This window comes from Lissotriton vulgaris, chromosome 9, assembly GCF_964263255.1.
Source record: "Lissotriton vulgaris chromosome 9, aLisVul1.2, whole genome shotgun sequence".
NCBI lineage: Eukaryota > Metazoa > Chordata > Amphibia > Caudata > Salamandridae > Lissotriton > Lissotriton vulgaris.
This window is the reverse complement of record NC_141697.1, coordinates 1120761332-1120833420: the sequence shown is the minus strand read 5'-3', so window position 1 is coordinate 1120833420 and position 72089 is coordinate 1120761332. Positions and strand designations below refer to the sequence as shown.

The 72089-nt window shown below is 43.9% G+C and overlaps 1 protein-coding gene across 1 annotated transcript; it reads right to left on the bottom strand.

Moving 5' to 3' along the window:
- Positions 1-23016: 23016 nt before the first annotated feature.
- WNT5A (Wnt family member 5A) lies at positions 23017-69251 on the bottom strand. Its single transcript, XM_086939134.1, has 5 exons — positions 67105-69251; positions 49610-49698; positions 46730-46977; positions 28590-28882; positions 23017-24643 (listed from the first exon to the last, which is right to left on the bottom strand). The coding sequence occupies exons 2-5, from the start codon at positions 49687-49689 to the stop codon at positions 24185-24187; spliced, it is 1080 nt and encodes a 359-aa protein (XP_086795260.1). The 5' UTR covers positions 49690-49698; positions 67105-69251; the 3' UTR covers positions 23017-24184.
- Positions 69252-72089: the final 2838 nt, after the last annotated feature.

Below are 72089 nucleotides of genomic sequence, written 5' to 3'. Positions count from 1 at the left end.
TGTGGGTGTAGTGTTTCGCTATATTTGAATGGGTCATACATGGTCGGTCACAAGGTCCGACATTGTGGAAGAGATCTGGCAATAGGCTTTGCTATTCCAATTTCCACTTAATCTCCCTTAAACTCTCCTCATTATTGGGAGTTCAATATTCTCTTTGCTGCATGTATTGGGCTGGATCCGGCAGGGCTGGTGATGTGGGCAGTTGCTTTAGGTTCAAGCTTTGGTTTGTTATTCTGCTGGCAGACTTTGACTGATTCCTCTCTCATTGTGTATTCTGTTACTCTTATCAGGCAAGTCTCAAGGAAAGCATTCTCTGTCAAATGTCATGCCTCTAGACCACTCATTCCCATGCCTTTTAGGGGAGTTTCCATAAAGATAGGGTGTGATTGAAAAATTATAATCAGCTTCATTGAGTATATTAACAATCAGGATGGGTGAGCCGTGGAGCATTATCCACAAAGGCTGCCACATAAATGTGCCTGCCCCTATTGGTCCTCCCTACCCCATGAGGCCTTTTCCTCTCTCATAGAAAGGCTACTATACTGGGCCTCAAAATTGATGTGTCCAAATATTAATGCTCTTCTGGACAATACATATATGAGTTATTACTCTTACATAGGTGCCTCATAATCTGGAATCAACCTAAATGAATTTGGTCCTGACGAAAGCTGCAGATCCTCCTGGGCAACTTACTGCAGAAACATTTCTACCTGATACACAAAATGTCTAGGATTAGTAATTCTTCCTAACAACATTGCCTTTCTTTTAACCTTATTCCCATCCCTTTTTATTTTAATTAAATGTACTTGTTTTAGGATGAGAGATAATTGTAATACCCCCACACAACACCTCTGTCTCAATATAGACAGTTGACCTCCAGGAAGGAGGATGGCTTTTCACTTGGAGAACAGGACACTCAGGGGAAAGAGACCCCAAGATGATGCTAACCACAACATCATCTTAGAGGAGATAATATACCACTTTCTTTGAGGGTGAACATGTGGGTGAGGTTCTTCAACAGAGACTTCCATGATTCTTTTCGAACACCTATTTGTTCTTTGAGGTTCACTTCTTTTAATTTTTAACACATAGCAAATATTCATCTCTTTCAACTTAACATCTTCAAACCATTTCTGCAGTCTTTGAAATTATTTTGTATAAACAGCAATGGAGAAGATTCATTTAGATTTTAAGTTTAATTGTGCCTTTCTCTCAGGATTTCACCCAGTCCTTATAATTGAAGAGGCAGGCTATTATAGAATGTGGAATAGTACCTGGTGGCGTTTTCTACATAAAGGCCCTGTGGTCATGTTGGACGCATTAGAACAACTCTTAAACTGAACTCCAACCTTGTTATCATTGTGAAAAGAATTCAGATCTGGTAACCTCGGAGCTTTCTGGAAATACTATGAAGCAGAGTACTATTTCTCCATGTGTGTTTTTTAACACAATATTCTAGTGTTGTTGTCACAGTCAGTAAGCAGGTTACTATTTTTCAAAGCATTTTGATTGTGTCCTCTAAGTTTGAGACCTGCCTATCAGTTTCAATGATCATTTTTAAAAACAATTCTTAAGTCTTGCCTGAGCAGTGAGACATCCACTCCCACTTCAAATATTTTCATCTCTAAAGGTTCATTAGAGGATTGTATCGTTTGCAGGATGACATTAGTTGCTTCAGAGTTCACCCAATGCAGCACCAATCTCACCCGTAGTGGTAGCCTGTGTATTACTAAATGAAGACCTCAGTTGGGCAAATCTATTAAATGTACCCTGCCTGGCGGCTTGAGTATGCTTATCTTTCACCAAGATAAAGAAGGTCACAGGCACAAGCTTATAAGTCTCTGTCACTGCTTCTCAACCCAGGAATTCAGGGTTCTGAGACATCATGCTCTTAATTTTTGGTTCACCTGTACTTTTTAGAGCTGAAAAAAGACCCGTCAGTCCTCAACTTTATATTTACAGCATAGTTTTCATGAGGCAGCTCAAGTGATCTATTTTATGTGCCTGGTTAAACAACTATGATGCTGGGTGGGGTACCAGTAGTCAGGAGTGACTTTTGTGCCCACCGGGTCCCTATGAGGCTATGAGGAATTATTTTTCCCCAGACGAAAGGATTGGGCAGGGAATGGGTGGGAGAGGTCTTGGAATTATGCCTGAGACTGCCTTCACATAGAAGGTAAATATACTTCTGCGTCTGCATCCTCATCTCCCCTGGGCAACCACCTTCTCTACCTGTAACTTTTCTCTCTCAATCCCACTAATGACTTGATGAGGAAGTGGGCAAGTAGCCCTTTTCCATCCTAGCAGGTCTAGTAATGTGGGTAATTCACACCTCTGTAATTTTCACCTCCTTCAAATGGTCCAGAATCAGATTTTATGGAGGTGAGGGATGCTCACCATATATATTGGTATTCCATTTTTGGACATGTTCGACCGAACTTAGCTCTGGGGCCTAGGTCCGGCAACCCCAGAATGGAGCATGCTCTAGTCTTGGTTCTTAGCACAACAAACTCCCACCGCACAGCCCTTCTGGTGATGCTGAAAAAAGAATTTGCAGGGATGGGCTCTGCAGGCAAGAGGACCACTGACATTCACTCACATCCTCCACCTCAAATGCAGCACCCATTTTTACTTTGGATCTGGCATCTCTCCAGCCCGAATCCTCCTAAGAAAGACTCTGGGCCTAATTATGACTATGTTGTCCGATTGGACCACCGTAGTCTCGATGGAAGTGCTGGCACCGCTGGACCAGCAGTCCAACCTCCCTATTACAAGTTGGGCAGTCGAACCTCCATGGGACCGCCACAACCGCCAGGGAGAAGAGATCCCTGACGGTGTTCTGGTGGTCTTGAGGCTGCAATATGCTTGGCAGTGCTACTGCAACACCACCAAGCATAATATGAGTTTCCTCTTGGCCACGGTTGTCATGGTGGTGAGCCCGCCATGAAAACTGTGGTGGAGAGGAAACAAAGGGGGGTCTACAGAGCCCCCTGTTGCCTCAGGTCCATGGGGTACATGCTGTGGGCGCATGTTGTCCCCCCTGTGTGCATGCACCCCAGTTCGCATGGCATGGACGTCACCAGTCCATGCCGTACAGCAACTGCCTTTTTCATAGGCACCATATTGGCCCGCCAAAGAACCACCTATCAGAGACTAAAACTGTCATAATCTGGCAGGCAGTGTCAGTACGGCTTTGGTGGTCTTGGGGCATGCACCTTCTCTCCACTGGCCTTAGAGAGACAAGGTGAAGCCACTGTGTAGGACTCAGTGCCGCTTCAGAGTCCTTCTTAATCTTCTGCTCTCCATTGTCAGTGGAAGCCTCATAGCTGCACTTTACTTTTTTTTCCGGGTATGGATGGCTGATTTTGCAGCTGATTATACAATATTTGTATTGGATTTTTAGAGCATCCATGCACCGTTCAATCAAGGAGAAGCCACCTTCTTGGTAAACTGAGCCACATCCCCACACAAAACATTTTTGACTGGTGCTATTTCAACTACATGGTGGTAAGCTAAGGTAGCCCTTTGTGCAAACATATTGAGGAAGCTGAAAATGTTTATGAAAAATTTACCACTTAATAATATAGAAATGTGTAACAAACGTTCACATAGAAATGCATAATATAAAGTAGACATTAGGAAATGAGCTTTTATGTAAATGTGCAATATGAAAACGCTGCTTAAATTTTCACAAAGCTTTCATCACTATTGTTCTCCAACTGCAAGGCCACACTATTCTTTTATTGTTCTCTATCCCTTTAAGAAAAATAAATAGCTTCAATTAATAGTGATTTAACGTTAGAATTGAATTATAGAGCCTGAACTTTATGTGAAATGAGCTGTTTCAAGCAAAATGTATTTGATCAAGTGTATTTATGAAAATAAAATAAATGCTTAATGCAGTTTACATTTTGTGATCTAACCAGGACATACCAGAATTCAAATCTTTCATTCGATAGAGCAGATCATTGTTACACAATGGGACACCATAGAGTTACTAGAGTAGCCACCTCTGAAAAACGTCATGCAGACATGGGCATTTGCCTTGGGAATCGAGGACGAAGATGACAGACCGTCGCAAAATTTCCTCCATTGGATGCTGATGACATATTCACCTGTTTTTGCAACATGTTTATAGGTCTTTCTTTAGAGTATGTGTACCTAGCTAGAGAGTCAAGGCATTCTATGCACTCCTACCCTGCCATGCCCCTTACCACTTTTTTTGTGCTAGCTCGAATTACCATAAGCTATTGCTTATGGTGATTTTCTTTGACTTCTGTATGCAGATTGAGGCGACTTTCTGTTTTAATACTGATCATAGCTACTGCTGTGATTTCTCTCACCCAATGCTCATTTAGACATTTGCAACGGTCCAGAGTACTCGACGGAGTCTTCAGAACTATCCTTTATGGGAAGTTTGATCCTTTGCTTAGTTATCTCACTTTGCCTCAAAATTCTTCTTGCTCTTTTCCAAAAGTAACTCTTTATGGATTCTTAATAGGGTAGGACACATCCTTTGAATTACAATAGAGACTATATCATGAATGGAAGACGCTGTTACTTTTTATGCCTGTTCAAACCAATCTTTTTGATTATTTCTGTAAGTGATCTGATCTGAAAATATCAACTAATCTCTTAATGCGAAAGTAAACTTTTAAATCTTTACCAAACCTCTCTTTATTGGCTGAATATCAAATTCCAAAGATTATGTTGTTGTTGTAAAAATGCTCCACTCTAACACAGTGGCAAAGGTTCATCGACTTAGGAAGGCACAGAACTTCCAGGTTTGTTAAGTAAATTTGAAGTGACCTTATTTATAAGATTTCCACACTCTCAAGTCTGCTAGCAGAGGATGGTTATACACCCCCGAAGAGAGCTATAAAACAGTACCCAGAAATAAGAAAAAAAATCCCAATTCCTGACTCCAGTGTCCAGGACTTGAAGATCCGGCAAAGCGGTACACAAAGGCAGTTGCAGTTTGAAGATGTGAGCATTTATAGGGCAAATGTATTATGGCTGCAAATGTGTTTTTTCCTTGGTTTGAATGAATATTGATTAAGAATGAGTGGGAGAGGAAAGATAGTTTAACAAGAGCTTGAAGAGGTGTTTGAAGATTTCAGACTCATTGTAGTTGAAAGATCCAAGGATAAAATAATATTCAGAAACTTGTTTCCTGGGAATTTGAGGTGTGGTGTGTGAGGTACCATCACCTGCACTGGTAACATAGGGTTTCTAAGTTGTTGAGAATGATTAATATTGGTCAGTGTTAGTTGACCCTAATTGAACAAATGGAGGAAACTGCATTGATTTAGGTAATCTCATGCTGGTCGGGACTTCACAACCAAATACTAAAAAGATCCTTGAATGAATGAAAAGCTTAATTTCTTTAGTAGAGCAAACAAAGTGTTTTAAGAGTCGCTAAAATGAACTGTGCAGGAATGACGAAATTTGTAAAGTAAGGTGAGCCGCTGTGAGGACTGCGGTTGTGAAACACAGTGTTTTGCGCTGGGATTGGTTGGTTGGGTGCTTTTGCCCTCTGATTGGTTGGTGGCAGTAGTGTCGCCTGGGATTGGCTTGGGATAGTAGCCAGTGCTCCTCCACTTATAGAAGCAAGACCTGTGACTCAATTTGTTACTGGAGGAGTATACTCATAAGGATTTGTTCCAACTTCCCAGAACTCACAGATAGTTGCCTGACGCCACCATTAATGGTGCAAGCACTTCTAAATGGTGGGATGCTAGTACTTGCAGCCCCAATATCATCAGAACAAATTGTTGCAATTGAGGAAGGATAGATGAAACAACAGGACCTAGTAAGGCAGAGAATGTGGGAACACTTGAAAGGTCAGGGAGTGAAAGAGAAAATCCCTAAAATATCTCTCAAGTGAAAGATTAATTGGAAGAAATAAAAAGAGGGTGTTAAGGGGGTGTTTAGAGTTCGAACACATAGAACAGTATCAAAAGAAAGAGTTAATGTACCTGTGCAAGGAAGTTAGGAGAAGAGCTGGTTTAACTCATGGTAAATTGACTGAAATTGCTCCGAAATGTGAAAAAGACCTTACAAAAAATGTGCATCTACACAGAAGCCATAGAGTCCAATTGGATGATCAAGCATTTGACAATATGAATATTACGGGACTGCAATTGCATATTATAGAATTGGTCAAATTCTTTGCAGGTGGGGTGAGATTAAAACATTTGAACTCAAACGGGCTAAGAAAAGGAGGGGAGCAGCTACGACAGGGAAGCAAGACGAAGGAAGTGAGGGAAAAGCAACAGCTCATCCACTTAGAGGACTCGCAGGAGGAACATATGTATATGTTCCTTGGTGTCATGATGATTTGTCGGCATTTACAAACAATGTTTCTATATTGACAGACCAGCCTGTGCAGTGGTATGCACAAATGGAAAGGTTCATAAAGATTTCAAAAGTACTGATTTGAATACGTATTTTGACATTGTTGTGCTTGCAGATTTATGGGCTGAAAGTAAAACTGCAGTACAATGGTCTAGAGAGGAACCAGCAAAAGTGGCTGGGACAAAAGCGCCATCTCCTACAGTAATGGAGAAGTATGTCACAGTTATTACTTTCTTGAAGGGCAGAGTGCCTCTGAAAGATATGGATTGGCTAAAAATTAAAAGAACTATTCAGGAGCTAAAAGAGACCGTACATGAGAATTATGAGAGATTGTTGGAGGTCTTCAAAAAGCACAAAGAGAATGAATATTCTGAGGAAAAGGATTTGGGGATTTTTGTGTCCCATTTTGTTTTAGGACTGAAGCCAGAGATCTGTTTGAACATAACCCAAAGCGTGATCTATTGGCAAAATAAGTCACTCGACGAAATCCTGAGATATGTTAAATATTGTGACCATGGGTTAGACCTGAAACAGAAGAAGATAAAAGAGAAATTCATGTTGGCTCAGACAAATCTGGCTCAGAAAGATTTTCAGAAGCCTTCTCTTATAGGGAACCAAGGAAACATGCAGAGAGTTGTGATGCCACAATCACGTTTTCATGGAAGTCGAGGAGGAATGCCTATGTCACAGGGAAGAGGTAGTGGTATTCCTGTGGTTACAGGATTTAGATCAGATATTGCTGTAATGAAAAAGATTACAGCTTGTCACTTCTATCATAGATATGCACATTGGAAGAGGGAATATCAATATAATCCTAAAAATGTTGGATGAAATGTGCACATGCTGCAGGTATGCAAAACCAGAATGTGCCCGCACAGAGTATACAAGTCAGTGCAGAGGCAAGTCCAAATTATGCCAATTGCACCTGTACATATGGGGAATTGCAGATTTAGTTTAAACCAGATGTCAAAAATGAATACGAATCAATTTCACAATTTCAGAACCCAAACCAGAATACCTTGCAACTATTTCCATTATTTGAAACTGATGGTTCTGGTTCAGAGAATTCTCAATGATGGTACATGAGAGAAGAAAAAGATTGCATACTTGGCGCATTCTTAGAGGTGGACCAGAGTGGCCCAGGCCGCCTCTCTCTTTTGTTCAGCCCATATTTAAATGCAGAGGTTTATGGCCACCCCGTGCTACCAGCTCTACTGTGAGAACAGCGGAAGTCACAGACTTACCTCTCTCAGGGAAAACTATCCATGTTATGGGAGTAACAAAGAAACAACATCAAGTCTCAGAAATGGTACCAGTAAATATAGGATTATTTGAAGAGAAGCACCAATTTGTTGTTTGTAATTCAAGCCCTGTAAGTTTGTTAGGGAGAGATTTGTTGTGCAAGTTAAATTGCACTATTTACTGTTCACCGGATGGTGTCGTTTTCCAAACACATGATGAGGATGTGGATTTTAAAATGATCAGAAAACAAACTGAGACAGGAATATTCCCTTTGTTTACTATTGATGAGCTACCTGTCGCATGGTACCGAATCCAGCTACAATACTGTTTCAAATTTAATTTCCTGAAGAATTGTTTACTGTAACTGGTCTAGGTTTGGCTTTCTTCTCAGTGGCATTGCATGAGGAAAGCCAATTTTTATTTTATTTGGTCTTCCAGCAGAAAGTATAAACATGGTGATGTGTCCCACAAGGGTATGCAGAAAGTCCATCTATCTTTCATCTGATTTTAAAAAGAAACTTAGAGACCCTGATAATGATACACTTATCCAATATATAGATGATTTGCTTGTGGCATCGGAAACGCAGAAAAACATGCAAAACTTATACAATTGCACTCCTGAATCACCTGGCTGAGAAAAAAACACAAAGTGTCTCCAGGAAAACTGCAGTACTGTCAAAAATAATTCCAATGTCTGGGACACATTATTGTGAAAGGAGCTAGGAAAGTTTTACCAGAAAGAGTAGAAGTAATTTTGCAGGTGTACCCGCCACAAACTCAAGGGGAAATCAGAATGTTTTTGGAAATGGTTGGCTACTGCTGACACACAGAGCAGTTTCTGATCCAATTCCATGGGATAAAGAATATACAAAAGCATTCCTAGAGTTGAAGGAAAAATTGTGTTGTTCCCCAGTACCAGGAATGCCAGATTATACAAAAAGTTTCACTCTATTTTGCAGTGAGCGAGACGGGTGTGCTCTCTCAGTTTTGATTCAAACACATGGAGGATCTCGAAAGCCTGTTGCTTACTTTTCTACCACAGTTGACCTTGTAGAGGCAGGACTTCCCTGTAGCCGTAAATCGATGGCTGCGGTAAGTACAAATCTGGAAAAGAGGGAGAAAATAATGATGGGATTCCCATTAACTATCATGGTCCCTCACTCAGTGGAGCTGTTGTTAACCAGAACAAAGACTCAATACATGACTCATAATAGGTTCACTCGGTATGAACAGACCATTCTATCCTTAGAAAATGTTGTCTTAAAGTGCTGCACAGTGTTGAACCCTGGCCACGCAGTACATATGGGCTGTGTGGGTTCTAATTTGGATTTAAAGTATCCTGGCTAGCCACTTTGTTCTGTTTCGCAACTAGAAGAAGTGACAGCCTCATTATAGCAAATATGTTGTTGCATGAATTGATACCCAAGTTTGGCATGCTAATTTCTCTCGAGTCAGATAGAGGAATTCATTTTATCAATGATGTTATGAAGATGATCTGCACAGCCTTTCAGATTGAACAAAGACTATATAATAAACCCCTGGAATGACATTCTTGTTTCCCTGCAACATTTGCCAAGATCCGACTGTCAATTCGAAAGTGTGTTCACAGCTACTAGTCCCTAAAAGTCTAGTTCTTTTAGGTCTCTGTCTTTTGTCCATGCAAATTTCCCTTTATGATGGCTGTCAAGCCTGAGTTTAGGGTAGACCATCTTATTTCTAAATTAATTTTCCTCTTTCTTCCGTGCATGCTCTAAAACATCCCTCTTTTTGTCAGCCAATCTCTAAGATTTTTTCTATAGGTCGCATTAAACAGGTTAATTGTCTTTATAAGCCTTTAAACTATCTATAGGTCTATGAAGAAAGCAATAGTACCAGGCTGTATCAATTTCCTTTGCTTGTGAATGTAAGTTCATGCTTTCTATCAATGGTACACTGGAAAGTATTTGGTCATGATTAGAAAAAAATAGACAAAATGTCTTCTATAAATTAATGAAAGTAGGATACTGCAAGAAATAGCATAGATAAAGGCATATGAAAGTTGGATGACCTCTATCACACTGATATAGGTAAGTGTGTACAAATATAGCAGCTGTGTTCATGGTGTTAGTGTATTCTTATACTAACCTAGAATAGACATTAGTTGACATCATTATTCTTTAAGCTTACAAAAGTGTAACTGGAAGTATCATCTTTAGTGTTGTAAATATGCAAATTAGTAACATTCATTGCTTTTAGCTCTGATTTTGGTACTAGGTGAAACCCTATCAGTACCATAGTGACCTTTATTATTGTTATTACAAAAATTGAACCCATACTGTATTTACACTTATTTTTAATCCAACACATTCTCTGAGACAGTTCAAAGCACTTAGTTCAATGACGAGTTATGATTTTTACTAAAAGCTTCTTTGAGGAGGTTTTTCGTTTTTTTTAAAACGTTTTCTTCCATTAAGCTCCAAACCAGACAACCCGTAGCTCTGCTCTGTGTTCTTCTAACATTGTATCCATTTTCTTCTGTAACTTTCAACTTGGACCTAGATCATTCTTCTGTAAACCAATGAACTAAAATAACCAATCTCTAATAGACACTGTTCAGGTTTCTTTCTTCTTCTGTTCAGCCTCAGATTTTACCTTGCTCCGGTCACATATAAGAACAACCTTGGATGTATCAAGATTCAAGAGAATATATGCACAATAGAATGGATCTGAACACTTACTTTGAGTGGTGACATTGGAAGAAGATAGGCTCGAATGCTGATGGGGCCACAATTACCATATGAATGGTAAGGCGGAATATTCCTAAAATCTTAGGCGTTTTACATGTTCTTATATATAGATAAATTAACTTGCCACTGCAATTACATTTCTTCTAACTTTTTACCCATAAGAATGGGCTATTTTAAGACTGGCCTATCTCTAGTCCTCAGTGTACAGCTGATTTACCTGTTGTGGCAAATGTATAAATTTGTGTGGTACTGGCTCATTGGGTACAAACATTTTGAACCCATAAGAGACATCTCGCTTGCCCTATAATTAAATATCACAAACTCTGATTCACTGATGTATTATGAATAAGAATGATACTAGTTTGCCCAATAAGGAACACCAGTAATATGGATGTTACTCCCACAGAGCGAAAATACAATATATACAACTTCACAGCAAGCGCCTTCTTTCGCTATTATCGGTTGGGAGATTATAGCTTTACATCTGAGAAGAGTGAATAAATAGGTGAGAATTTTTATATAAACACAGGTGCGTGTTGTTTAGCACCTGGTGGTGGGCAAACTGTCCAATTGATATGGTCACTTCGAACGCAATCATTCCTACACACCCCTCTGCCCCTTCAAATGATATGCTTGTTTTCTTGATCCTTCAAAACTGTATATGGTTGATATCATGGATTATTGTTCCACCGGCATGATCTTCTGGTCTCTGGGTGACTTGATCCACCAGGGTGTCTCTGTCTGCACATAATCATTTGATTTGGTCTTATTCTATTTGATATACAAATAATCACACAAACATTGGGTTGACTGAGTCACGAGGGATTTTGCATGTCAAATTGACAATTGCAATGTTAAATCAGATTGAAAATTAATATTATCTGATGGACATGTATAAACATTTTGGTTGCAGCCTTGAAAAAGCCCAGCGGGCGAAACGCGCGTCGGCAGCTGTTTTTCCTCTTATGAACTTTGGATATTAAATATCAGCTTTCAACCTAAGAAGATTCGTTTGGATGCTCTTTTGAGAAGTTTTGGGATTTAGAAACTTACTGGATGTTGAGACTTCATGGACTGTTCTTAAAATTTCTTTTACATCACTTGATTTGTTACAACAGTATGGTGTGCTCGGGTGTTGTGTATATAAATGTTTGACCTAGGTTCATCTGAATACTAGGACGGATTGATACTTTGGTGGGTAGGTGTCATACACCTTAGGAGCACCCTAGCCATAGTTGCTTTTTCCAATTCACTTTTGCCTATATTACAAATGGCTTAACTCGGTGATGTGCGGTTGAAAATAGCAAACCCATTTGCCCACTTTTTGCTATCATTTTAAATGGTGAAAAGATTCAGAAAACTGTCAACAAAATGACAACCAGCACATCCAGAGCTTTACAAAATACAGAGCTAATAGCTATACGGTCAGTGGTATTACAAGACCATCTTACTTTAGACATCTTACTTGCTGAGAAAGACAGAGTCTTCCAAATGCTAACATTAACTCACTGCAGCACATACATACCTGACGAGAGTAGGGAAATATAGGCTTTGCAAAGAATATTTCAAGTTTGGAACCTGAAGTGCTTGATTTGGAAGCACCAAGTTTGTTTGAACATTTTGGGAAGGGAATTACCACAATTGGCAACTGGTTTTCAATGGCTGGAAAGTGTATTTTAAAAGCTGTAAATAATGCCAATAATAATAGTGGAGCGTTATCTTATATTTCTTTATGGATTATTCTTGGGCTGTAAATACATGCTTCACAAGAGAAGGGAAAATTGGAAAGGAAATGGTATGAGAAGGATTTGGGTTTGAAGACTATTATAAATGACAACTACATGAATTCATTGAAATGTAGAGGTCTGAAAAGTAGAAAGACGTAACTCAACTGACGAGATTGCACTCTGAAATGGATTTACATGAGAAACGTAAATATGTGATGATTTTACAAATCATCAGATGGGGAATTGAGGAAGCTGAACATTTTTATGAAAAATGTATCACATAATATAGAAACGTATTAAAAACCTTAACACAGAAATGCATAATAAAGTAGATGTTAGGAAACGTGATTTTATTAAACATGCACAAATGAAAATTCTGTTTAAATTTGCAGAAAGTTTTCATTACTATCATTCTCCAACTGTTAAGCGGCACTATTCTTTTATTCTTCTCTGTCCCTGTAAGAAAAATAAATGCCTTTCATGAAAAGTAATTTAACATAATGGAATTATAGAGCCTGAACCTTTTGTGAAATGTGCTGTTTCATGCAAAATGTATTCCTCTTCTTCTTATACCATATGACTTCACTGTATTTAGATTTCTTTGCCACATTTTCATAATGAATAAACGTATTTATGAAAAGAAAAATCTTAATACAGCTTACATTATGTGATCTAACAAGGATATACCAGAATTCAAACGTTTAATTCCATAGAACAGCTAACTGTTACACAATGGGACGTCATGCAGCTACTAGCGTAGGCTTGCTAATAGTTCTCATGAGACCCTCACAAATGTAACTTTTTATAATGCGCTGTAGCCACCTTTGAATAACTTCATGCAGACATGGGCATTTACTGTGGGAATCGAGGACAAGATGACAGACCATCTGAAAATCTTCCACCATTGGATGCAGAGGACATATTCACCTGTTATTGCACCATGTTTAGTGGCCTTTATATATAGTATGTGTTCCTAGCTAAAGAGTCAAGGCATTCTATGCACTCCTACCCGGCCATGTCCCTTAGCACTTTTTGTGTTAGCTAGAATTAGCAGAAGCTATTGCAGATGGTGATTTTCTTTGACTTCTCCTTACACAGATTGAGGAGACTTTCTGTCTTGATGTTGATCATAGCTACTGCTGTGATTTGTCTCACCCACTCGCTAATTTACACATTTGCCACTGCAACTGTCAGGAATATTTGGCCGAGTCTTCAGAACTACCCTTTATGGGAAGTTTGATCTTTTTCTTAGTTATCTGACTTTGCTTCAAATTTCAACTTGCTCTTTTCCAGAAGGAGCTCTTTTTGGGTTTGTGATAGGATAGGTCCTTTAGATTAGAATAGGGACTATATTCTGAAAGGAACACCTGTTATTTTCTATGTCTGTTCTAACCAATCTTTTTGAATATTTCTGTAATTGATCTGATCGGTTGTATGTCAGAACCACACAGGCGTTATTCACGCCTGCCTTAATTATGCGGTCCAAACAAATGCGTCTTTACAACGCATTCTGTTACCACGCAAGTCGGTATACCGACTTGCCTTAGGGAGAGCACTGGAGTTGGAAAAGTATAATTTACAATTTCAATTCCAGTCTGTGCAACAGTAGGGAAAGTGTTGGACTTAAAGTCCAACATCAATCCAGCAATGCTTTCCTCAAGTTAAGTCGTTGTAATGGCATGAATGGTAAAGGAATGCAGTATGGTAATGGATGGGAAAGGTAAAAAGAATATATAGACCATGAACACTAATTTATTCATAAGGTTTGCAAAGTTATCTGTGTGGTAAGGGTGTCATGAGCTTGAAAACGTTAGATGACTATGGACTAAGGCTTAGGTAGAGTACCTAATATAGAGGATAGAAGTCAAACATTACAATGCTGCCAAACAGTTCTTCTCTTAATGTGTTTCACAACATAATTTTTTATTGCAAGACTAAACACGTTCTGCCACGTTTATGTGGGTTCTTATGTGTGACTTTAATAAAGAATTTTAGGCCATACTCTTTTAAACAATCAATATAACAGATTTGAAGGGACAACGGGCATCTGGGAGATATTCTTAGACAATTGATTTGAGGTAGGGCTTAAACAAAGATTTGGAGACTGGACACAGCATCAGAAAATTTGAGAAGGCATGAAGAGCACAATGCAAGATAACTAACTGGTAGATCAGTACAGAGTGGTAGGTTTGGAACATGAATGAAGATCCTCAATTGGGCACCAATAGTACAAGGCAGGTGCTTTTGGCCGATTGGGGTCAGAGGCCTTGTGAAGGAAAGTAGTAAAACAGCAGGTTTGCAGCATTATAGAGTGCATAAAAACAGATGCCTATGGTGTGAGGATGTTTTAATGTACATAATTAATATTTTTCAAGGTGCCTCCAAGATTCATAACGTTACGAAGGCACTCAAGCCTAAATATCTTACCTGTACATGATCTGGACCAGTATTCACAGAACTGAGTAAAAGTTAACTTTGTGTAATGATGGTGTTTTGTCCTCTTCCCTAAGAAACTCGGGCACAAGTTATGGGATGGCAACAGATTATAGATTAGTTTCTTGTGAAATTAGGAAATATATTTCACAAGGTTTTTGTGAATATGTCACTGAGGTTTGAGTCTTCACAAACAAAAGAAGAACAGTAATATATATACCAACTGTTTTACATCCCACAATGTAATTAAGCATACGTTTCTATTTCCTTGTAACGGTTCCAAATAACCCCAGGCCTTAAAATGTTTACTCCTCTAGTGGAGAAATGGGGGGGGGGGTCCCATTCCAAGGAAGTAAAATTAAACTTGCTCCAGGAGTATGTTTTTGTCTTATTGTTTACAGTGGACATATGTAGCCAGCCGTTTTTTTTTTAAATAAATGTACCGGTAAATTAAAGGAACAAACTGGCGAACAGTGAGTTCTTAATATGAAATTACAATTATTATTGTATCACCAAATTAACCTAGATTTTTTCTTGGGTATATATAAGGAAATGGAATAGTGGAATGCAATCTCCCGGTTGTGAGGTGTATGAAATTATAAACAAGTTCAAAAGCATGTTTGAATCTCCCCACACCCTGATGTATTTACAAGTTTTAAAAGAAACATTAGAAGCTATGCAGTGATAAACATTTATAACCTAATCAGATAACAGTCACTTAAGTAGCAGAGCCCATATTCTAACAGTCTATTAGTAACTGAATGTGGACTAGGCGCTTCGTTTCTAGTTTGCTCTGTAGGAAGTTCAGTATGTTCTGCAAACTTTGATAAAGTCTGCTTGTGGTTTACTAAATATCCAGATGCTGCTGGGGAACTTGTGATCAAGGATGTGTTCTTGATTGTGAACGATCACAAGCCTAGTGCTACAGTAGGAGGACTGGATTAAGGCACAGAGTTTCTATGGCGTGTTTAGAGGAGAGTGGATTACCGGATCTTGTGGGTTCAGACTAGGTCAGGAAGAGCTTGCTGGAGTGATGACAGCTCACAGATGGGGTTGTCTCAAGAGTGGTGCTGGAGAGCTGCAATCTTCAGGATCAACTGTGGCAGGCAGCATAAGTGCCAGGCTAACAAAGAGCCCAGGCTGTTGAGAGGCCATACAGGGATGCGATGAAAGGGTGATAGAAGAGTGCCTGAGTCAAGTCTAATAGAAAGTAGCATGTATGGCATAGTTTCTTAAGCACCTCATTGAGCACATTTTATCTTGCAATGAGGATCCGTCTTACAAGTGGGCCTAAGGACAGCATAGAAAAACAATCTTTCCAGTGCTATATTTTGGGTCAGGATAGCAGGTTCTTATCTTCAGGCTGTGGTTCTGCATTGCAATACTTCACATAAGCTGAGGCAAGCCATTTTTCAGGAGTGTAGACCGGTTTCCAGCTTGCATGTCGGGTTACTTCAGCATCATCAAATGCAAGCAACAGCAGGATGTTCTTTGCCAGTCTTGTGAGTCTTCTGTTGACACCCACAGTGAGAAGGTCAAGCTTCCTGACCATAGGCCAATCTTTTCTCTGGTGTAGGTGCACTGGCCCACATTGAGTTAACAGGTGAAATTAGATTCTCCCTTACAGCAAGAGTTGACATGTTTAGTGCAGGCCAAATAGCCACTCGGGGTTTGTACGGGGATCCAGTCAAGTCCAATTACATTTGTCTTCAGTTCAGTCTCATGGTTACCAACATCATGTAATGATCAAAGCCACTCTTGTTTCATTGTGATGGCAGCCATCCCACGATGCAAGCAGTGAATTCTTGTTGAAACAGTCACTCAGCCAATCAGTGGTTGTTGCTGGGGCACCAGCCCTTTGCCAGAGCTGAACACAGAATGTGAGAATGACCAGGGAACACGCCCCTTTTATTTATATTATAGCAGTGGCTCTGCCTTTGACCACATTCTTTTTGTAAGGTGTTTATTTACTCATACCCAGGCTGTCTATGTGATCCAGTGAGCCATTCTCTGCATGGTTTGGATACATAAACATTCAGTGGAGCATCTAAAACTAGCTAAAATACTTTGTGCATTGAGGGGAGAAATGTGAAGCACAGCATCATGCAGAGTGACAATTGTAGAATGTTTAACATTGGCAACCACCATATAGTTGGGGAACCCCAGCCTAGGATCAGTAAACTGCTCGTTTACACAACATGCCATACTTACCGGACACAAATCTCACACTCTGGGGGATGCCAGGAAATCCAGTTTTAAGAGTCTACCCAGATTTACCAGGGAAAGGCAGTAGGCTTACTCCTGAATTTAGGCTGACCACTATTACCATCAATTTGTTGCCAGCCTAGTGCTGTACACTATGACCAGCATTCCACTGCCATCAACCATTGGGAGGTCATGGCCCAGGCATAGAACAGTAGTTACTCGGGTTCAAAGGCAGTTCAAGTTTGCGACCATTCCAACTCCAGTAGAGGTAAGTACTGTGCGGTGGAGCCAACTTGTAGCAAACTCATGTAGAGAACCTGCAAGGAGTCTCTTCACATAAGACTCTAGAGAACGATCTGATTCTAGTTGAGACAACGATCATATTCTAGTAAAAGAGCTGAGGAAAAGGTATGTCAGCTCAAAAGAGTGCCAAAAGGGAGTGGGATATAGGTAAATGGTCCTTGATTAGGGAGTCCTATGAAAGCAAGGACTCGCAGAAGTTTTGAGTCCTAGTAGCTAGGGAGTTTGTCAACAGGTTTCCTCTCTCTACCAACAAGATCTCTACAACCGCGTGGCACAATCATTTTTGCTTTTCTGGGCCCAGTTCACTAGAAAGAGAGGAAGCCTCCTATGGCCAGGCTCCGGCTCCAGCAAATGACTTCTCTCCAAACGAAGTTATGACTTGCATTAATTCCATCGCCATGGCTAAAGCTGCTGGGCTGGATGGTATTCCGGGTGGCCTGTTCAAAATGACAGCAAGAATTGGGCAAACTACATCTTGGCCTTGGCCAATACCATAGCCACAGGTGCCCAAATACCCAATTCTTACAAGGGAGCTGAGGTGATCCCAGTGTATAAGAAAGGCAACAAATCCCAACCTGGCAATTATAGGCAATCGGTTTGATAGATTGTATCCAAAAGGTCTTCGCACGGCCACACCTCCTTAAGGTCCACAATTGGATGAGTGAATACAACATCCTCTCCTCATTTCAGGTTACTTTTAGACAGTAGACGAGCAACATTGATCAGTTATTTCGTTTTCTACTTCTTACCTGGAAGGTTGTGGTCTTGGGTCGCAAGAGTCTCTACGTAGCCTTCATCGACCCTAAGACCACCTTCGATCTTGTCCCCAGGGGTAAACTCTGACAGGTTTTAAATGATGTGGTCCTCCCCAAAGAGATTTTATCACTCATTATGTGACTCCATGAGGCGAACTTTGCTAGGGTGCTCTGGGCTGTCAAGGCCATCTTTCAGACATGATAGTAAATAACAGGAGGGTACGCCAGGGCTGTATCCTGGCGCCCACACTTTTCGCCCTCTTTGTGAATGGTGCAGTCCACCATCTTGCAGAGGTTCCAGCAGATGTCCCAACTTTAGGGGGAAGTAAAGTGGCAACTCTATTATTCGCTGATGATACTATGTTAGTATCGATAAAACCAAGTGGGCTCCAACTCTTCATGAATGGTTTTAAATCCTTTTGCAACTTACAGGGTTTGGGGATTAACACCCTAAAGATAAAGCTCCTTCTCTTCCACCCTCATGTCGTTTAGGGGTAAACTAACAATAAGAGGGGTCCCCCTGAAGAGGGTGAATACTTTAGATTACTTGGGAATTACCATCTCCAAAGATATGTCATGGAAACCCCATATAGAAAAGCAGACGCTCAAGCACAGACATGCATTAGGGCTTTGCTTAAGGAACATAGCACCTTTTTTACTAAACCAGCGGCAGTCCAAATTCAGATCTATGAGGCTAAAGCTGTGGGTGCAGCGCTATATAAAGCAGGATTTTGGGGATTTGAAAGGATGGATGTTCTACTGCACTCAGAGAAAAAGTTTCTTAGGTCTCTCATTTTTCTACTGCAGAGACCGCCATTCCATCCGCTAAGACTTGACTAGAGCCACCATTATGGAAAAGGCCAAGTTATGACCCTTATTATTCTGGCTGCGTATTAGGACCCCCCCGAAGTTTGTATCCCGCCACTCTTGAGGTGGTCGCACTCGACCGCTCCAGTAAGATTGGCTGGATTCGCAATGTGAATTTCTTTCTAAGAGCATTAGGTCTAGAGGGCTACTGGGAAAATAGGGACCCTTTACTGCCCCTCAGCAAAGATGCACGCAAGAAATACTATTGGAATTGGGTAGTCCAGGGCTCAGTCCTTGTGGGGACACCTAACCTGTTTTTATGAATTTTAAAATCACCGGTTTTTATGAGCAATATTTTGAAATCATCACCATTCCCCTTGACAGGGAAACTATATGCTATTCCGCTTTGGGTCTCTTTCTCTAAACTCATATACTAGCACCTGGAGGCAGACATCCACTCCCTTGCAGCATTGCCCCAGGTGCACATCTGCTATAGAGTCCATTGTCCCCCCCCCCGCCCCAGTACTCTTGCCCAAGACACAAATGGCTGAATCCAATCTAAAAGCAGCTGGGTACACACCGTCATGTCGAGGCGCTCCGTATCCTAAAATCAGATCCTACCCAGACATTGCCTTGACTCGTCTACCGGTTTGTGTCCCCGTCACCCTTCCCCTCCTCTCCCCATGCTGTGTCTCCCACCCTCCCCTCCTCTTTCCCGCCTTCATTATGTGTCTACTTCCCCTGCTCCAACCCCCCTCCCCTGAATCGCTCACCTTGCCTGCTTTTCCCCTTACGTATTTGTGCTTATTGTTTATCTCGACCTTACAAGTAACTATGTTGCCAAGCTCTAAGAACTGTGTAACCTGTGTAACCATGTAACCTGTAACTATGATCTGATGCTCATGTAAAGCGCTCTAATACCTCCGGGTCTAGCCAGCGCTGTATAAAACTTTTAAAATATATAAATAAATTGTTTGTGCTGTTGCCAAGTTCTTGGGCCACATGTGTGGAATAACAAGGCTTCTGTCGAAAGTGTGAGATCTTTGCAGAGATGAATGTTTTATCCGTCGTATCATATGGGTTTAAAATACCCTTGTGTCATTGGTTTGGGTCTACTGGGCAGCCTCTTATTGGCTTAGAGTGTGTTAAAAAAAAAAAAAAACACTAAACACCACCAGCATAGCAGGCAGCATAGTCGCCCGAGAGGTTAGGCAAATGCTTTTGTTGTCATGGTTCTTACTCCATACCCGTGTTCACCTAAATCACAACGGACTAAAAGATTGTGTTCCTATGGATACTTTTATTCTGTTTTAGCCTACAGTTTTTTTTTTTTTTTAATTCGAATTGGCTACCAATGTACTAATGCTCATTGTACTCCACCTCGTGTACTACTCCTTTTGGTTCCCAATCTACAGATCTGATTTTAATATTCTCTGTATGCTGTACTTTGCACTTGCACTATTATGGTCTGTCACCGAAATAAAGTTGAATGATGATGATAAGTCTCTAGTGCGGGGAAATTATACTGTCAGTAAGAATGATGAAGTGTGAAGCAGTGCGGCACACCGCTGCTGCGCTGAAGACTGATTCTGCACCGGAATATGATTTATCAATAATGTTCCAACATAAAATTAAAGTAAAAACCTTCTTAGGTTACTTTGTTACACCATATTTACATGGCACACTCAATGTGTACCTAGTAAAAGAATCACCAACAGTGGAAGCAAGAGGTGCAGGACACTCAACTACGTGACAAAAAATGCAAACTATAATTTTATCGGAATCAGGAAGAATATTTCGTTTAAAAATGTGAATATTGAGAATTGTCTTACCAATTTTCTAGGTCATGGTTGTCATTTTCTTCATTTTTAACTATACTCAGATATTTCTCCCCATCAATAGAGTAGCGTAATTGGGAGCAGAGATGCAAAAAAAGGGCTGGGTATTTTTTGATCCTTACAGAAAGTGCTGTGTATAAGAGTTCTTGGCAGCTAAATAGAACCTTAGGCTTCATTTTATATTCAAATATGTAAAATGATGAATGTAGCATGCTACTAATTTCTAGTCAGCAGCTACTCAATAGAAAGTCCTCTGCTCCGAATTATAGATGTTGACACAAGTGGCTTAAATATTGTCTTGCAAAAAAATTTAAGAATCGCCATTGGCAGAGAGGACCAAGTTAAACAGAAGTTCAGAACTAAACATACACTGCACCAGCCTCAGGACAGGAGCAGTTTAAAGAATGAGCATAAACTTAACTGAAATTCAAAACATTCTTCTTACTTCAGCCCATTAAGACCTTTTTGAACAAGCTCTTTTTGGCCACTGGCAATATATAAATATTTGTTAATTTTCCTGTTCTTCGTAGAGTTTAAAACATTCCTGACAAAACTGCTGACTTTCTAAAATAGGGTATATGTTTTTGCAATAAAAAGCACTGATCAATATACAACAAAGTGAAAACTGAAACAGATGTGAATAATGGGACCACAGGAACCTTGCGTTTGCCCCGAAACATGTATTTTAACTGTTCTATATGTCGGCCTACGGCTTTTGTGGGAGATGCATTCTTGGCACTGAAAATAAGTTTCAATTTGTTGCAGCGTTTTTTAAAGGGATTATTAATCAAACCTAGGTTTAAGGGGGGGCGACATTTTGAGGATTAATTATTGCAGTAGACCTAAACAATTGCCTTTTTTCATGACTCACTTCTTTTAAGTTACCTCTCCCCCGGCAGCTCTTTGACCTTTCTACTGGCAATTTTAACTACACTTTCAAGTTCTGCATACAATTACACATTTAAGACAAAAGTATTCTGTGATCTGCAAGTCTTCAGGTGTTATGTGAAACTTGTATGGTTTTAATTAATCTATTTGATTTTTGTCTAACCACTCTTTTGGTGTACAGCCGTCCCTTTACATTTTTAAATACTCAAAACGGTAAAACATATACATATACATATATATATATATATATTTTTATTTTTTTATTTTTTTTAAATCGAGCAAGTAACTTCTCTCACAACAGTATATAAGTAAAGCAATCTGCCCCTTGGTAGCATCTGTTGAGTCTGAACAATTTGCCTAATGTTTTGTGGCACATAATGTGTATTTAAGTGCTTGCACATGTAGCTTTTCACACAAAGGATGGATATAGCAGAGTTCAAACTCTTCTGGTGAGCACGTTCATCCAACGGTTTCAGGCACCGACGCAGGCTCGGACGTGGCCTGCTCCAAAACTTGACTGCTGAGAGCAAAACAGGCAAACACACTTCCCAATTACAACCGACTTTTTATTTTATATTTTATCTTCTTCCATTGTGGCCGATGCCACTCATCTCTTTAAAGTTTGTGTTTGTAACCAGTGAAATATACAAAACAAAGAAATATGTACATTAAATGTACAGAATAAAACAGAAAAGAACATAAAAGATTTAGATATCTGGGTGACAAGTAAAATATTTTACATTAAATAGTTTCGTTTTAATAGCCAGGTTGTTGTCGCAGCGGGTTTAAAATGTGCAGTCACTTCATAATAATGAACCAACATCTGGAAATGGATGTCGGCCATTTTGCTTGTAGGACAAAGGATGGACATGTTACGGTTTTCCGAACTAGTGCTTACAGGTCCAATCCCAGGTTTCTTTTCAATGTGCTGCACACAGAACTCTGTATAAAACTTGGATTGTAAAATAAATTAAAGAAACAATTAAAAAATGTAATCTTTTTGAACACTGATTTTTTTTCAAAATGAAACTAAAATGGAATCGATGCAATAGCTCCAAGTGAAAAAAAAACAAGACTTAAATGTGCCAAATGTTACGTGGTTAAGGAGAAAATCCCTGCCAAACAAATAGTCTAAGCAGAGCACTCACAGACATACTCAACTGCTCAAGTAGGTGATGAGACCCCTCCCAGACATATAGAAAAGTTAAGTGTTCAAAGTGTGCTGGTGATGTGAGACTTTAAATGTCTATATTTAACCCAACAATTATTGGTAATGCCCTCAGAGTAAAAAAAAGAAAAAGAATGTGAAGAATTTAAATTAAGTGCATTGTAACCCGGTGTGACCGCAACCCACTCAGGTCAAAATCATGGTCAAATCACTGCTGCTCATGTTTGATCAAGAACGACTGTGGTTTGTGAATGACATAAGAAAGGTCTAAGCCAATGAGCTTACGTCTGTGCCTATAATATCCAGAACAACCACTTTGAGGCAGGGCTCTTAGGCCTGTACCACGAAACGTAAAAATGTTGCGATAAAAAAGAATCCCAATCCAGTAATATTTCTTAATGCAATAAAATTAGAAATTTGTTCCCTAACTACATTTGTAAATAAACACAGTTTTGATCTCTTTCATTGCCTTTAATGAAGTGTGTGTGTGTGTATATACACACACATTATATATATATATATATATATATATATATATATATATATATATATATATATACACACACACATACATACACATACACACACACATACCTACATACACACACACGTACACACACAATTTTCCAAATACCAGACACCAGCAGACCACGTTGTTCCCCTATATGTAACTGTTCACATAATGCAAGAACAGTTTAGTGTATAACTATATGTTAAGCGTGAGTATTATGACATCTTAGTACACAGGATACATTGTGCTGATGCAGGGTTCTGTAAAATGTAGCCTGGCTGCTGTTTTAAAATATTATGAAGCTCTATTGTCACAACAGTAAACACAACTTTTACTAAACCTGCAGTAAACCAGATCTACTCGCACAGAATGGACTTTTGAACCAGTCTTTGTCTCCCTGCAATCCAAATGGCTACCAGATACAATGGCCTAGCAATGAGGAGAAATTGAGCGTGTTGTATGTGGTGCTGCAAAGGCCCAATTGCTTTTCCTAAAGTGATCAACAAAAATAAGGCACAGTTCTTCCGCTGCGAAATGGCAGAAAAATGAAAATGAGTGGCCGATGAAGTGTGCTGTGGAACATGAAGTGCATAATAAAACCCCAACATAGATTTTACCAGTTTTTGGCATTCAGATGCATAGTACTTGCAGGTCCTGGTGCTATTGCTCAATGTAACATGTTTCCCATGTTTCCCCTTTTGACCCCAAAGCTACTAGGTAAAAGTTATTTTTTGTAGCACACAAAACAAACGTTTTGCTTTCAACATTCATACATCATTAAATTCTATCCCTGACACCAGATTTCAATATACAGCCTCTCCACAAAGAGCACCACTTGGACAACTGACCAAATGCAGTAATAACTTTTAAGCAGTAGGAGTGTGCATGTGCGTTTTACTTGGTCTGCAGATCAATTATGCACTGGTGCATGATTGTCAGTCTGTTCAGATGAAATGGTGCATCCTCCTGTGATTGGCTATTACAAATGCACCTGGCAGCCCATGTCCTTAGATCATAGTTACTTTCCCTTACTGTGATGCAAGTCAAGAACGTCTTTTTTTGTAAATAAATAGCTTCTTTCAGGTTCTGTCACCATCTCTGCCATACAGCAGTTCTCAAACAAGTGAAGATAAAGTTCCTGTCTCAGAGTTCGTCCAGCCTCGCATTGCCTGAGCTCCATAAATAAAGTGGATATACATTAGTCCCAGGGTTTGCATACAAGCACTATTTGCACACAAACTGGTCCACAATCTCAGTGCACTTTTTGCATTTGACATAGCAACACCAGTGGAACTTGCAGTGGCAACGCTCAGTCTGCACGGTCTTAAACTGGTCGTAGCCCCGACCACAGCACATTAGCTCACAACCGTCCATGCCCTCTGAGGTCTTGTTGCAAAGCCGGCCTTGGGTACCCATGGATCCTGTGCTCTCGTTGCGCACACAGTAGTCAGGGCTCGGGTCCACATATACTAGGTCATTTGTGGTGGGTGGGTTAAACCTGCTATTCACCTGCACCAGCTTCCCCCGGCTGTTCAGCTTCATAGAGGCAGCGCTGTCGTATTTTTCCTTCAGGAAGTCCCCCACCTTGCGGAAGTCGGCCAACTGTAGCCAGCAGGTCTTCAAGCTGCAAGAGCCAGAAACCCCGTGGCACTTGCAAGCCACATCAGCCAAATTATAGACTGTCTAAAGAAGAGCGAGACACAAACATTAGTGAGGATCTGAAAATTATACTTCTGACTACTTCATAATTTCATAAATGTTACTAAGTAAAGTCACTTGCTGGTACAAGCGCATTCGAGGACAATTATTTTATTGGCATTTGTAAAATCTGAACTTGAGATAAATGCAAACTAAAAGAAAGATGGGGAATAAGCAGAGCCACAAAGAAGTACACAAATGTACAACGCAGTCAACAATCCAACATCATACATCTTCAAGAACTGGAACTAAGTTTTGATCATGCATTGTTGCTACACAGCAGCAAAAGGAGTATATTTATCACAGCCTATATTGGACAAGATAGAGCTACATGGTACAGCTAGACCACTTCATAAAAGAAAAAAGTGTGTTCCTTTAATATGAACCGCCGAAATGATTTAAAAACAGTGCACAAAAATGCATTCCCAATCAAGATATAGACTCTCCAAAAATAGTTTTAAGTCTCAAGGATGCATTGCCCATCTTCTCATAATTATATCTTCTAATTTAGCACCACCTATATTTATTAATAAAAAAAATAAGTAACACAACCACGCCACCTTATTAGGTGTATAATGTCTGTACCTACAGTCTGAAAAGTGTCCGAGTTAGAAGCACCTCCAGAAATCTCTTGGGTATATAATCAATTTAACATATCAAAACAAAGCTTTTGCATTCGGTCTCCAATTTAAAACACTGATAGGTTTTTTTATTTCGAGGTAGAATTTTCTGAGAGCTCTCGGTTTTACTTGTAGTTTGTGTTAATGAGTAAGACACAATCTTCCCCCACACCTCAGACTTTTCTGCTGTAGCCGGACTACTTCCCTGCAGTTTCTTTCTGACACAGAGCTGCAAGCTAAGCAATTTACACTGAACTGCATCTAATAACAGATTGTTCTGAATTGCTGCATAGGTCATTGTCCATTTTACAGCACCTCTTTCTTGCACCAAGTTGAGTTCCAAGCAAAAGCAAATAATTGACAGCCGTCGGTGCCTTGCATAGCCATGTCCACAGCAAGGCTAAAGCTGGAAGCTAAATATGGTCTAAAAAAGACGGAGGGGGGAATGGCTCATGGGTGGCCGCCATTACATGCCTGCTAGTGTATTCCATCACACAATGATCTACCTGTGCAAGGAATGACGTGAACAGAGCCATCACACGCCAGCCCACTCACACTTGTATCCTCGGCTCACATTATTCTATATGAATTAGGCTGCCGTGTTAGTGCATTTAAATGTGATGTTACCCAGTCCGTGAAACCACAACGTTAATGCAATTTGCAAAGCGCAATGCAAGACCGTGGACGCGCTGATGCGCTGTTTAGAAGTCTTTCCAGAACGAAAGACAAGTAAGGTTTGGATTTTTTTTTTTTAACGGATGATATTTTAACTAATAATTGTTGAGAAGAAGCCGTCTGGGGAAACGGGCCACTCCAGCAATGGGCGTTTCATTCCCTTCCACTCTTCAAATAAAGAGCCCATTATTCCGGCGCTGAAATCTCCGCTGGCAGTGATGTCAGAGAAATAATGGAATGTTTTTATTTCTAAAGTAAATATTCCGCCAGATAACGCCTTTAAGGGCTCTTTCCACGTGTGAACACAACTCTGTGTTAATCCTATAGTTGGAAGTCCATCAAGATTGCATTATGTTCATATTCGCTGCATCAATGCCTGATGACATCTTTATGAAAAGTCAACATGGCTGCGCGAGTTCGAAGGCTAGAACAGCAGTCACCAGAGCCACTGGCACACCGCTTTAAATGGGCCGTTGCCTGAGCACTGGAGCCCACGTTGCAAGGCCTACTTGGTCACAACTTTACTGTGCAGTACCGTGGTGCAATGCCTTTCAATGAGCACAGACTTCATTCAGTGTCTATGGTACAATTATGTAAATGAGCCACGGCTTCAGCATAGGATCATGGGTAAACTGCTGACATGACACAAAGTTACTTTGTAAACCCATGATGCAATTCTTTTAAGAGATTGCTGCCTTTAGTCTGAGCCCATAGTTCACTGATTAACATACCATGGCAATGCAAAGTGCTTTAATTGGGTAACAGCATTGACAAGAGACCCCAGCACCTTATTGCTTTTCATTAATTGCTTTAGATGAACCACAGCCACAACATAGGAACCAATCTCTCTCCTCCCTTGTTGCTCAAAAATAATGCAAAACCTTGCTTAACGACAACTTTCAGACTATCTGGAACATCATAATTTGCTCGACCCCTCGCAGTCAGCTTTCCGTGCCTGTTATAGCACCAAGTCTGCCTTGACGGAGGTAACAGACTCAATTAGGATGCTGCTGGACGAGGAAACCCCTACAATGTTCGTCCTCCTAGATCTGTCGGCAGCCTTTGACACCATCTCTCACAGAATCCTTTTGGATAAGCTGCGAGAGATTGGTGTCAGAGGAAAGGCATTCGAGTGGATGCATAGTTTTTTGTCAGACAGATCCCAATGTGTATAATTGGACACATTTGTGTCCCAGACTACAATGGTGGACAAGGAGGTACCACAGGGTTCCACCTTGTTCAATATCTAGGTGTCCTCCCTGACCACCATTATTAGATGTTGCAGGTTCCAAACTATCTCTTATGCGGGCGACACTCAGGTGATAGTCCCCATAGAGAAGGGCCTGGTGTGACCAGAAAAAGATTTAAGATCTGCATGCTAAAAATAGCCACATGGATGAGCAAGAACTTCCTACAGCTTAATTCCAGCAAAACAGATATATTACTGTTCGGGAAAGCTGAGGAGTTATGGACGGAGGAGTGGTGGCCAGCAGAATTAGGAGAAGCTCCCACTCAAAAAAAATGGGCAAAGAACTTGGGCATTGAAATCGATAACAGCCTTTCGATGGAGAATCATGTCAAGACCTATCAAGCAAGTGCTTCGGTTTGATGCGCATGCTGAGAAAGATCTTCCCTGGATTCCTTTTTCTAACAGAAGGGTCCTGATACAGGCGCTTCTAGTCAGTAGACTAGATTACGGAAATTCTCTACCGGTAGGGATTAGGGAAGATCTGTTGTCAAGGCTGCAAGTGGTCCAAAATACAGCTGCACGCATGGCATTGAATAAGCCAGCACAAACTCCATCTCTACCTCTGCTGAGAGAGTTGCACTGGCTCCCCATCAGAAAAAGAGCAGTTTTTAAGCTTCTATGGCTGGTGTTCAAATCTCTCCATGGACTATGTCCAGTATACCCAAATAAGTAACTAGAATGGTATATCCCAGCTCGCCAGTTAAGATCTAGTGGCCATAAGCTTCTTTGCACTTGGAGAATCAGGAAAGTTACGATGGGTGGCCTTGCCTTTTCCTATCTAGCTCCCAGGTACTGGAACAGTCTACCAGAGGATCTTCGGGCCTGTCCCAGTCTGGCTTTCTTTAAGAAACATAGTAAAACCTGGCTGTTTTAATGAGCATTTCCCACACTAGGTTGTCCATTACCCAGGCACCTGGAGATCCCCTTGGGGATGATGTGTGCGCCCTACAAATAATAATAATAAATAATAATAATCATGCTTTAAATAGTTACTGCCTAGAGCATGAGCCAGTGGCATAGTGCCAACCATAGGTCCCACCTTATCCCAAATCTTCAAATAATGTCTATGTACAGCATGACCCTGTGGTACAGTGATACAGAAAGGCCCCTACTTTAACCAGAAATCCACCACATATAAAGTGTCCACACCTCAACATGGAAGCCACATAATACCATGCTACAGATGAGCTACTACATACAGCACAAGCCATGCAGCCTTACAGTGTGTCCGCACCTTAACACGGAAGCCTCAGGTGCAATGCTTCAGATACTCTACTACATACAGCATGAGCCATGCAGCCTTATAGATTGAAACCAAGTAACATCAGTTATTGATCAGTGCTTTTTAGGTGGCATGTACATCTTGCCTCATTGCGCCCCTACTTACTCTTCTTCCTGCTTCGTTGTTATGAAGATTCATTAATGTCCGCGAGCTCTCGTAGGACCCTTTCTGGTGTATTTTTTCTCTCTCTCTGGCATCAACAAATTCCTTTGCAAAGCGGTAGCCATAGTCCAGGTTGTCTCCACAGCCCCCCCAGAGCCAGTCCCTTTGCAGGTCTTTGGGCCGAGCAGCCCTGCTGCAGCCACACGTGGAGAGCTCTCCCTCTCGGCAGGCCCGGCTCACTGCATTCACAACCCCCGCTGCACTGATGGAGTAGGTGAAGGCAGTCTCCCTGCTTCCTGTATGAAGAGAATTCAACAAGTGTTAGACAGTGAACTAAAACTAGAGGGCACTTTACCCTTTTATCAAAAGATCTGTAATCAACTTCCAAACACTAGTATTAATTTACTAAAGACTGAAACCTTTATTTGATCAAATACAATTTATGTACAATCTCCAAGATAGAGTGGGCATTAAAAACTTTTGCATGGCATGGATCATTTCTGGGAAATTGAATGGAATTAGATGCTGCAAATGTATGTGAATGTCTGTAGGTTCCATTTTTAGAATGCTTTAACTCAATGTTCATCATTTAACACCCGGTTCCAGCGGCGAAGGGGAGGTGCAGTCAGCGAAGCCCAGGCATTACCAACCTTATGGTGGAAGAACTCCCTGGAGCTTTACCCGCTGGACACTGTCGTTGTCAGATTGTTTTTAACTTTAGGTACTGACAATCACAACTAGAAGAAGGGTAATATAATATTAAGTTTCCCCTTACCCACCAATGTGGTAGCCTACAAGAGAATAGAAGCACCACACTCTAGGGTATTAGTGTAGACAGTTTTATAACATTAGATACTTGCTAATAGTCAACCGGGTCCTGAAGAATCGCTAGACAAATTACACAGTAGCGAGAAACATGTTGACCGGACTACACAAATTCTAGATGACAGTTGGAAACATCATTTTACACCACTCTCCTCTAGAATAATTGCTTTTAATTAAAGCAGTGGCCCTTCTGAATAAAGCATTCCTGGTACCACTAGCTTTATTTTAACAACACAACATCACGTCTACCCCATTGTTCTGGCCCCACACCCGCACTTCATCTATACGGCTGTTGGAAAAAGATCTCCGCTAAAGAGCCCCTCTATGAGGTGTTGCCTGTTGGGTATTGCACCGCTGACCAAACGAGGAGCAGGCCCAAATGATGAAACATGACACCTGAAAGGGTGTGTGAAGGCATTAAATCCAACAAAATGGATTCCCCAGGGCTACCGCCAGGTTACCCTGCCATAAATCATCTGCATCACAGACTGTCATTCTCTTCTCTTCCTTAGGAACAACACAACAATCTTGTTTAGACATCATTAAACATACCACACCTCAAAACCTAAAATCACAGGCACAAAACAAACATGTTAAGTGCACCAACACAACATGCGAATACAAACACGTGTGCATGTAGATGCTAATCTATCGCTCTGCATCTGCACAAAACACACAAACACTCAACGCCTACAGCACAATTCAAAGGCACAAATGGCATCAAAATAATCACACTTTCTTGCCTATGGGCTGTCTGTGCTTAGAATAAAGAAAACCTGAGCTCTCAAATCTTACATCATAACATTGACAACATAAATAACTCTTGAGACCTACCACCACACTCACGTTACAGAGTAAATGGGCATACAAAGTAATAACTAACTCATCAATTGTAAATACAAAATTTAACTACACACAGACACATCACAATAATGCAGTCATCTCAGTAGCAAGAATAAGGTGTCACTCTTGAACATAATATGTAAATGGTTCCTCCACACATAGATGGTAACTAAGAAACTAAAAGCAATCAGCACTAAAGGCAACTGAAGCCTAAAATCCAGGAATCTTAATTTGAATCTCTATAACCTCTTCCATGCGTCGGACGGCCCCTGGCCGTCTGACGTCATGGTGGGCATGTGCGGAGGACGGCCGGGGGAGGTCCAAACTGTGCACGCATCGAATTCATCAGCAACGTGGGGGTATTCCGGCCGCAGCAAATCGGGTAAAAAGCAGTATATCCTACAAGCACAGAGAGAAGATTTTCAAGCAGCCAATAAACATTGGCGCATACAAATGGCAAGATGTCACTCTACAAGAGTGATAAACAGAGGTAGGGCATTTGCTCAAGAGTCCTAGGACCACACGTACCAGAAGGGGATACAAGAATAAAGTGTACAGACTTTAGATGTACTGGTACAGCAGTTACTCTACCGTCACCCCCAACAAGTGCATGCCCATTCCTTTTAATGAAATTTACCATAGTACCAAAGGATAAAAGAATGGCAATGTTCAGTCCCCAACAGAGCTCCTGCTAGCCTCCTCAACAATAAAAGTTTTTTCACTCACCAAAGTAAACGTAACCTTCCTGCGCATGCATGCATGCCAAAATACACAACCGGATCAATGGTCAACCAGTTGGACAAGGGACATTTTAGACACCACAAATACATCTTGCCACATCAATCCTGTCCCACAAGAAACACTACCCTTTTTATGAGACTACGTTCTCACACAACAACAAAACTCAAGCTCAACAAGTCACTTGGACTCCAGTCAGTAAGAATCTGAGCAATAAAATTGAAGCGCATATTATGAAAGGGAATTGTGACGATAGTAATGTTGTGAATGCACTTAACAGATGCACATAACATTTTGCCTAACCAATAAAAACATACTATCAATAGCATGCCCTGCATGGCCACACATGCGTGGTATAACCAATATACACCTGACAGGTTCCTGTGACCGAATTCCAAGCCTTTCAGATTGGTGCCATAATACACTCAGACACCCAATTAAGAGCACCTATGCATCACCGCCTGATCACATGACCACATGCACTAAGAGTCCACACTAGTGACAGACATACACGAAAAACTGATTCACTTGAACACATTTTATGCGACTAAATTAAAAAAATGAGGAAAAATATTCACTTCCCAGATCTTCTTTTAATTGTCCTATGCAAACACTGCTTTTTAGCCCCGGCCTGGCCTAAAAACACCATTAGAAGTCATGCCAGCCTCATGTTTTCCAAAATATACATGCATATATATGATTTTTCAATCACTCACAGGTGGTCTGTTCAAAGGTCACTGAAATTATGCTCCTCCCCACCACAACAAAATGTAGGTCAACCGACCAGCCAACTCTAGTCATTCTGTGCTTTTACTTTGAGTGAGAGCATTTGCCCTTGTACATGTATACATACACCTAAACAATAGTTTCGTAAGAACAGAACTTTTTAGACACTTGTACTTCTCTGTGGCTGCTAACCACACTTTGTAAAGTAGGATGTCATCAACTATTTCCATAACACTTTTTGACCTTAATTGCAAGTTGCAATGGTGAATCCTGATTATAAAACAGTGTTTATTTATGTATCCTACAGAGAGCACTGATCATTTGAGTAGCTAGAGTGTATATACAAATATAAAGATTGAAGCCACACACCCTCATGTTTGTGATGAATATTTAAAGCAGTGGAATTCGACTTGCCAGAGAATTCTAGTAATGGCTTGTGGAACTGAAGCTTCACATATGAATTTCAGTTATTTCAAATCTGACTCGATGAGGGACGTCTAGTAATGCCTTGAGAAACAGCAACTTTATGAAAGAATTTTGAAGATTTTCATCGGACTCTAGAGGGACCACTAGTAATGACTTGAGGAAGAGCAACTTCATGAAAGAATTTTAATGTTTTGGCATCTGACTTGTTGGCCTCAGACTTGATTCCTCCAGTAAGGACTTGAGAAAATGCAGGTGTGTGAATATAAATTAATAGAGACCTTCCTGGCAGTTGCCAGTAGGTAGTTATAGTTAAGAAATTTTTCCATAGAAAAAGCGTTTTTTGACTTGCCTGTATCTTTCGTGCTGTTTAACAAATCTTTACAAAACGTTCCCCAAAAAAGTGTGCTGTTAGTTCGTGTTGTAAATGGAAAGTTTTGTGGTGATCCGTCAAGCGGAGAATGTAAAATAAGTGAAGGACAAAAAAAAATGATTTTGTTTTTAATATTCAAGGGGGGGTCACACGGCCAGGACCCCATCATAAGCTTCTAAGAATCCCCAGGGAACGCCATCTCCCCGGGGCTAAATCACACATGGAGGGGGTCCGCAGAAACCTGGAGGTTTTTTTTTTCTTAAGGATGTGGGCTACATGGCCCTCTCCTGTGCCGTTCTCTGCCCCAGGGACCACCACCTTCCCAGGGCAGGAGCTTGAAACTCAAAGGAGGGGGGCAGTGTGGCCCAGCCTCTTGGATTTATACATGTCCCTGGGGACTACTACCCCCAAGGGCCAGCTCCTGCTATGTCCAGGGGTGCCTACCCCCAGAACATAGCGGTTTGCTTTTTCTTGGTAGGGGCTTTGACAGCTCCTGCCAACCAAAAGAAACACTCCACTTCCAGCAAATGGGAGCTGTTAAATGGCACCCGCTTGTTGGAAGCTGAGGTTTTCATTGCTTTATCTTCCTGAAGCCATGCAGGCAGTGAATAAGATGAAAATGTTGCTCTTGCACACAGGCATCTGCATTGCCAGCAGCTCCATGTTAGCAATAGCAATGCCAGTTCCCGCAGGAGGCGTAGAGCGGGCTGGGACTGCAGGGGCCTTGAGATTTCCCCCGCAGTCCTAAAGCGCCGTAGGTAGGCTCCAAGGCACCCAAGAAAACATGGCCTGGGGATGGGGTCTACGGTGCCAAAATCAACCTGGGGAGGTGGGCGGCATGGCCCACCTCTCCCCATTCAATTATGGGAAGGACCCTGAGGAAGGGGTCCCCAGAGTAGAAATCAGCCCAGGGAGGGGGGCCACATGACCCCCTTCCTCATTCTATTATTGCCGGGCCCAGGTGGGTAGGGTCCACAGGGCCGAAATCGGACCGTGGTGGCGGGCCACACAACCTTCTACTGTATTGTCACTGGGCCCGGGCCAAAATCAGCCCAGGAAGTGGGGGCACATGCCCCTCTCCCCTTTTAATACCTGGCCAGGCTTCCCCGCCCATTTTAGTTGTATGCAAAGGTCTTCCTGCCTTTTGTCAGGATGGTGGACATCTTACCAAAAGGCCCCCAGTGCATTTGCTGACTATTTTGGTTTTGTGTATCTCATGCCGAGGATTATGAGGACATTACCACAAAACAAAGAAGCACGTATTTCATATAGTTAAGAGGAAGTACTGTTATTTGGTTGCGATTTACCTCTTAGCAGTCTCAGGGTCCTATCTATGGGAGGATTCATGTTATCAAAGATTTCTGGATAAAGACACAAAAGGAACAATCATATTGCCAAATGCACACAAGGTCAATGGTGACATTTCCCCGTGGTCCATTACACAGATGTAATGTAGAATACACACTGGACATTTACCCAATGAGGTTGCAGTTAGTAATTAACCAGAAAAAAAGTACTCAACTTCAGAAGATATTTTGTGCAAAAATGTAGCATTTTGTTGAATAAAAAGGGCAGGTGCGGCTCCTTTGTGGCTGAGTCACTTACACAGCTACTGACACACCGACACAGACAATTAGACACCCACTCACATAGTGAGGCACTCAAACACCCACTGACAGACCCACTCAGACACTCATGCACCTACTCACAGACCCATACCGCCACTCATACAGCTGCTAATGACCCACTCAGAGAGACACACACACCCACTCACAGACCCACTCATGCATTCACTCACACACCCAGTGAGAAGCTTATGCAGCCACTCCCAGGCCCATACAGACACTCACGCACCCATTGAGACACTCATGCACTACCTCACATACCCAATGAGACACCCATGCACTCACACACTAACTCTCTAAGGAAACAGTTAGAAAATGTATTTTTTTAAACCTTAGAAATGTAATGGGAAAAAAATAAATGTTACAGGATTGTTATAATTAGGCTCAGATTTCACTCATACAGAACCATAAAAATTCAGCAGTTATAGTTCTCAGCCAACTATAACTTACACTCCCCGCAATGCACTGCTTATGATCTCACATATTACATCACTCATGACATGCTCAGTGACATCACTGATGACATCTCAAAGCACATCATCGACAAACACCCACACACCCACTCAAGCCCCTACACAACCTCTCATACACCCATTCCTACACCCACACAACCACTCACATATCCATTCACGGAACCATACAAGTACTCACACACCTGTTCACTGATTCAAAGAGCTAATCACACATCCCCTCACACAACCACTAACTCACCCATACAGTCACTTATGCATCCACCCAAAAATACAGCCACTCACACATCCTCATATAGACATACAAACACTAAAATACCCACTCACATACCCATATTGCCACTGAGTCAGTCACCCATACAGCTACTCACACACCTACCCACTCACCCGTACAGTCACTTACACATTCACTCACTTACTCATATAGATACTAACATATGCACTCACTCACCTATACAGTCATTGACAAGCACTGACTCACCCATACAGCCACTCTCACATTCACTCACCCATACAGTTATTCACACACCCACTCACTGATACACCCACTCACACACCCCCATCACTTACCTATATAGCCTTTCACATACCCAGGTACTCACACATACACCACTGATACACCCACTCAGTCACACACGTAGTCACTCCCTCACCTACAAGTAACTTACCCACACAGCCATTCACTCAACCATGCAACCACTCACACAGCCAATCTCATAATATGTGTTACAAATAGTATCACTTATTCATTAGTAGTACACAAACTACACTCATTTAACTTTTGTAATATCCTAGTATATATCTTTAACACTGAGAAACTTTTAGAAAACACTCAATCACTGGATGATGTTATTGTCAGTGATGTCATTTAAGAGGTTATCAGTGATGTCACGGACCATGTCATGAGTGATGTAATATGGGAGGTCATAAACAGTGCATTGTGAGGACGCAAGTTATAGTTAAGCTCAAGTATATATATATATATATATATATATATATATATATATCCAGCCAAACATGAAATGGACTGTCACGTCATTTTCCATCAACTATACAGCATGAGCAGTTCCTAGTAAATTTAAGTGCCATCAAACTGATTCTCAACAAACTGGCTTTGAGTGACTTTTATTTATAAGTGGCAGTCCCAATTATTTTGTTTCAGTACAATCATGTTTGCCTACGTTGTTTTCTCCCAATTTTAATAAAGTTCAATAGTCCTCCTGTCTAAACCTTTTACGTTTTCATTGGGTTGTATGACGCCGCCTTCTTCAATAAAAGGTTTAGGCAAACTCATTTCTGTGGAGTACTGCTTCAAAAGCTCGTAGCTTTCTTTTTGGATTTACTTACACAGCGCTTCCGGCCGTGGAAGCATGCACCGCCGTTTCTACCGGACTCAAATTCTGCGGGGCTGGATACTGATCTGCGGCTCCTGTGTAGCACGGATTTGTGGACACTTGAAAGCAGAGATACGACCTGAGGCCCACCAGAGAGCTATTGAACTTTATTAAAATTGGCAGAAAACAGCGTAGGCAAACAACATGATCATACTGAAACTAAATAATTGAGACTGCCACACCCAGCATGCCACTTACTGGTGAGCGAATGCCGAGATGGGAAGTGAGGTGACCGTCCATTTCATGTTTGCCATACATGCCGCCCTATGATTAAGGTGCTTGGAGCACCGAAACGCGTCAGGGAAAGGTATTCATTGGGTTGTATGATGCCGCATTCTTCAATAAAAGGTTTAGACACACCCATTTCCTTGGAGTGCTGCTTCAAAAGCTCGGAGCTTTCTTTTTGGAGATATATATATATATATAGACGGACAAGACGGAGGTCCTCATCCTGGGCTCCTCACCCTCCGCCTGGGACGACTCCTGGTGGCCTCCCGCCCTGGGCACCGCACCCAAACCGACAGACCATGCACGCAACCTGGGCTTCATCCTGGACTCCTCCCTCTCCATGACCAGGCAAGTCAACAACGTCTCCTCGGCATGCTTCAACATCCTACGCATGCTACGGAAGATCTTCTGGTGGATCCCCACCGAGACCAGGAAGACCGTCACCCAGGCCCTCGTCACCAGCCGACTGGACTACGGCAACGCCTTCTACGCCGGTACCACCGCCAAGCTCCAGAAGAGACTCCAGCGGATCCAGAACGCCTCAGCCAGACTCATCCTCGACATCCCACGAACCAGCCACATCTCCGGACATCTGAGAGACCTTCACTGGCTCCCCGTCAACAAAAGAATCACCTTCCGCCTCCTCACCCACGCACACAAAGCCCTACACGACCAAGGCCCGAGCTACCTCAACAGCCGAGTCAACTTCTACGCTCCCAAACGCCACCTCCGATCAGCCAACCACGCCCTCGCCGCCGTCCCCCGCATCCGAAGAGCGACTACAGGAGGAAGGTCCTTCTCCTACCTGGCCGCCAAGACCTGGAACTCCCTCCCGACCGACCTGCGCCTGACCCAAGACCACCTCTCCTTCAGGAAGAAGCTGAAGACCTGGCTGTTCGAGCAGTAGCGGCTCCCCTCCCCCCCCCCCCCCCAGCGCCTTGAGACCCTACGGGTATGTAGCGCGCTTTATAAGTGTCACTGATTGATATATATATATATATATATATATATATATATAAATAATCACACATACATACACACACTAAAAAGGGAGGGAAAGATATACACAAACCATTAATTAAATATTGTTATTGTGTTTCTCCACTAACACTGATGTTTTGCTCCTTACTACCACAGCATACAACATAAGGCAGGGGGCTTTAATATATGTGACTGGAACTATAAGCATAAACCTATAAAAGTAATTTAAAGCCAGTTTGCTAAGAATCAGTTTGTTGGCGCTTAAATTTACTAGGAACTGCTAATGCTGTATAGTTGAAGGCTGCCAGCCCGCTTTCACAAAAACTAATAAAAAAAATACCAGGACTTTTAGTCAACCATCTCTATCCATTAAATTGCTCAGTTGTTACTCAAATAATAGCCACTCCCACCACAGGGCACAAGATCCATCAATGGGTTAAACCATTTTAGTTTACAAGACTTGATTACACATGCTTTCACGCCCACCTAACCATATGCAGCCAAAATTAGTCATTTGAAGGTATATGTGTTTTCCTGGCAATATTAGCTTGTACACATAGTATAGAGTGTCATCGCTTACTTAGAATAAATTATTTAGAAAATATTGAGATCTGTAATTTTGACTCCGTCATTTCAAGCAGTTCCATCAGACTGGAGCGGGACCTCTATTAACGACTTATGGAACAGCGCTTTCATTAAAGAATTTCAATATTTTTGCATATGACTTTAGTAACACCTTGACGGATTGCAGGCTCTGTGAAAGAATTTTCAAGATTTTGCATCTGACAAGAGAGGAACCTCTAGTAATGGCCAGGGGAACCTTAAGTATGTATGCGTGTATGTATGTATATAGGAGTAGGTCAGTGGAGCAACACAATAGATAATCTTTGATAAAAAAAAAATATATATATATGCACCGCAACTGCAGTCTTGCACCACGCCGCCACCAGAATAGCATACATACATATACATACACACACACACACCCTTTATTACAGCATAGGGGCGCAAGCTTTAATATGTGACTTGGATTTTTGACAAACATATATAGCACCACTTAAAAGTCAGCTTGATAATAGGTTTGAAGGCACTTCAATTTAATAGTGACTTTTAGTACTTTTAGATTGAAAGCAGACAGCCTCCTTTCCAAATAATTATACATCTGTGTGTGTTTGTGTGTGTATGAACTTTTAGACAACCATCTGTTACTCAGTTGTTCCTCAAATAATGCTTATTATGATCGGAACACACAGGATATGTCATTGGGTAAGCCCACTTCTACCATAGTGTTCACGTTTGTATAGTGCCACTCAAAAAAAGGCTAAGAATACAGTTGAAGGAACTTAATGAGGGACTGCTGATTGGTCTACTCCATTGTGTTCACTATAGTAATGAAGACATTTTTTGAAAGGTAGAATACTGATTCATCAGCATATTTACTTATCCTTAAGAACACAGGCATGATTCAGTAGAGTAGCATAAGGGTTATGTAAATGTTTATGCTGAAGCCACACACCCTTAAGTTTGTGAATTACATTTGAAGCAGTTGAACTGAACTTGAGAGGGATAGCTATTAAAGTTGTGAAGGGTTGCAGCCTTGAAGGGATAACATCAAGCTGTTGCATCTGGCACGAGAAGGTCATTTAGTAATTACTTGAGGAATTGTTGCTATGTAAAATAGTGGAGGTAGTAATCATTTAGCTTCCTCTCTCCATCACACCACAACCCTTTCTTTAATATTTTATATAGCTCAGTCCCAACTGTACTGGTTTAACTATTTTCCAGTTGTTTCTGGCAATTACTACATAACAGAAAAGCAAATGCATATCGTGTTTTTGCGTGGCATATGGATAGATCAGAATTCGAATTTTTTTTATTGTACAGTTAATAAAAACTCACAATATTAAGCAATAGATTAAAAGTCGTTGACTTCTTTAAAAAAAACTTTTAGAAAAAGTGTTGCACATTAATAAAATCACAAAGAGTCTATAGTAAATTAATGAGTCTTTTTCCTGTTGGCCGTGGCCTTAGTACTTGTGGTTCTTATGATTTGTAAGGCCGTTGGAGAAGTCGCTATTCTCCTGATATAATTAATTGTTGCACCCAACTGTCTTTTCATTTAGTCTTATGAGTGATTTCATCTTTTATTGTGAGTGCCGTTGCTTTGGTACTTATGGCCTTATAGTTTTTAAGGCCATTAGGGGAGTCCGCTATTCTCCTGATGAGATTGGGTTATTTCGCCCAAGTGTTGTTTCATTTAGTTTTTTGGCCACTATGTCGAAGAATTTGACTGTTCTACAGTTTAACTGGGTCTCTTCAGGGTTGAAACAGAGCATCACTGCCTGCCTGCAGGTTTTTACGCCCTTCTGGTTCCATATGGGCCGAAGCATGGAACGCCTTGTGTCCACAAGAGCTTCGCAGATACAAATGATGTGTGTAAGGTCCTCCTTCGCAGATTGGCAAAGGCGACATGCGTTTGATGGATTAGGCCTTTTCCATGGTGCCAGATGGCGTGCTATGGGTATGTATGGATAGATCAGTCATATTTGCTTCTCTGGAAGTTTCCTGTATTTCCATGTGCATGGCATTGTGTGCATACTGCATATAAAGTAGAAATAATTGCAGCAAATGGTGCATTGGTCTGTCTTGGTTAAAATAGTTGAAGTTTGTATCTTGAATCATCATAACCTTCCATTAATGCAATAGAACATCACACACAACACATGTCCAACTTATCTCAATCATGTGCAGACTAATCATCTGCCAGGTATCCAAATGGTGAAACATTTTTTAATCGAAAGGTAAAGCCCTCCAGTCAAATGCTCTATTCTAGAACTATATACTTCAGCTTAATGAATCAGAACTGACCAATCGCCCATCTACAATGGCCACTTTAAATCCTCCTGCAATTGAACCTTGAAACAGGCCTTCCCATCATAGGACACTTCACAGCACAGGGGATAGATCAGAATGCAATACAAGAATAACCATCTAATGATTTGGACTTAATATGAAACCTTGGAACCGTTCACATTTCCCTATTTGCTACAAGGCTACACTAATGATAGATTTGTACTAGCACAATATTGTGACTTGGAATTGTTAAAATAAGTTTCATGTGCACCACTAGAAATGAGGTATGTGTGCTGTCTTGTAGTATTTGAATACAAGCTGTATTAGGTTCCTAATACATCAGTAGACAGGATACGGTCCATTTGCAAAGGGAAATTTGATCATCAACTCGAGTTTACAACAGAATGTCCTTATTTTATTAACAACTGCATAATCTCGAAAAGGATTTCCTGGCAGGTGTAAATGGTTTTGTGAGTGTGGACGGGCATAGTTTGTCTTGTGTGATATGTGTATTACTATGCTATTGGTTGGGTTTTCATTATGAAAATTATTATTAGTGGTGCCAATTTCAGGTTATAACTAGAGGTCGAAGTGGATGATCTTTGGGGAAGTAGATGCCCATTTTTTGTTGTTTGTTTTTAAGTTTAACAAAAACAGTTGTACTACTTCGTATTAGAAGACAACAATCCTGAAACCGCTATTTCCAACTGTAGAGCTACCTTGGTTGAGGGGGGAAAGTGGGTCTCCTGTGCTGTGGAGCACAGAGAGGGACAGAGACCTAAAGAATAAACAAGCCTTCTCACCAGGATGCCTGCTACCTGAAAGACATGGAAACATGTGCAATGGGTTAATATGCAAATCTAAAGGCTGCTTGGGAGCCACTGTGGTCTTGAATTGATGGAGTCACGTTACGATTCAAGATGACAAAAGATGTATCCTTTTTGAGAGGTAATGTAGGAGTGTTACTAGCTGAGTATTTGGACTGCCTGCTTTTAATACTTATAAAAATGTTTGTACTAGGTGCATACGGATTGTGTGTTACTAAAATCTATATTTTGAAAGCAAGTTTACAGCCTAAACCTAAATCTTTTAGGGCATTTTGGGGCAACCTATCTTTTACTGAGTGTACAGCAAGTTTAAAATACTGACTAACATATTCCTAGAGTTTTCAGTCACAAACTGGGACCAAATAGCTGTAAAAATACATGAGCCCCTATTCTCCATTGCACCAACCAGGATTCAGTCCTGTGGCTCTCTTGTTACAAAAACCTGCAGCGATTATATTAACCAATAGAAGTTTCATAACAAACTAGTGCATTTCTTAATAATTAGTTTCTCGTGCATTTATTTTTCATGAAAGGTGTGTGTTTTACACCCGAAATTGAAAGACCAACAAAAACATATATAATATATTAAATCATTTAATATTCTGTTCTTTATCAGCCATGCCTTTGACCCCGCCCACACTCTCACTAACACCGCCTCCATTGCACTCAGGATCACACTTCCCATGCCCGTTTTTTAACGCACTCCAACTGCTGGGCATATCTTTTTTTTCATAATGAACTCCGCTTAGATGCTTCGTTAAAGTGCTCTTCTTTGGATTTACTTGATATAGTAATGACCAAGTGCATAGGTCTGGGAGAAAAGTTCACCAAAAATGCATTTGGCCTTGCTATGCATTGCTCTAAACATTTTTCGGAAGGCAAATTAAAATAAAACGTCAGTTTCTGGTTCAGAACATGGGTGGCCTATGCCTCTGTGCACTTCAAATAGCTTAGATGGTGCAGGCCACAGCTATTCATATTTGGAATGATCTAACCTCTAATTGTGATTGGTTGAGGAGCAGCCAGTCACATTGAGGGAAGCAGCAGGTTGTTTCCTAGTTCCTACTGGCCGTCTTCCAAAACCGGTCCATGATGTGCCCAGCAGTCTTAATGGAATTAGTAAACCACCTGAAAAGCTTATGACACAAGAATGGGGAAGAAAGCTGGAACTGGGCATCTAGTATTCATGCGTGCATGGCAATTACAAACTTCCCACTTTCATGATCACAATATTCTTAGACTAGGAGAGTGCACCGATTATCCACTTCTGAAATTCTGAAAAGCGAATCGGCTTTATTTTTCAGTAAGACTTTAAAATCTCCTTATCGGACTAATTATTAATTTCAAATCAGGCTCTTTGCAAGTTTCCATTAAGCTTTTGCGTCTTTAATACAGTCTCTGTACCACCCAGTGCTTAATTTGTGACGGTGTTTACCGGTGCTCAGCACTGGCACTTAATTATTAACTAATAACAAAAAGTGTCTACGGGTCTGAAAAAGGAACTGCCTCTCCTACAAACAGATATTATGTTAAATCTGTTGGCACTTTCCATTGTTTTTAGTTTTGGAAAAATTGCGAGATACTATTAAAATGTATTCTCTATCCACCTCTATCCAATTTTATATACCTCACCTTTTCACATGATTTCACTATTGCACTGCAAATCAGTTACTCATTAAGACACCAGTTTTTGTATCATCCATTTACACGTATAGTAATCAATGGCTAAGCATGAGTCACAAGAACATCTAGTGGCTTACAGCATATTCTCCCGGGTATAAGGCGAATCCATATGATGATAAAGGGCGGTACCGAGCAGGAACTGATAGAAATTTTTCCATACCCTAGAGACATTGTGTTAAGTCTTCAACACATATCGGCACATTTTGTTTTATCACTACCTGGTCATTTATTTAATTGTGTCTTGAATGGTTCACACAGTTCAGTTCCTTGTTCTGACCCTTAGACACTTTTTGTTATTAGTTTGTATGTTTGGGGCATGTGTCTAGTAGTGGGTCATTAATCCTGCCCTGGGACCCTCATTCAAACTGTTGTTCTTTGTACTTAATTCTTAACACCCGCACTTATTTATGGCAGTCCACCACATAGTGGTACTGTATTTCTTAGCAGACCACATTAGTTTAACAACTAAACACGCATTTAAAAAATAACTCCAGTGTGTCCAGGCAATATTTATAGCTGCGGGTGGCCTGAAATTGTGCAAAATATCACATTTGTAGGAGTGTGTTGGGCACTTATTTTATCACAAACTAAGCACTGGTACCTCCATATAAGTTCAATTAGACTCCTGGCATCAAAACGCTGTAATACTTCTGTTCTTAATAGTTATAGTTCTCAATAGTTCATTAGAAATGATATGCCGCTGTCCTATGCCACGTACTTTGGGTTCAAATGTTACATATTCCTAAATAAATGAAAGATAGAACGGTTTGCTTGCGGGGAAACATCAATTTTTCCTCAGATAAATGCTAGCCCCATAAGTCACATTTCACCAAGTGGATAGTGTGGCAAATGCAGTCCACCCATGACTCACAAAGATGGCAGAACATCTCTGTATTTAGCTCCAGTTCCGAGCTCCACCCTCTGACCCACAAAGCTGCAACAAGCAAACTGCCAATTCCCATACCATGTAATTACATCTCAAACTTTTCTCCCAAGTGCCCTGAAACCGGACCTCGTGGGGCCCTGCACTGGGACAGGCCATCTACTTTCACCGCCCGCTCAATGTTTTCAGCTTTCCGGTTTAATCTCAAAGATCGTTGGCCAGAGAAATTTAGAGCGATCAGTACAGCCAATTAGAATTCGCCATCCATCTTGTGGTCCTATAGATCAAGAGTAGCTGTCCAATTACCCAAGGCTAGTTGCTCTCTGAGCTTGTAGGAAGACGAGGCGTTTTACTTTATCCTGAAACAAATTAGAAAATAAGTCCCAGTTGGGAAGATGTGTGAAGGATCTGGATATTATGATGCATAGTTTGTAACCCCGTCAAACACAGGTTCAAACACATTGTGGCACAGTCATGCACCAGACAAAAGATCCTGGTACACAACTGGTGACGCAATAGGAAGTACTGGTGCACAACTTGACACAATGTAGGCTACCCCAGAAGTCATCAAGACACAGTGTTGCATATCTTGGAAACTGCAGAGGGGATGGGTTTCCCCATGCCTGGGGATATTCCACCATACAATGGACACAGGATGCAACATCCACAGACAATACTAGTCAAGCATTGGGGTATCCCAGTTCACAGCAAGGCACCAAATAAGACGCAGGATTTCACAACTAGATGCGATACAATATCAAGTTATACAACTTACACACAGATGACATGCCCTCCTGGTGCACAACCACACACAGTGTGGGGAACCTCCCTATGCTAGAAGGCAGCCGGTGCATGTAGGGAATCCCGCTACACAGCTAACATATTGTAGGATCGACTGCAACATGTTTTTGACCTTTCCTTCTATGGATATTCTCAATGCAATCTACATCAGTAACATTGGGATAAAAGGCCGAACCACATGCATGTTCAACAAACTAATGTTACTACAGAGAACATATACAGGTAGTGTCTCATCACACCCAAAATTTAAAAAAAAATCCACAAATACAGGAGAACGTAAAACAAGTTGTATTCCAGTTAAACTGCACAGCAAACATGCAAGTAGCAGTCACATTACTTTTTGATAAATCTTTTCAAAGGTGCCTAGTATACAATTCAAATCTATTTCTCCCCATAGCAAACCTAAAGCAAAATATATTGGTACAGTTCTCAGTTTAGAAAGTAAAAGGTGCAACCTTATTCTACATTTAAAAGTAAGTGGGCATATGTTTCCATCTCTAAACGTCATAAGCCAATCTTTCAATGTTGCATCAAACTATCGATTGGGTGAGACACTTTTCAAGAACTTACTTTCATTTTAAGGTGCAAATTAGATGTGCTAAAACCGAGCATGAGTAGGGTGTTCTGTACAAATCTAGCGAGGATGTTTAAGTCATCAAATATAATTAATCTAGGCCTGGTGAATTTTACTAGAATGTTTCTTCTCGCATTCACAGTAAAAGGGAGACAGGACCTTGCATAATATTCCTTCCTGCAATGATCAACACTTCGCACCGATCCACTAACATTTCTTAGTTTTCTTTTTTATAAATTACAATTATCTTTTGATTATTATCTTGCCTCCGGAAAACTTATTTGGCAATTGTTATTTGGCATTTACTAATTCAAGAACAAATATGAAAGTATTGCTTTACATCAGCTGGGGGGGGAAAAAATCAAGCACCAACAACAATTGATATGTTTCAAGTACAAGGGAAAATAACATTCCATTCCTCTTACGTCTTGTCATTAGAACCGCTAAGTTGACTGATAGTCGATATTTTTAATGAAGGGGGTTCGATGCAGCCGTCTTAGGTGATGTTTAGCAACGAGTGGACACCAATAAGTCGCATTTCATGGACTAGTGGAACATTTTATGCCAGTTTGAATGATGCAAATTTAAAGACTGCACGTGTGGGTATTACCTGCTTTTATATGTCAATCATTAAAGACAGGGCTTGAAGTGGGACGGGTTCCTCTGGGTCTTAGACCGGTTAGCAATTAAAACGGAAATTGAAACGGACGATCAGATCCTATATTCATGTCCTTAACTTTACTTAAAAATAACACTAACCGACTATTGAACAATCAAAGAGGAAAATGTTAAAGTATTTCATTTCAGTGATTTAGTTTCTGTTGGTATTTCACATATTTTACTTAATCTCGCACCAAAATACCGGTTGGGTGGCACACTACAGAGAGCACAACATTTATTGGTTTGGGCCACGCCCATAATTATATAGGACATGCCCCTTATAGACTCCACCGTTTGCATCCCACATAAAGCTCAATTATAGCCCTGATAGAAGGTGAAATTCCAAATATAATAGGATCACAGACTAGATACTTGCAGGCAGTCTTTTTTGGGGGGCAAATAGATTGGAGGAAAACGATGGATAGTTGTTTTTTAAAAATAGTGTGAATTAACGAGGGAGAAATAGTGGGGTTTCTGTCTGTAGCATGTTCAACAGGTACAAAGAAAAGTGAGGCACAACAGTTTTTAAACATTGCTGCTATATTTATATTTAAGAGTCAGCAACAGGCTGCGCCTCCTGGAATATGGTTTAAAAAAGAGAATCAAATGGAGTGTTTTTACATCTGGGTGGAGACAACGTATTTCTCCGCATTTCTGATGTGAAAAGAGGACTAAAATTGTTCTGAAGTACCTTTTCTTAGAATTAAAGAAATGAAAGTTTTAAAAATTGTGGGCTATGCCATTTTTTAATGTAATTCGTAAACCAGCATGTATTTTTACAGATTCGTTGTTTGTGTTAAGTTTCCTTATAAGAAAAAAAAAACGCTAACAGTTAAAGTATATTGATTATCAGTTTGCAAAAGCTTCACAATCTGTTTGCATCCTTATTTTGCACACATATTCCACAGGAGGGAAGGTTGTTTACTCTATCCTTTATCAAGAGGAGCAGAATGGATTTTCTAGTTTTTCACCTTTCATAATATGCATGTTATGCTTCTAAGAGGGAGAGCAACATAGCTATACTGAGGGGCTGCATAGATAGATGGCAATCCAATACAGTTAGATGAAGAAACAATAGAGGGGGGTGGGCAACATTTCCAACAGGTTGAAGGGAGGGGCAGGCATGACTGGACTGGAAAGAATAGATGTGAAAGGAACATGGTGGGCCCAGATGGACCAAGGCGCATCTGAACACCTATCTGGGACACTTGAAAAGATGCAGTGCCTGGCTCTTACCTATCTGCATGACTCTGCCAAACACAGAGATGTTGTCCACGGTGCTGCAGTTCCATCTTCGGTGCCTGAACTGGAACTGGCACTCCTTGATGCCAGTCTTTGCCCCTTCCCCAATGTACTGCATGTGGTCCTGGTACAGCTGGCACAGCTTCTTCTGCCCTGGGGACAGGCCTGCCAGCTGGCTGCAGAGGGGCTGCGCCCCTACAATGTAGGCCTCCGGAATCTGCACCGGGTTCATGGCTAGAGACCTGGGGCACAAATACACTGCGTTATGTTCTCACTAGTACACGTCACTATTACACTAGCACTACATCACAGTCTCTGTAATACTGCATTACATGCGACGTTATTTTGTAACTTAGATCGCTAGCACTGATACAATCACTAGTACATGTCACTGTTACACTAGCACTACGTCACAGTCACTGTAATACTGCATTACATGCGACTTTGTTTTGTAACTTAGGCATAGATGCATCAAGGTAAAATCCGCTCGCAAAGGGGCAGTTGCGACCGGTATTTTTGCATTTAGGATTCCCAAGGCAAGCGCGGAGATACCCCTTCGGGGGTCGATTCAGGCGCTATATAAGAAACATAATAATAATAATAATAATAATCATCCCAAATGTAAATATCGCAAATTAAGAAATCGCAAAATTGCGATTACTTGCATTTAAGGAATCTCATTAAAGTTTAAAAATAGCGATTTCGCTAATAGGGCTTGCAAATTACCATGAAGTTCGAACTTCATGATAATTTGCAAAAACTTTGAAAAATGCACTAAAGTGCATTTTTCAAAGTTTCATGTTGCGCACACACATGCCCTAAGGGCATGTGTGTGTGCAACATATGGGCACTGATCAATTTCAGGGGGTGCAACAGGGTGTCCTTTGGACACTCCTGCACCCTTGATATCGCATTCTCAATTTGCGACTCGCTAATTGCGAATCGCAAATTGAGAATGTCTTCCTATTCATTCCTATGGGCCTATAGGCCCATAGGAATGAAAGGGGAGGTATTCCTTAATTGCAACTCACAATTTGCGAGTCCCAATTTACGGAATTTTAAGAAATCGCTATTTTTTTAGTGATTTCTTCATGCATTGCATTTTGCTATTCATTAATAGCGAATCGCTATTTTTCATATTAAGGAATAGCAAAATGGGTTCTTGATGCATCTGGGGGTTAGATCGCCAGCACGGACACATTCATACTGTGTCACATTACATGCACACTAGTAATATCCTAATACAGCTCTAGTAGTACTTTACATGCACACTCCTATTTTCCCATGTTCACTACTAAATTACAATCTCCCTAGCAATGCATTACATGCATCACTGCGATACGATTTCACTAGTATTAACTTACAATCAAACGTGTACTAAGTTATATTTTCAATAGTACTATCCTACATTCACACTACTATTGCATTACTAGCACATGGACATTAACGTGCAAATACACTAGTAGTTTAAATCTCACAAGTGCTGTCTTACAATTGCACTACTACCCCATCCCAAGTCGTATTACATTATATTCAGATCTGTAATACGTGATAATCGCACCAGTATAATATTACAAGCACACTACTATCCCATTACTTTCACATGCTGCAGTCGCAGTGATACATCGAAGATTCACTCTGCTGCAATTGCACATTTCAATAGCATTGCAATCACGCTGCCATATGTACTGGAAAGTAAACTTATTGTAAACACTACTCGAGAAAAGAAAAAGTAACATGTTTTAGTGATTTGAGAAAAAAACGGCAAAATAGGTCTACTAGAGTCTCTAAAAGTCAGAAAACGTTCCAGAAAGGTCGGTTGAATCCACAACAATCACAATGTTGACAAATATTTTTTTCTTGAAGAAATCGAAAATATTTTTCAACAAATGGTGCATCGATAAAGACACCAATGCCCCACTTGAACGGTGGAGTCTGGGGGTCAGGGTGCATGCCCTAAGGGTGTACCAATCACAAAACGTTCAAAAAAAAGGTAATGCTGGGAAAAGAGAAAGACAAGCTCATGCAATAAATAAAAGAACATTGTCGATCCCAATTCATTATCTATATTAAAATGTGAAACGAATGAGCTTGGCAAAAGTGTTAGAGTACTTTAAAATGTTAAATATTAGCGTAAATAAATGTTTGATTCTCATAACAAGGGTGGATTATTCTAAAAATTTCACAATTCAAGACTTCTTAAATTCGTATTTTTTCATATCAGCGACAGGTCGTGGCTGATATGAAAAAAATCCGAATTTAAGAATACGAGACATAATGCCCAAAAACTCGTATGTATTTAGAGAATAAATTATGGAATGTTTTGGTCAAAATATATCTGGCTAAAACCCAAACATTCAACTAGGTATTAAATGCTCAGTTGAATTTAACGTAATGTAAACCTGGCATTTTCCAGCCAGTTCACAGATAAATTAATCTTACAAAATAACGGAATAAATAAAGAATTCAGACAGGACAGAACTGGCACAGGCGTTTTGTGTCTTTGACACATCCTAGGAGATAAAATGTTGCAAATTCAAACGTCAATAATATTAAATGCAAATGTTCCTTTTAGGTAATGTGCGTGTAAATGGGCAGAAGTTCGAAAAGTCCTAAACACTTTCGTTCTAACACTTGTGAGAAAAAAAACATTTTTGTCTTCAGTTAATAAATCCCAAATACTTTATAACATGCGTTGGTTATTTATATATATACACACACACACATACATACATACACGGGGTCTGAAAAAACTGGAAGATAACACGTGGCGCTTTATAAAGTTCACAAATGACAACTTCACACACAATACATTTACACCGTGCACAGCTGCGACGGTGACAGTCTGAAGGAGAAATGAAAGTGCGTGCTTACCACCAGGAGCTGGCTTCGATGTCCACCTGCAGGAAGAAGGCGAGCAGCGCGACGGAGAGCGTCAGGTACCTGGAGGCCATCCCGGGATCCTGAAACAACACGAGGCGCTCAGTGTCTGCTGCAAGAGCCGTCTCCCTTCAAGTCTGCCCCTGCCCTCCCCCGCACAGAGCAACCACCTCTGGCCGCTCTTCCCTGCGAGAATCCGCCTCCTCCTCCTAACACGAAACACGTTTTCCAGGCAGCTGAAGGGCTATCCGCCTCGGCTGACCGTGCCCAATGCGACAGCGCTCTGGTTTATAGCGCCCTGGTTTATAGCGCCATATGCACGAGAGTGTGCGTGCGACACAACTGCACGTCAAACCAATTACCACTCATTACAACAGAAACAACGTGCTTGGTCGTTGGGCAGTGGGTTTTCGTGACCACAAACCAACAGTGTCCCAAGGAAAACTAAACAGTGCGACAAATACATACATTTTTTACGTTTACAAAGCGCTGCGTGTAACCTGCCGGCTACTTCAACCCGCTAAATGCATAATATACGCGTGCACATCTCTCGCGGCATTGACATGGCTCACAAAGAAACAGTTTATTTAGAGCGAGGAAAGGTAGGATGTTAATAGGTTTGCTTAAAAAATGCTCAAGTATTTTTGCAGGGTTTGGGGGAAGGGAGTGGGGGTTTTATAGAGGGATCGCTTTCCAGTAAAGTTTTTTTCCTTTCCAATAAAACAATAACACCGGCTGCACACATGGAGAAGGGCACAATTAATTCTTGCTGAATGGGTCTTTTAAAGCCCCCTTCATCAGTACAACGTCCCTTTCTGACACGTTCGGCCAGAGCTCCGTGTGATGTCACGCGCACAGAGGGCGCCGAACTGCTAAATAAATACTGCCTAGTGCACGCTTTCGGGACTCCCCTGTAAATGCACTCAGCTTTTTTTTTTTTTTTTATTCCACCCAAGCGCAGCAGCCGGTCACGTGCGCCACACTAATATTAAAATAATATTTGTAACCACTAGACGCCTGGAAGGATCCTCTTGGGGAAGATTTATCTGAATAATAAAAAAAATCCGGTCTTTAAGGAAACCCAAACCATTCCCGCGGTCACCTTCCCAGTAGGCAGCCGCGTTGAGAGCCCGTCCTGACCCCTCTCTACCTCGTCGTCCACGACACTTCGGGGGTCACAGGGCCGCACCCGCACGTACCCCTTTTAACGAATTCACACAAGCAAAAGAGCGCTCTTGCCCCATCCCCCTATTATGACATTTCTCCACATCACTAAAGTTTCTCTGTAGCAGGGCTGAGTGCCTAATGGACTCGGCGTATTACTTTGCATTTTGGGACTTGTAGTCCTGGGTTGGTGATGGAACAGGTGAAACTGACCCACACACCTCTGAATACAGCCCCTCCCAATGCGATAGTGACTACAACAGACATGATGTACCAAGTTAGTTTAGAGACCGTCCAGTGACGTAATGCAAATATAATGCCCCTCTCCACCCCCCCAACCCCCCTCCCCCTGCAGAATGTGGTACGGTGCCCCAAATCGCCAACATTTCGCAAATATTCATAGGCATTTGGCTGAATGGGGCTCTTAAAAGATCACTCCCACCCCCTTTAAGATTTAGAGGTAGAAAGAACACAATATCGAAAGGAGCACGGGACCCCTCCCTCGAGGGAGCCCCCTGACTCTTTTTTGGGAATTCTCGAGCCAAATGTTCACAGCAAATGTCAAGAGTGGTCGCCGCGTTTGGCAATTACGACAACTGCTAAAGTCATTAGACGGGTAAGAGTGATAGAAAGTGGGGGGCGAGGGGTCTGTTGGAGAGAGCAGGGGGGCAGTGTTGGAAGGTTGGGGAGGGGTCTCTGGTAGAAACAGGAGGACGGGGTGTCTGTGGTAGGCGAGGTGTGTGTGGTAGAAGGTGGAAGACAAGGGGCCAGTGGTGGCTGGGCCGGACTGGCCAATAGTGCTATTAGGGAGTGCCCGATGGGTTTATCTGATCGATCAGGGCGTGGGTAGTTTTTTTTTTTAGGGTTGCCGGTCTGGAAAGCCGGCTTTTACCATTGTTTTCCCTGATATTAACACAAACATTGCCTGTAGCAAGCACAAATGCATACAATTCCACCATGCCCTGCAAAACACACACACAACGCCTACAAGTTCAAAACTGACCTGTTCGTGTTAGCAAACATGAGACGAGTATGTAGCCAGGGTCGGACTGATAACGGGGGTACTCCGGAAATTGCCGAAGGGCCGATACCAGAGTTCTAGCTGTGGGCTGCTTTTTTGGGCATCCTAGGGGCGGCTGTCTGTGGTGTTAGGCACACACTAGGCCGCTGGTGACATCCCTAAGTGGCAGCTAGGTGGTGGTATGACTTCCTAAATGCTAAGCACGGAAATGTTGGCTTACGTGTTTTAAGCCAAGTCCTTAATTACATTGCCCATGGCCCTTTGAGAGACCCCCCCTCTCCCCCCCAGTTTTTTCATCCCACTTCAAGCCAAGCCCTGCTTGCATTCATGTGTGGCTCGGCAGTGTGAACTAATCTGTGAGGTTTTGTTTTTTTCTAAGTGAAGTTAATTAAACATGCCTCCCACCCGTTTTCTTTTCATACAACTTCGTTGAAGCAGTTTTTTGCGGAAATGCAATGCGCAAATGTGGGCCACTTTTTTGGGTGTGCCCTGGCGGGTTTTTGATCCCACTCCAACCCTGTATGTAGCGATCTGTTGATCTGTTTCACTAACGTGGGCCATATATTTGGGAGCGGGTGCCCGCCGCCCCGGCCTATTTCTTGTCCCAATCCGACCCCGGGTGGTAAAAAGCGGAGGACCAGGGATGGGTCTGTGGTTAAAAAGCGGAGGACGAGGGATGGGTCTGTGGTGGGAAGTAGCCGGCGATGGGCCAGCGGTCAAGAGGCGAAAGCACAGGGGCAGTGGTAGTGTCAGAAAACGGAGAGAGCAGTCGGTGGCAGAGAGCGGAAGGTATGGCAATCTCATGGTGGCGAAGCCTGCACGAAGCGAGCAATGGAGGCTGGCTTAAAACAGCCTGTCAGGGCAAGTCCCACACCCAAAACAAACTCCCCTTTCTAATGTAGACGCGCTTCTACAGGAATACACACTAGGGGGCGACAAAGCGCTTTACAAGTGGACATTTTTGCAGCGTCACAAAATGTCAGCCTTAGGCCTCGAGCTTCGAACAGCGCCACCTGCTGACGCCTCTGTTCGAACATTTCCCTAAAGACCCTCTCGGATGTCAGCTTTTCAGCCCGGTACCTCCCGCTCGGAGCCTCTGTCAGCCATCTCTCCTCAGACCCTCAATCCACTCTCCTGGAAGGAGGGGGGCGCGTCAATTATTGAGGGGGCACTTCCGATTACCAGCCCTGGCACAGTGCACCCCTGATCCTCGAGTGCACGATTACACCGTCCGTTCCCACAGAGCTCCCTCTCCAAGTGTCGTTACCCGATCCCCAGCTCCCCTGCACGGGGCCCCGGCCTACTAATCCTCGCAGGCACACTTCACACTCAACCAATCCGATCACACCGCGAGAAAAGTCCGTGGTGAGAGATGCCAAACGCATTGATGGTGGAGTCTGCCTGGCACTGTTCCACCCACCCCCCAGGCCCCCCTGAACAGAGCAGCTCAATGCCCTCACCCCACAGAGAGGACACGCGGCCCATTAGCACGTGTGACACACTGGCCCTTTCCAAATCTCCTATTGCACTGTGGGATTTGCAGTTTCATATGAGGTGCATATGGCTCTACAAATCCGAGGATTGAAAGGGCACTCCACCAAAAAGGCAAGATATCCGGAGTGCGTCAGACATGACGGGGGTATTTGCTGGGTAAAAGCCGGTGCCACACAACAAAACGTGCCAGAAAGATCGGTTAATTAAAGTACCCACAGATGGCATTAATGCATCTGGCTAAATCTGCTCAAACACTAAATCCCACTCCGGGGATGGGATGGCCTGCAAGCTAACACCGGTGACTGTACAAAAAGGAAATGTAGACCACAGGTTCTCTTAAAAGGCCGAGAACCCGGCGTGACAGACTGCCGAAGCGCTATTGGCCTCTCAGAGGCACGTGACTCGATTTCGCTCTAATCTGTACTTCCTGTACCGGACACGTGCTCCCACAGAAAGGGCCCTTCCTTGGGCAAACACGAGCTCCATGGGAGTCAGTTTCAAAGCATGCCACAAGGCGTGGCAATGCCCCTCTCTGCCCCTAGAGGGGCACCGTCGCTAATGACCTACAATACCACCTGGCTAGATATAGACACGCCAGCGGTTTCTGGCCAGGGACTTTCCCTGTGAACCCCTCCTCCCTATAACCCGGGCTGCAGAAACAAGACCACGTTCATTCTTATACAGTGTCCTTGAATAGGATATAGGGGTTAAGATGTTAGTAGGGCGTGCACCAAACCGCCCTCCGACAATCTGGTCCCTAGTGCCTATTCCTGGACTTCGGCCGCCATATTTGTGTTAGGTATAGAAAAAGCCAGAAGACTTGAGTGGCCTGATTTGCAGAAGACTTGAAGCTAATTCCTACCTACCCTGTGCATTTACTTAGTTTTAACGTTTTGGGGGAAGTACACGGGTAGGTTTGATCGAGATGTGTGGTTCTGGGGCTATAAAATACAATTTAGGTAGTTGCTGGTCACAAATCCTCAATGCCCAAGCACACAGACAGCAACCGTTGTAACCCTCGATCACACACCATTCTCGTTGGGCTACAAAGTCTTCCTCCAGTAGGAGAGACTGGGTCAAATCTAGGGTGGCCAGATGGCCGTGTCACAGAGACACTACTTTCTTTTCCTGTATTTTGCTTTTATATACTACTGTTATGATCTGGTTCAGTTTTCTCAGTTAACGAAGACTACAACTCCCAGAATTCACTGATACGTAAAAGCAAAGTCCAAGAACTGCCAACATCTCCATAGAGCTGTGTTCTGATCACCCACCGCAACCTGTTCATGTGAGAAGTTACCATCTCAAGGCTCAGAGAATGGAAACAGGAAACCCTACCCCTCAGCTACAATGCATGCTACATCCCCAGCACCATGTCAATTTGGGGGAGTTGTGGGGGGGGGGGGGGGGGGGGGACGGAATTTAGCAACTTAATCCTGCCCAGCTCCGACATTTAATCTTTCAGGGCATTGGGTTTATAAACCCAAACCAAGAAAAGAAGGGAAAAAAACTATTCCAGCCCTATCATGGCCAAACCAAAGAGCCTCCCTAAACTACAAGATGTGTCATCTCATATTCCACGGAACCTCTGGCCCACAGAAGCGCTTGTCTTCTCAGCACTTGCTTGAGACGGCAGAGACCTCGTGAACCAAGGGTAGTTATCCCTAGCAAAGCAGCTTCGCTTCAACTGCAAGAACACTTAAATCTGCCACAAAACCGCTCTGGGTATCAAGCACAGTCACGCCTGAGCTCCCAAGACATCTGCACCACAAAGACAGCCACCTGACATCTTACAACCCGAGAACCACAAGAGGTGTTGTCTCAGACCCACAGCATCGTTTACTTAAAGAACGGTCACGCATTCTCCACAATCTCAATCAAAGGCCAGAAGAAGCCACCTCACATTATCCCTGCATCAGGAGTGGTTACTTACCTGTGGCCAGCAGGCCCCCTTTCACCACAATCAATCAATCAATGCATTTATAGAGCGCACTACTCACCCATGAGGGTCTCAAGGCGCTGAAGGGAGGGGGGGGGTGCTGTTACTGCTCGAATAGCCAGGTTTGGAGGAGTTTCCTAAAGTGAGGTGGTCCTGGGTCAGACGGAGGTGGGCGGGTAGGGAGTTCCATGTCTTGGCGACTAGGTAGGGGAACGATCTTCCTCCGGTGGTGGTTCTGCGAATCCGTGGGACGGTGGCAAGGGCGAGACTGGTGGAGCGGCGCAGGCGGGTTGGAGTGTAGAAGGTGAGGCAGTTGTTGAGGTATTCGGGGCCCGTGTCGTGGAGGGCCTTGTGTGCGTGGGTGAGGAGCCTGAACGTGATCCTTTTGCTGACGGGGAGCCAGTGCAGGCTTCTTAGGTGGGCAGATATGTGGCTGTGGCGAGGGACGTCGAGGATGAGTCTTGCGGAGGCGTTCTGTATGCGCAAAAGCACTTACTGTGGTCCTGGACCACATGAAAAGCCACGTCAGACCCCACAGGCCTGCTAGGACAGAAGGACAATCTTCTCAAACCTTGCAAAGCCCGTACATCAGCATTCGCCCCAAAGCCCACAGTTTCCAGTCAGACCACAAGAGGGGTCACGTGATCTACTTCGACCACAAGAGCAGCCACAGATCTTCCTGCAGCTCTTATGCATCCTTAGCCCTCACACACCACCCTAGCCACCAATCCATCTCCTGGCACCATAATAGTGGCCACCTCGCCCCACAGACTCCCAGGCTTACCGGATAAGACACTTCTCACCCACAATCTACCAGGATTACATATCTCATAGTTATCCTGCACCCAGAGCCTACGAGGACTAGTTGCCACAAACCCTACTGCCTACCAGAACTAGTCCTCTCATACAGCACAGCATACCAGGATTAGTCATCTCACACCCACAGCCTAGCAGGAGTAGCTATCTCACACCCCACAGTGATTAGTCATCTAGCACAGCCTACCAGGGCTAGCCAACTCATATGCCACAGCTCACAAGGACTAATTATCCCAAACTCCACTGCCTACAAGGAATAGTTACCTCAAACTGTACAGCATACCAAGATTAGTCAGTTTTCACCCTCAGTCTAGCTGGAGTCGTTTTCTCACAGCCTATAAGGACTTGTCAGTTCATACTCACAGCCGCCATGGCTAGCCACCTTGTCCCCCCACAGCCAATAAGAAATAGTCATCTCAAACCCCACAGCCTACCAGGGCTAGTCATCTCAACCCCCACAGCCTACCAAGGCTATCCACCTTGTCCCCCACAGCCTACAAGGACTAGTCATCTCAAACCCCACAGCCTACCAGGGCTAGCCACCTTGTCCCATGCAGCCTACAACAACTAGCCATCTCAAACCCCACAGCCTACCAGGGCTATCCTTGTCCCCCACAGCCTACAAGGACTAGTCATCTCAAACCCCGCAGCCTACCAGGGCTATCCACCTTGTCCCCCACAGCCTACAAGGACTAGTCATCTCAAACCCCACAGCCTAGCAGGGCTAGTCACCTTGTCCCCCACAGCCTAGCAGGGCTAGTCATCTCAAACCCCACAGCCTACCACGGCTAGTCACCTTGTTTGCCACAGCCTATAAGGATTAGTCATCTCAAATTCCACAGCCTACCAGGGCTAGTCACCTTGTCCCCCACTGCCTAGCAGGGCTAGTCATCTCAAACCCCACAGCCTACCACGGCTAGTCACCTTGTTCGCCACAGCCTATAAGGATTAGTCATCTCAAATCCCACAGCCTACCAGGGCTAGTCATCTCAAACCCCGCAGCATAACAGGGCTATCTACCTTGTCCCCACAGTCTACAAGGTTTAGTCATCTCAAACCCCACAGCCTACCAGGGCTAGTCACAGTCGTCTCATCCACCACAGTCTACCAGGACGTGTCACCTGGCACCCACAGCCTACCAGCACTGGTCTCCTCAGACCCTCAACCACAGCCACCTGGATCACAAGGCTCATTGCCTGCGTAGGCCACAGCCCTCTGGACTCCTAAGTATGTCACTTCGCGCCCCCCCCCCCCCTTGCTGTTGGATCTGAACATCCCCAAATCTTGCCACACAAACAGTCCCTTCAGACCCCTCACGCACTCTGGATTACAAGGCCACTAGCCTCGGAGCTAGAACACTTACCACAACTTCCATCGGGCAAGCTCTCTTGTATATGCCTATCTCAGACTAACCATCAAGCCCCACCAGCCCCTCAAGTGACCCACTCTCCGGACCCATGGACGTTACCTAGACTACTTTTCACCCTTTATTTACAGCTCCGATGCGAGCAGACCAGCGAGCGGCTGAAAACATCTTCCATAATGTACCCCTATTGCTCCCTCCACAGTAAACGTCTCCAGTTCATTTTAGAAACGCCATTTTCTATCCAGGCTGTTGTGCTGTCAAAGACATTTCATGGCATGGGCTAAGTGGGCACTGGCCCCGGGCTCTCCTGAGCTGGGGCCCCGATAGAGCTAGCCCTGTTCTGCACAACGTCTTGCCCTAATGAACTTGAATATTTCTTAAACAGTTTGTTATAAATGATGTTTTTCTTTCATTCATTTTTAATGATGGTGTGTGAGAGGCTATTACAGACATTTTGCAGAGAAATGTGTTTATGTCTCATGAAATATACCTAAAAATAGTTTCTGTAAGATCAAAACAGGACCTCCTAACTATAAAAATATGGGAGGGGCGTCACAGATTATTTGCAATAATATTAGTGAGCTGCTGCTGTTCGGTTACAGTATTTAAAACACATATCACTATCCCTGAATATTAGATGTAAACACTTGTAGAATTTGGACCCGTGTGTCTAAGCACCGACAGTGACCAGGCCAAAGAGGGCAGGAAAGAGCTGAAATTGGATCCCAAATTCAAAGCTGTTCCGAACAGGAGCCCCCAAAATAAGTTTGGCCCAGGGCCCCCAAAATTCATAAGACTTCTTGTGTGCGCTATTGCACCGTATGTCTATCCAAGTGCTGCAGCGTGCTTCTAAGAGCTGCAAAGTTCTCTAATATCCCAGACATGTACTCCATGGAAGGGCAAAGTATTCCTTCTTGGTGCGATGAGCTATCTGCCCTTTTTACAACGCTCCTGAATGTAGAGTGGAATAAATGACAGTTTGAATGAATGAAATACAACTGTGCGGAATCCTAACTGTCTGACCGGTGACCGCCACAATTCTGAAAGGCGCATTTTGGTGCAAGTGAACAGAGCTGTCCTCGGAGGACACCCGGTGTTTGCCTTCCATCAAGGCTGAGGCTAGCCAGTATATAACACACCGAGGCCAGCTACCGAATGAGGGCAGCCTCTAAGCGCCCCACCACGGTGTCTGCAGAGTATCTGGTCAGAGGTCAGTGCAGGGGTACAGTGAGCTGGCTCCCTCGCCCCCTTCAGTTTCCAGCAAAGACCTGGGCCGAGGACCGCCTGCGTGGCATGTAAACAGCATGGCTGCCGGAGGAGGCGCTACCATCCGTAGGGTACCCCCCTCGGTGTCTGCGGAGTACCCGGACTGAGGTCAGCGTGCGTGGGATACAGTGAGCTGGCTCCGGCGTCACTTGCTCTCTTTACAGAAAAGACGTGGACCGAGGCCAGCCTGCGAATTTAGACCACATGGCTCCCTAAAGGGGGAGTGGGGGACAGCTACCATTCTTAGGGTACAGCGGCAGCCCGGTGTCGGAAGAAGAATAGAGGAAGCCAGCCTGCATGGAATAACCTGAACCAGACTCCCTCGTGATACTGCACACCCGCCATTTTGCGAAAAACTGGGTGGAGGCCGGACTTCGTGGGATAATCCGAACCCGACTCCTTAGTGAAGTATCGCCCACCGCAGGGCACACCCCAGAGACACTTTGAGCAAAGTGAGCCACTGGCCAGCCCCCCCCCTTCTCAGGAACAATACTTTTTATTTCTTCTCTCTGTCTATTGCTTAGTTTCAACCTTTCACGAATAACTCAATTGTATATGTCACCACTGGGTTTCAATGACCAGATAATGGGTAAAAGACATTTGAAATTATTCCGACTACGGGCCCCCAAAATATTTTTTGCCCGGGTACCCACAATTCTTAGAAGCTCATTGCTACACCCGGTGGATTTTACCGATAACAACTGTGTTAAAGTCGTCCTGCATGAAAAAAACTCAGAGCCTGGCTCCCTCCTGACACTTTGCCCTGCTCGGGCTAACCCCTCCATGTCGCAGAAGACCCGGGTTGGGGCAGGAATGTATCGAGCCAGGAACACATGATGGTCCCCTCAGGGTTCCTTATTCAGAAATCCAGGACTGGGTGGTCCACCTGCATGAAAACGCCGACCCTTTCTTCCGTACGTGAGTCCCCACCCCAGGGCGGCAGAAGGCCGGCCGGCCTGCATGTCAAACAGGGTGGCCACCCTGCATGAACGCCGACCCTTGCTTCGGTACGGGAGTGCCCACCTCAGGGCGGCAGAAGGCCGGCCTGCATGTCAAACTGGGTGGCCACCCTGCAGGATTACACCGAGCCTCGCTTCGGAGCGACCTGTACACTCCCCGGGGCGCATGCGCGCCGGGGCTGTGGAAGGCCTGCCTGCATAGGATACCCCGAACCTGTCTAAGGTGCTCAGGACTGGCCCCCTCAGGACTCACGCGCGGTGCCCGGGGAACACCTGGGCGGAGGCTGCCCTGCGTGACATGCCCCGACAGGGCTCCGGGGTGATGACCTGCCCCTCGGGGCACAGTCTCCATGCCAGAGGGCCGAGGATGAAGGCAGCCTGCATGGGATAGGTGCACTCAGTCTGTTTCCTGTAATATTCACACGCTGTAAATCACATTTCCCACATGAAAAGAGCCCCTTCAAAGGGCGGGAAGCCCACGTTGTCTTCGGTTTATCTAAGGGCACCGCCTCGCGGGGTTTACGGGTGCTCAAAAGTCAAAAAGTGTTGATTTTGCGGCCGCAAATGTTGAAAGCACGAACTGGCAGCTGCGCCCGTGCGGAGGGTCGGGAGTTCGAGAGCCGCGTTGGTGAAGAAGGCCACGGGGAGAGTCCATCCTATGGGCATGGGTGAGAGGGGAGCTATACCCTAGCTGAAAAAAAGAGGCTTTCGTCAGCGAGTAATCAGATGAGTGCGTGTAAGAGCATCTATGGTGGGCATTGGGAAACGTGAATAGCAAGCAAAACTCGAAAACACAGGACTAAAACAGGAAAATACATCAAATAAAATCAACACAAACTGTGAGTGCGCACAGACACACGCGTGCCTACAGAATACATACTGGCAGCGATTTGAAGATACATGAGGAGCTGCTAGACCATGGAAACATTCTTTTATTTCTTAAAACCTTATCACCTTTACTGTTAATAATAATGCATAGTGCTGGCCTCAATGAATGGACAAAGTAGCGCTTCACGTTTGACCAGATATCACAACACATTACAAAAATAAGTCTTCACACAACTTTGGTGCAGGGGTGGGATTAGAGTTATACACAATAAATAACCTCGAATAGCCTGGCCATGCTTTCTTTATTCCCACAATTCAGAGAAGATCACAATGAAAACCTTTTTTTAAAGCCCAAACACGCTTTCTTTTGAAACGTTCGTGCTTCTTCTAGACACCCTTCCTAGCGCCAAGTAACCCGAGGAGTAATATAGCGCTTTATAAAACTTACATAACATGGTCCCACACAGAATAAACATATATGTGTGCAACAAACGATACATGCCATAGCCGAAGGTCGCTACATACGATTTAGCCTGTTGGCTTCTTTGGTACCTTTTCACACCCTCTTACTCATGATTAAAACTGAAATTTCCCACAAGTTCAAAGGTCCAATTAGGACCAGATGCTACCAGTTGGTCTAAATCAACCACTTCTCAGAGACGAAATGCCTATTTTTGGGCAGGACACATGCAACTCGTGGGCTCCTCTTCGCCAAATGCCGAAGCAACGGAATTGTCTAAATTGTAAATACCAGAAAATCATTGATTTCAGGGGATACTTTTTTAAAGTTTATAAAATACAAGTTTATTTCCCTCTCCAATTAGAAGTCAGCGAATTCAATATTTTAATGCCACTGTGTTTTTTGTCGTACAGGAGATAAAAATGAGCCAATGAAACAACCGAAAGTAGACACGTAGCATGTATATAAAAAAATAAAATTAAAATAAAGTAATAAATACTGAATTCATAGTATCTGCGGCCCTAAGCACACTTCACGGAGCCTGCTCACAAGAAGCTTCACGTGGCCAATGAAAGTAGGGCTGGCATAAGACAAACCTCACAAGTGGTGCCCCTGCTCTGCCTCTTGTTTTCGCAAGTTTGCAGCGCACCTCAGTGCAGCACAAATTAGATAATCGGACATATGTGGGGCGAGGGGGGCACACAGGACCTGGACGTTCAACAGATCTCTGCATTTCTGAACTCTGGTTGTTTAATTCGATGGGAGGCTGTCTTGACATTAATATTATAATGCGTGGACGTTCTTTTTTTAATTATGTTTTTTAAATATATTTCTGTTGGTATCTACAGGTTACAAATTACATATACTGATCCTCTCAAATATTACCAGTTGAGGAAAGGGCAGAAAAATGCAAATGAGTGTATTCTGCTCTTCGGAAATGTGTACTTGTTACATGAGAGAGATATATATATATATATATATATATATATATATCTCAGCAGGTGAACAAGGCGGGTGCTTACCGCCGAAACGCGTCAAGCAGCCTAAATGAGAGAATAAACTTATTTGGAATCAACTATTTTCACGGAGTCAGTGCCTTACTTGCATGAGAAAGTTTGGAGTGTTCCAGATAGATATAGATATATATATATATATGGCGCAGTGGCCAGGGAGGCGGACTCCGGAGCTCGGGGCTCACAGATAGATCCCCAGCGCTGGTGGCAGCTTAGCTCAGCATCATGTGACTCTGGGCAATAGCTCACTCAATCTCCCCATTCGCCCCAGCGCCTTGAGACCCTTAGGGGTGATTAGTTTGCGCTTTTACATATACCAGATTGATTGATGTGTTTGCAGCAGTTCCGGAAAGGCCTGGAATGAGCAAATGTATGGTTCTGTCGGTCTAGCTTTAGTCCCACCCTAGGGACTATCCCGAGATTAAGAGTCCCCATTAAAAAAAAATATTAGCAAAGCGGCAAACCCAGGCTCTGCCTCAAGACCAGAATGAGCTGGACATTTACCACAGGAAGACGACCATCTCAGAGCACAACCTGGGGGGCTATCTCGGGGTTTGGTCCCTGGGGAACGGCGTCAAAAGGGGCGGGGGGGGGGGGGGGGGGAGGAGGGTTCTCAGATTAGAGCACTTGGAAGAACCCACCTTAAAGCTGGGTCTGGACCCCATGAAGAAACATCTTATAGCTTGGCACATGAGGGTGTGGGTGAGAGAGGGCCGAGCAGCGCTACATCCATACGGGTCCCTTAGGGTTCACCTCAGAGTAAGGTCCTTGTGGGACCAGCATCTCAGCAGGCACAGAGGGACCATCCCTCAGAGTAGAGCTCTTGGCAGCATCCATCTTAACACTGTAACCAATAGAGACCCTCATCTTAGCGTGGTGCAATGCGCTGTCGGGGAGGGGGGAAATCAGAAGAGGGAAGACCAGTAGGTCTCTGGAGACATAAATGAGGATAAAAGCATTGGGGGGCCGGCTTTGCAGTAGGAACTGATAGGGACACCTCTCAGAATAGAACATCTTTAAGCTGGACCTTAGTGAGAATAACCTCAGAGCAAGGTCCTTTCTCGTGGTAACAATTGTGGTCCATTTCAGATCAGATCCCTGGGGACATCCATCTCAGGGTAAGGTCCTGGGAACCCTTCTCAGAGCAGACGAGGGAAGATTCACCGAGCATGGTCACGGGGATCATCTTAAAGTAGGGCCTTGATGGGAGGGTGTCTCACAACTAACTGCACCATTACAGCCCCATCTAAAACCATTAAAGGCAGGATGCTTAAAGAACATATCAGTGTCAGGGCCCTTGTACTCCCACACAACAGTGCAGGGACACAGAAAACCCATTCTGTTGGGGCGTTTAGGAGGACCCATCTCAAAGCTTTGTCTGAGGAAGGGGCAGTATCTCAGAAGAGGGCTTTGGGGAGCAATCTCATAATAGGACCAGGAGGGCGTACCTCAAACCAAGAACTTAGGGCCCCATCTTAAAGTAGGGACCAGAGGAATGGGGATATCTAAGCTCTACCTTTGTGGAGCGCCCTTCAGAATTGCTTCTGGATGTCCCATCAACGGTATGGTGCTACAGATCCCACATCAGTATAAGGGCCCTTGTGGTCCCTCTACAGTCCTAAGGACCTCTTTTTGTTGGGACACTTGGATGACCCATCACATAGCATTAACCTTGGGGACTAACATGGAATAATTCCACTGAAGACCGATTGGAGAGTAAGGTGGTGTGTGTGGTGGTGGTTGGCATCTCAGAACAGAGCCTTGGAGATCCATCTGACCAGGGGCTTGGGTGGTATTTCAAAACAGAGCCTTGGAGATCTCTCTCGGAGGAGTGCCCAGACAGGTATCCATTTCAAAGTAGGCACCTATGGATGCCGATTTTATTGCAGAGCACTAAGGGATGGAGCATCTGAGGGCAAGGCCGCTAGAGCTGAACCCCAAGTGTAGGTTGCACACACTGGGTCTCTTTGATATACATGACAAGGCAGGCTCCACTTGGCAACACCTTTGGTCCTCAACAGCAGGGGTGGGGTCCCATTTGAGGCTAGGGAATTATCTCGAAGCAGAGATTATTGAGTCCAACTAAGTGAAGAACCTTTCCAGGCCCTGTCAAATGGGGCTCTATTACGGAGTTGGGCCTAGGTAGACCCACTCCAGAAAGCGGCACAAATTTTACCAGTTTTTGTGTAGGATCCCAGAAAGACCCATGCCAAAAGAAGTCCCATCCCACCAAGGAAGGCCCCATCTCAGGAGAGGGGCCAAGGAGGGCCCCACCTCAAAGCGGGACCAAGGAAGGCCCCGTCTCACAGGGAGGACAAGGAAGGCCCCGCCTCACAGGGAGGACAAGGTTAAGCATCCATATGACAGTGGAGGGAGGAGCATTCCACGGCAGTGCACCAGGTGTGAAGGAACCATTCAGTTGCAGGACCAAGGGGTTGGTTCATCTCAAGAGTGGGACTTCGGGAGGATCCAACTCACACTGGGATCTAGGGGTGACCCACCCTTTTAGCAGGGCTGTGCTTCGAATAGATAGAGGTAAGCCGAAACGCGTCTCTCTTACCTCTGGGATTGAGGGTGACCCAAGAAAATAAATAGATGCCGAATCCTGACTGCCTCGAGTCCGTGCCTTTTTCTGTGGGAGATTCTTGTGATGGTTCTGTGGAGGCTGGATGGTGTGATATATATATATATATATATATATATATATATATATTCACACACAAAAATCTGTTGTAGCTTACCTAGTGACTCTTTAGACCCCACACGAGTAGAAGAAAATGGCAGTTTAAATCTGGACCAGTTATTTGGATATGTACGAAAAACTAAAATGTTATAGTTATAATTCTTCACGAAAGATGTAAAGTGTTTGGCCTTGTTCGCTTTCATCCCTTGCCTGCAATTTCTGCCAATGATTATCTGATGTTGTCTTTCCGGAAGGTCTCCACTTCCTGTCACTGTCTAGGTGTACAGCTCAACCAGGCAGAGAAGCGAGCAGGCACAACGTTTCTGTTCTAGTGCCGCAAAGGACATCTCTTGTCCAGGGTAGAAAGTTTCCATTATCCGATTTGAAATGAAATGAAAGCAAATTTATAACGCGCAAACTCTGCCCAATGGGCATCAAGGCGCCTAACCAAAATAATTGCATGTCCAGAGAGCCAATTACTAGTAAGCTTTCTTGATTTACAGAAAATAAACCACAGCCACACAGTTTCTTGCACAACTAAAACTGTCGGTCACTAAAACCGAAGTGTGTCAATATATCTGCGGCCAGAAGGGGGCAACCTGCACTGCGAGATGTTGTCACGCCCAAGCACCACCTCTGTTGATAAAGGCAAACACCAAAGGAAGGGGCGGGGCTTACGTTGCACCTCTTCCAGACTTCTGTCGGGGCTGAGGAATTCCAACACCTTAAGAACCGGCTGACACCTATCTCGGCTCCAGGTCGTTTTTGTGTGTGGTTTTTTTTACTACGGTGTGTCCAATGATTCTGCATTGACTACCACTGATTACATTGTGTTTTTTCCAAAGTTAATACCGCACGCCTGCAGTTTGTTAGCGCTGTAAACGACAGATGGTATTTTTATCCTATTGAAAGGTGCTCAATTGTCCGACCTCATAAGGACGAAAGGCTGACCTGGCCCAGCCGTGACTTTTACAGGTGTCCGCGGAGAGCGTTAACTCGTCGAGTTGCGTTAGGCATTGCCCCAAGGGAAGCAGTTGCAGCCCATACTCTCTTTTCCCACAAACCCCGGAGTCTGGGGCACTTGAGTTTGGGTATGTAGCCCCCAGGGGGCTGCGCAGTCAAACATTAGATCCCCTCCCAGTCTGACTCGGAACAGCTGCCCCCAGTTCTGACCTCTTTATCGCAGAGGATAAGCACCTTGTCAGCAATTAGTCACCCAAGTGTTGAAAACGGATTCCCATGCGATGCGTGGGTGAAACGCGCTGCTGGCGCGAGCACTTCAAGTGCATCTAGTCACGTCCAGTCAGCCCCAATTAAACCGTGCCCGGGTGGTGGCGTCAATTCCCCGTCTGACAAATTACAAGGATTTTCGGGAATCGTTAGTTTTTGTGATGACTTGTGGTGAGTGATCGGGCGATGGATTTTATTCCTCTTTTTATTAGCTGCCCCAAGGACAGCCAGGGTGCTGTTTGAGACATAATTCGGAGATGTGCACGGGTGTGTTTTTGTCCATTAGCATTGTATACAGCGTTCATTTCCATGCACCTCTTAAACTTGTGCAACGTTCATTTCCATGCACCTCTTAAACCTGTGCAATTTTTTTTTGTTTGGGGGGGGGGGGCGCGTTTCTCAATCGGAAATTTGGCATGTGTTTCTCATTCTCTTAGGTTTGTTAGCAGGCATCTTTGACGTTAATCTGCACCTTCTCTCATTTACTGGAAACTTTAGAAGCGATGAATATAAAGACGAACCCACCGAGCGCCCTGACGCCTTTCTCCTGCACGGAAGGCGCCCTGTGAAGCATTAGTGACAGTGAGACGCCGGCTGCACGCCCCACTCGTCGCAGACAGCCACGCAGACCATGCCAGACGGAGGGGTCCAGCTTGGAAAGGTTGTAATAAGTTTCCTGCCTCAGGTTCTCGCATCACCTCACTCCTCCTCCCTTAAAGGCACAGGCCGTAACGATAAACCTTGAACATTTCAGAACTCGCTGTGTGTGACCGGCCTCGGAGGTGAAAGCACCGGCTTCCTCGCAACAGAAAAGCACCGAGTTGCGTCACGGTCATAATATCGGAGGGAATAATATTTTAAGGGAATTTAAGTGTCCCTGTTTGGCAATCTGAGAATTGCAACATGACCTGTCAAGTGGCCCTGTATATCTATCGGAAGCCCTCGAGTCCCTGGCTTTTGCCAGCCTCACTTTACCTGCTGTTTATTGGGCCTAAGCTTCAAGAGTGCAACGTTCAAGAGCCAGGGCCGGCCGATGTTGTCACGCATGGCGCGGAGGTAGGACTGGGGAGCAAAGCTGCTAGCAAAAACCTGCAAAGTTCACTGCTTTCCTGTGCAGACACCCGAGGAAGTGCACACTAGGGGCGGCAAATGCGGCTCATTTAAATACATTATACTGCAGACATCTATGACCCAGAGTAATTAACATTTGGCTAATGAATGTTGAAAAAAGGCTAGTTAAGTGAACCTACCTTTTTAGAGGTCACCCCGCGGCAGCAGCCGAGAATAATCCCAAATTGGAACTGAAATGGTAAATCCGTCCAGAGAAGGGTGCCGGTGGGCTGCTTAAAACCAGAACACTGGAGCGGCCTCTCGCTGCAGACCCCGCGTTCTCTAAATTGGTTCCTGCTGTGGTGTGAGGCAGCCTGGGCCGGGCTGTGCAGGGGGCGGGGGCCTCCCTGGCTGCTTCCCTTGGACGGGGCTCTGAGCCGCTGTGGAGGGGCGACTCTTTGCTAGTCTGTGGGCCGCTGATTCCCTTTGGTGGGGGGTGGGGGGGGGGGGGGCAGGTGCCCCTCTCTGACGGATGCCCAGATAGCAGTACAGTGCGTGGGCTCGACGGTCTTTGGTGGAGCTGAAGGCCTCAGCGGCGTGTGAAGACCAAGAGACCCCGAGAGAGCTGTGCCCTGCTGATGCGCTTCCGGCTTCCCCTAGGACCACAGCACGAGCCCCTTACTGATGCAGGACCCTAGAGGGATGCCAAGGTTCTGGCAGACGTCCTCGCGCTTCAGTAGGTGGTTTTCGCAGTAAGGCTGCCTGCTGTGCCTACAGGTTCTCTCCAGGGGTCTGTGCGAAGTTCTCCGGAGGTGGGGTTCTGTGTTGCGGTTTTCCGGGGAGTGTCTCCTCTCTGTGCTTTACGTTTCCTTGGTGTACTTGCTTTCTATACCTCCTGCTCCCTAGAAGTACCTGTTCCAGGCAGGGCAAGGTCTCTCCACATCCAGCAAGTCCTCCGGACGGATGCTTCCCACTTGCCTGCTCCTCGTGCGGCAGTGTCCTCCAGACGCGCCTGCTCGCTCTGTGCTACTCTGTGGTTGGAGTGTTTGTGCGGCTGGCTGCTTCAGTGTGCCTGCTCCCCATGCGGCAGCGCCCCACTGTGCCTGCTCCTTGTGCGGCGGCGTTTTCCAGACGTGCCTCTCCTCGTGAGGCAGTTTCCCCCAGTCGTGCCTCCTCGCCCTGTGCTACCCTCTCTGTGGAGTGATGCTTGGTGCTGCTGCCTCCTTCAGTGTGCCTGCTCCTCGTGCAGCACGGTCCCCAGACGTATCTCCTCTTCGTGCCTGCTACTCGTGCGGCAGGCTCCCCACACGTGCCTGCTCGCTCTGTGCTACCCTCTCTGTGGAGGGGCGTGTGGCGCTGCTGCCTCCTTCGGTGTGATGTGCCTGCTCCTCGTGTGGCAGTGTTCCTTCACGTTCCTCCTCCTCGTGTGGCAGAGTCCCTCGACGTGCTTGCTTCTCGTGTGGCAGGGTCCCCAGGCGTGCCTGCTTCTCGTGTGGCAGGGTCCCCAGGCGTGCCTGCTTCTCTGTGGAGAGGTGCGTTGTTCTCCTGGCTCCTTCAGCGTAGCGTGCCTGTCCCTCGTGCCAAACTATTCCGTTCGGTGCCTTCCGTCAGCGTTCCTGCTGCAGGTCCACCCGGGTGGTTTTCCCTGATGCGGGGGTCAGTAAGTGCCTTTATCCGGACTCCCTCAAGTGTTACCCCTGAGCTCCAGCTCACAGAGACGTCGACTCCTGCCGGAGATCCTGGTTTTGCACTCCTACCCGCAGGACTGCCCTCCTCTGCTAAACCACTCCTGCCCCCCCACGCAGTCCTCCTCCCCCGGGGGCGGCCGCCTGCACAGAGAAGAGTCCGCGAGGGAGTGAAACCTGTGTGTCACTCACTGCAAGGGTCGGAACAGCCAAAGATTCACCAGTGTCATAGAAAAGATATATCCAGCTCAGAGAGGGAGGCGAATGGTGCTGCTGGACTCCAGAACACCTAGCTGGGGTGGGGGAGGGGGCACAGAGCCCCGGGACGGCTAGGCGTGGTGTAACCCCTCCGTGTGCTAGAGGTGGCTGTCTGCTCCGGCTCTGGTGGGCTGCACACGGGAGTTCAGCCTCTTTCCGTCCATTCTTCGACGCACAGAGGTCCGCTTCCCCGGTGCTTGAGGTTGTCCTGCTGCCAGCAGCGCAGGTCCGAGAGAGCCGGTCTCGGATGGATGTGACAAGCGCTGTGGGGACCCTCTCTCTGAGCGAATGCTGCGCCCTGGTCCTGAGATTGCCTGGGATGCTTCTTCAGATGGGACTTGTAGGGGGCAGCCTTCCTCCTGCGCCCGCTCTGCAGGGTTCCGTTCCTCTCTCCTCCGACCCTCTCCCAGGAGTGCGCAAAGTTTAGTAAAGACGGCCGCAGACTGGGGAGCTGCGCATGCGCATCCCGCGGCCCTATAACGAGCCTGCCTGCAGAACAAGGCTGCCGCGCAGCACAAACATGCACAGCTCCATCGGCCTGCACGCATGACTCTACATGCTTAGTTAGAAGCAGTGCTTTAAATGGTCAGTTGCTGAGTGCATGCACTTCTTTAATTCGAAAGGAATAGTGCTGCACTTCCCAGCACTGCTACATTACATTTAATGGGAGTGTACCAGCCCTTCTCCGGAGCAAGCACTTCCTCGAAATAGTGAGTACCTGCACTTTAATATTTCCATTTAAAGCACTAGTAAAAAGTAGGTGACTAGACCAAATAAAACTATCTCCAACAATGTCTCATTGAGACCCCCCCCACCACCACCACCACCACTTTGCATGTACATCAGTTGACCAGATGCACTTGGAGACCACCCAATCCTCGGACCCTGAAATACTGCTCCGGAGATAGTTGTCTGCCGAGGCACACATCTACAGATCGTGCACCCTGGTCTGGATACAGGCAGTGTTTGTGCACAGACCATCAGCTTCCCTCTAGATGCTGGTACTCTGCAGCCAGGTTATTGTTTGGGAATACACGGAAATCACCAGCCCCTGCAGTGCTACAGGGTGACGCAAGCCTATTTTATGCACAAGAATACACAGGGCCACTATAAGTATGCGGTTGTGCGACTAAAGCATTTTTTTTTTGCATTATTATGAATTTGCCACAGAATCCATCATCTGCTGCATAATCTGTAGATTTGAATAAAAAATGTTTCTTGCTCAAACGGTTCAAAAGTTACTAAAAACACAGCAACATGTGTTGTCACGCAGTGGAAGGCCTTTTGTAAAAGTTGACTGGTCACCTTTCTGTGGCTTATTGCTGTATGTGTATATTTAACTGGTACTAACCATGTGCAAGCAGTGACAAAACTATGAAGTAATACTCTTACAAAATGTGTTTTGTTAGACCGCATAATTAGCCTTTTCTTCCCACATAATTTATCCCTCCACTGCCGCATACTTCCAGTGTCCCTGTTTATACAAAGAGACCTCCGTCCAAATACACCCTCCAGTGGGTGAGTTAGGGAGATGACTGTGTGCTCAGCACAACACTCATGGACAGGAACTGCTCCCAGGACACTTGTGTGAACAAACACTCCAAGAACCCCAGCTGCCTCCTAATAAACAAGGAATGCCCCACGGCCCTAGTGCGCCCGCATACCAAACAGCTACACTCACATACTCCCTGTGCTCCAGAGATACTTGTGTCAAAAATCACCAGCAACTTAAAATACACACAGGCCAGAGGACACATATGAGGCACCCGAGCCAATGTACCACCAACTCCCCCCAGATGCACAGTGGGTGCCTCAGAGGTTGCTACAGAACCAGTCGATTGCTCAAATAAAGCCAGAACACACATGCTGTCTCAAGATACGCACAGACTGCACACAGATCCACAGTTCCGTGCAGTGCTTTAAATGGAGAGGTACTGAGCACGTTCTCTACTTGAATTTGAAAGGAAGAGTGCCTGCATGTATGAGCTCTGCTGCAATATATTTACTGGGAGAGTACCTGCACTTATCACGACAAATAGGTACCAGAAATTCTCTATTTCCATTTAAAGCACTTGTTCAAATGCACACAAACAGGGTGTCTGTAGGCAGTTGTGCTTCTGGTTCACTACAGGATGTAGGTACAAGAGTAGCGCAGCCAGTGTGTTATGGGCCCTAGTGCAAGGAAAGAAATGGGTCCCTGGATAGTGTCCGAATTATACAATGCAGCAATAATCCAGGTTTAGTTGGGCTCTGGGACCCAGTGCCACTGCACCTGCTGCTCCAATAGAAGCTACACCCCTGTAAACACACCAAGTGCTGCAGAGTCAGTTGTGCGCTTGTGTACAACTAGACAACACCAACTCTCTCCTGATAGACGCTGGTTGCCACAGTGTTAGTAGTGTGCTCAAGTACTTCCAAGGGACGGCCATCTCTCCTTGTATTTACAAAGGTTGCGTCAGAGGTGGATGTGTGTTCAGCAGTGACTAGTTTGTAAAATTATCAGTGCCTTTGCCCAAAATTTTCTCCGAATCCCATTGCCGGCACTGTGAATATCGGGGTTGCCACATACCAGTTTTGATTCCACCTTATGCCGCTTTCATCCACCACCAGGCACTCCATGGCCTTTTATCTCACTATTGCAGGTACTTTTCATCCCTGTTTTCTATTTCTCACTCTTTTCATCTATCTCTTCCTCATTCTTTCCTCCATTTATCTTTTCCTCTCTTTTGCTCTGAATCAAAATGTGCTGAGGAAAAACAAAATGCTGATAGTCTCCACCGGCTCAAATTAAGCACTGGTGTTCAGGCAGACAGAAACTGATTTTTTCTACAAGATTCACTGGAGCTAGTTGCCTGCTCAGGCATAGCCAGAGACAATCAGCTCTATCCAAATACATAAAGGCTTCCGTCGGGTCCAGATATATCTTCATGTAAGCCCATCGATCACAAACCCCCCCTGATATGCACAACAATGTGCTCTACAGCCAGTTGTCTTCTCAATTACACCCATGCATCACCAGTCCCAGCCAGGTACACACAAGGTACTTCAGAGGGAGTTGTGTGCTCATGTACACCCATAGACCAGCATCTCCTTTCTGATGCATGTTTTTTATTTCTTTATTTACATACATGCAGCAACAATGTGATTAGAAATAGTAATGGTGCACTGGTAGTGAATGGTATTTTTTTTTTTATATAGTTGGTGGAAGTTTTAATATAGGTCTTCATGAATTGTGCCTTTGA

Coding starts and splice junctions, on each gene's coding strand:
- WNT5A (XM_086939134.1), bottom strand. CDS start 49,689: ATGGCCTCCAGGTACCTGACGCTCTCCGTCGCGCTGCTCGCCTTCTTC. Junction 28,883..46,729: donor TGGCAGAGTCATGCAGATAG/GTAAGAGCCAGG, acceptor CTCTTCATACAG/GAAGCAGGGAGACTGCCTTC. Junction 24,644..28,589: donor ACAACGAAGCAGGAAGAAGA/GTAAGTAGGGGC, acceptor GCTCTTCTTTAG/ACAGTCTATAATTTGGCTGA.